A 60,948-nucleotide genomic window follows, 5' to 3' on the forward strand; every position below is an offset into this window, starting at 1 on the left:
TTCGATTTGATTTTTCTTGTGCAACATGATAATTGTATAAATATGTATGCATATATTGGATTTAACATCTATTTCTACCAGGTTTAACATATATTGGACTACTTGTCATCTAGGAGAGGGGAAATTGGAGCACAAGGTTTTCCAAGGGCTAATGTTGAAGAATTGTCCATATGTTTTGAAAAATAAAAAGCTTTAATAATAAAATAAAATATATGTTAAATCCAACATATATATACATATTTATACAATTATCTTGCTGGATAAGAAAAATCAAATCAAAAGGAAAAAAAATTAGAAAGAAAACAAATGCAAGCAAATAACAGCAAAAAAGTGAAAATGCCTTGTTGTGATTCATCCTCCACAGTCCTCTCTCTGGGTGTAGATGGTGGTCTTCATCCCAAGATCATTGGAACCAGCCTCAATCATTTCATTGTTGGAAAGAGTCATGTCCATCAAAATTGACTCAGAAGTTATTTAGAGCATTTCTTCATATGCCTATAGATAGCTTCGATTATTTTCATCAGAAAACTGCCTGTTCATTTCCTTTGACCATTTATCAATTGGGGAATGGCTTGTATTCTTATAAATTTGAATCAGTTCCCTCTATATATGAGAAATGTGGCCTTTATCAGGGACACTTGCTGTAAATATTTTCTAATTTTCTGCTTTCTTTCCAACTTTTGGTTGTATTGTATACAAAAGTTTTTTGTTTTAATATAATCAAATTGTTTATTTTACATTTCATAATGCCTGTACCTTACTAACCTCCCTTGTAAGAATCTGGATGCTATACCAGTGGGTGAATATGTGTTCAGTATTGATATTGCCTCATTGACTATGGTACCTTTTAGAAAGGTATAATCTTTTTATCTCTTTTAATTAGTTTCAGTTTTGCTTTGATTTTGTCTGAGATCAGCATTATTACTCCTGGCTTTTTTTTTCTTCAGCTAAAGTTTAATAGATTTTGCTTTAGCTCCTCACCTCTACTCTGTGTGTGTCTCTCTGTTTCAAGTGAGTTTCTTGTAAACAACATATTGTCAGATTCTGATTCTTGATCTACTGTGCTATCAACTTCCATTTTATAGAAGAGTTCATCTCATTCATATTCACAGTTATGATTACAACTTGTGTATTTCCCTTCATGCTCTTTTTCTTCCTGTTTTTAACCCTTTCCTTCCTCAGTACCCTGAGCTGCCCTTTCTTCTGCCAGTCCCCACCCTTACCTTTATTTAGCCACTCCCCCCCCCCCCCCCCCCCCCCCCCCCCCCCCCCCGCTTCCCTGTCAGGTAAGATAGATTTATATATTTAACAATTGTGTATATTATTTCTTTTTTGAGTCAATACTGATGAGAGTGAGGTTCAAGCAACCCATTTTCCCTTCATTGTAAAAGATCTTTTGTGACTCTTCATGTGAGCTAATTTACCTCATTCTACCTCTTTCTTTCTTCCAATACTAAGTATATTCTTTTCTCATCCCTTAATTGTTTTTTATGTCTTTCCCTCAAATTCACCTTATATTTATACTGTATGTGTATATTTCTTCTAGCTGTACTCTTAGTGAGACAATTTTTAAGAATTGTAAGTATCATAGCTTCCCATGTAGAGATGTAAACAGTTTAGCTCTATTGAATTCCTTATGTTTTCTTTTCCCTTATTACTTGGTTATGCTTCTCTTGGGTCTTGATATTAGAAATAATTTTTTGGTTTAATTCTGATCTTCTTCTTTTGAAAGTTTGGAATCCTTCCACTTCATTGAATGAGCATTTTTTCCCTTGATGTATTATGTTTGATTTAACTGGGTAAGTAAAATAGTTCCTCAGCTTTCCAGAATATCATGTTCCATGACTTTCAACCTTTTAATGTTGCAGCTGCTAAATCCTGGATAATCCTGATTGTGGCTTCTTGAGATTTGAATTAATTTTTTTCTGGTCATATGCAGAATTTTTCCCTTGATCTGATAGCTCTGAAAAATTAGTACAATGCTCCTTGAAGTTTTTATTTTGGGATTTTTTTTTTTTTTTTTGCTGAGGTGATTATTGAATTCTTTCAAACCTATTTTGCCTTTTGGTTTCAGGATATCAGAACAGTTTTCCTTGATAATTTCCTGAAAGATGCTAAGTCCTCCTTTTGAGTATGACTTCAGGTAGTCCAAAGATTCTGATATTGTCTCTTCTTGATCTATTTCCAGGTCAATTGTTTTTTCACATAAAGTATTTTACATTTTCTTCTATTATTTTCATTCTTTTGAATTTGATTGATTCTTGATGTCTCATAGAATACTAGCTTCCATTTCTCCAATTCTAACTTTTAAGGTGTTTTCCTCAATTAACTTTTATACTTTCTTTTCCATTTGGCCAATTCTACTTTTTAAGCAGTTGTTTTCTTTTTCCAAACTATTGACTCTTTTTATCATAATTCTTTTTCATTACTCTAATTTTTCATAATTCTCTTTCATCACTTTCATTTCTTTTTCAAATTTTTCTTCTACCTCTCTTATATGATTTTTAAATTCATTTTCTAGTTCTTTTATGAGTTATTTCTGGGTTTGAGACTACTTCCCACTTTTCTTTGGGGTTTTGCCCATAAGTATTTTGATATTGTTGCCCTTTTCTAAGTTTGTGTTTTGATTTTTCTCTGTCACCATTGTAACTTTTGGCAGTCAGATTTTGTTTTTTTTTTCTTGTCTTTTTTGGCCTTTTTCCTTTTCTTTTTTTTTTTGCTTCCAGGGTAGAAGGAATACTGTCTCAGGCTTCTTGTGCCAGGGCTACAAGTTTTGTTTACCTGTACTAATGTTGCTTTGGGACCCATGAGGGACCCTTGTGTCTGCTGCTTTGATGGGAGGGGTGGGGTGACTGGCACTGCTGGAATTTGTATGCATCTGGCAGCTTACCTGGTACTGACCTGGAGTTCCAGTGACTTGGGGTATACTGAGACCATTGAGGTGTTTCTTCATTTTCCAGAGACATACTGAAGCAAGTGGTGGTCTAGCCACTGGAGGGTGACTGTTTGCCAGGGGCTGTGCTGAAGCACCTGGTGGTTCTCAGAACTGGAGTCTGTTAATTCCTTTGGCCATGTTGAAGCATGTGGGGGGTCTTAGTGTTGGCATTTGTCTGCTCCACTGCACTGGGACTCAGAATCTCTCACTGGTTTGCTCTGATGGGGCTTCTGTTGACTTGATGAGATGTTTTCTGTCTTGGACTACTCTTCCCTTTTTACCAGAGTGAGACAGAGCTTTCTTGTCAAATTTTCATATTTCTTGGGCTCAAATATTATTTCACTCTGTCCTTTGATGGTTTTGCCATTCCAGGATTTGTTTGGAGGTGCTATTTCATGGTTGTTTGGAGGTGAGTATGATAGAGTTGCTACTTATTCTGCCATCTTGGTTCCCAAAAGTTGTATTTTTTCCTTTGACTGGAAGCTCTGAATTTTGGCTATATTATTCCTGGGAATTTTCATTTTGGGGATTTCTTCCAGGAGGTCACCAATAGATTGTTTCTATTTTCACATTGTTCTCTAGTTCATAGACATTTCAGCACTTTTCTGTTTTGATTTCTTGAAATAGGGTATTTAGTTTTTGAAATAAGGTATCCTTTTTTTTTTGGCCATGGCTTTCAGACAGCTCACTGAGTTAAATTTTCTCTTCTTGATCTGTTTTCCATATCAGTTGTCTTTGATGTAAGATACCTTACATTTTCTTCTTTCCCCTCCAGTCTTTTTACTTTGTTTTAATAATTTTTATGCAGCAAATGTGGTGTTCAGAGAGCACTCATACTGGTGTGAGGACTTGCTGAGCCTTTTTCAAGGCTGCTCATCTACTTTTGCTGTTAACCTTTCACCCAACTCTCACATGTGGCTCTAAGAAGCTGTAGCATGCATAGATAGGATCTGTACTCTAGTAAAACTGTCTACACAAGTGGACTAAACCAGGTTGAGGGTAAATGACCCTTTTAGTGAATTAGAGGGATGTTTACCTCAAGCAGGTGAAATTTTCCTCTGGTGGAATGGACAAATGAGAACAATTTGTTCTAATAGCTATGTAAGTGGCTGAAGCAGGTGCTATGGAACACTTAGAACTCAGTCAGACTGAAGTCTGAAGTTCATCCCCAGTTACCCTGATTTTGTCTTGCTCTTGGACTTCAATAATTTAGGAAGATAAAGGAAGACTGATGACCTTACGCATCTCTGTGTCACTTAAATTCAATTCATGACAAGTCAAGACATCATCCATGATATCACTGGTCCTCTTTGAAAATGAACCATATGTGTTGTTGTTTGCTTGCTTGCTTTTTTCCTCTCATTTTTCCCCTTTTTTGGTTTTTCTTGTGCAGCATGATAAATGTGGGAATATATTTAGAAATATTGCACATGTTTAATCAATATTGGATTACTTGCTGTCTAGGGTAGAGGAAAGATGGGAAGGGAGGGAGAAAAACATGAAACAAGGTTTTGCAAGGGTGAATGTTAAAAATTATCTTTGCATGTATTTTGAAAAATAAAAAATTACTGTGAAAAATTAACAACATCAACAGCAATAATTATTATTATCTCATGGAGTCATTATTTGGTCCATTTTAATTTTCAAGAAGTCTTTTTTTTAGAGAGTCTAATTTTCAATATTGAGTAAGGTTTTGTATATGTTCCAAGAAGAAGCTTACTAAACTTCTAATTCATTTTTCAAGTCTTCCTTCTACATCTCTCATTTACCCTTGTTCTTTTTCTCTAGTGCTCTCCTTTCATTTACAAAATCATCTTATTTTTCTTTCGAAAAAGTTTTTGCTTCACTTTTTCCAGAAATTCTAGTTGAATTTGTGCACATTATGTTGTTTTCTTTAAGGCTTTGCTTGAAGATATTTGGGGTCATGCTTTTTTTTTTTTCTGGAAATCTTTGTCTTAAACATCTCTCTTATCATAAGTTCTTTATGGTGGGATTTTTTTGTTTGTTTCTTTGATCCTTTTATCTTACTTCCCAATTTTAGACTTTTGTTAGGACCAAGCTCTGCACACGTCTATGTTTGGTATTGTTCTCTTGAGTCCTGCTGCAAGTTTCTCTGGATATTCAGAAAAATTTTTTCAAGGATCAGGGACAATTCATTCTAGGGTCCTGCAAACTTTCATTGCACCCAAAGCAGTCTTATCCGGGGAAAAGTCTGATTGCTGCTTTCCTGAGCTGAGTTTTATAAGTTCCTGATCTGGGTTTAAGTCTGAGCAATATCACTATGGGCTTATTCTTGGTTGGAGACTCCAGTAAACTGTTGCTGGAACCAATAATTATCATCTAACTGGAAAATTCAGAGAGAATAATGCAGGTTCCCCCTTTGGTCTGAATTTTCTGCTTGGTTATTCTGCTATGGGCTTCAGACTGCATTAGGGGTTGGATCTGAGACCCTGCTTCGTTTCTGGGATCAGAGGCGTCCTGTTGTTCCTCACTTGCTTAGAACACAGTCTCAGACCATGATTGATCCTTACCCAAGTCCTCAAATTCTAGCACAAATCTCTTCTTAGTCTGTACCAGGTCTGGAAGCAAGATAGTTGTCAGTCATCACCTAAACCTACTTTCTTCTGAAGTGTTATGCCCCTTTGAGTTATCTGAGAAGTCGGTTTGCTCTAAGGAATAGCTATAGGCCCTTGTTCAGTTCCATAAAGCACCCTTCCAGCTAGATACTACACCCCTTTCTGTTTCCTTTTGTTGATCTATTCTAGAAAAATTGGCTCGCCTTAATTTTTTTTCTTGGATTTCCTGATTAGGACCCAGTTGATGTGTTTTCTAAGTCTCTGTGGAGTGGTTGCGAAGGGGAGCTTAAATGGGCTGCTTCTTTCTACTCTACCATCACAGATGGCTCATTTGGCTAGTTGGAATATGGGCCAGCCCAGAAGCTTATGACTTGTGTGATCGTGGAAAAGTCATTTCACCTCTTGGACTTCGGTTTCCTTGTCTATAAAATGGAAAGACTGGAATGCGTAACCTCTGAAGTCCCTCTAGTTCCAGATCTATGCCCCCATATTACAAGCATTTATTAAGCACCTATAGTGTTCAAGTTACAGTCTTAGTGAAGATAGGGTAAGGAACAGAAGTCAGTCAAATGCTTCAGGCAAAACACCTAAAACTGCTCAATTTAGATTAAAATGCCTAACAAAATAAATCAAAGATAATACAAAATAGGTAATGATAATTTGTGATTTTCTAAGTCAATATGAGACCATCAGGGATCCTTCCGATTTGAATTTGACACCATTGGTATGGCAAACTCTCAGATGAAGAAACTCCTTTTCTTAAAATAGATCAGTATTTATTAGATGTGGGGCTTGAATGCAGGTTTTTCTGACTTCCACGCCAATTCTCTATCCACTATACAGGAGAAGATAATGAGTTCTGTTCTCCACTTGTTAATCTGGGAATGTCTTTGTGATGTCCAAATGAGGATGTCCAACAGGCAGCTGGCACTGTGTAGCTGGAGCTACGAAATTACCTTGCATCCCTTTGTGCTCGTTATTATTTACTTATGTAAACTCCCTGAGGGCTTCACAAATAGCAGGCACTTAATTACTTATTGGATTTAATTGAATGGATAAATCTGGGAGTCATCTGCATGGAGATCATGGAAGCTGAAGAATTCACCCAGAGAGGGCATAGATAGAGAAAGGAAGGGAGGGAGAACATTCGTAATTAGGGGATGAGAGAGGCAAGAGAGCAAAAGATACCAAGGAGTGGTCAGAGAGGTAGGAGGAAAATGAGGGGTGAGAGGAGGATTTCAGGGAAGACAATGTTAAACAGTATCAGATTTGGCAGATCCAAGTGGCAGGTTTTCTTTCTTCTCCAACATCTCTCTCCTCTTTTTCAGATTGTCCCATATATACTTGAACGTATACAGGTTGGATTTCCTTTAAAGAATATCAGCTTCCAGAATGTGGAAGATATTGTAAGTAAAATCCTGCTTGTTGAACAGGAGAAAGGTCTCATTTAGCCCCCATCTTACCCAAGAGTTCATTGCTGGATGTTTGTTAGGGGTGAACTGAGGAAAATTTATATGTAACATATATATGTTACACATACATACATACACATACATGTAACATATAAATATATTTACATGATAATATATAATATGCATAGTTATACAGTTATGTCACATAGAACACTATTTGTATAATAATATAGCATATTGCTATATATCACATATAAATCTATGTTTATATAACAATATATGTAGTTATATATTTATATGTGATATATTTCTATAATAATATCAAATATAGTTATATAATTATAATTGACATAAATATATATGTATTTATACATATATAAATATATGTATAACCATATATTTGTATGTGACATAAATATACATTTCTATAATAATATATAATATGTATAGCTATACCTTTGTCACATATAAATATATATCTACATAATATATATTACATAAATATATATCTACATAATAATATATAATGCATACAGTTGGATATTTATGTGGCATAAATATATTTCTATAATAATGTAACAGCTATATAATTATATGTGACATATAAATCTATTTATATGATAGATATAATATGTTTGATAGTGTAACTATATCTTTATATGTGGCATGTAAATATATTTGCATTATGATACATAGATATGTAATTATATATGACATAAGTATATTTATATAATATGTATAGCTCTATATTTACATAACATATGAATATATATTTATATAATAATATATCTAAAGCACCTGCTTCCCAAAAGGTCTTGCTTCTGGCATGGCTATCAAATACTTGAATCATAGAAGGTCTGAGCTGAAAGGACCTTTTGAACATAGAACACTGACTATTAGAAAAGACTTCAGAAACCATGTAATACAGCCTATCTACTTAGGAACAGGAATATTGTCTGTAACATTGCCAAGGGATTGTCTGGTTTCTGCTTGAAGACCTCCAATGAGAGAAAATCCACTGCTTCTGCTTCTGAGGCAGTCCTTTCCTTATTTAAAAAACAAAAACAAAGCCTCAGTCATTTCCTAACACATCAGCCCTAAATTGAAGTCTTCCTGATACTAAAGACAAGTAATTGAGATCAATCAACACACCAGCAGCTAGGACTGTCCATGAGTTCAGCATTCTCCATCTGTATTCTCTCCACCAAAAGAAAATACTTCATCATTTCTTCTCAGGGACTAAGACCATTTATTACCATTAAGCTGAGTTCGGCTACTTTTCTGTATTGTTTCCATTTTTATTGTCATAGTCTTTGTGTATACTCACCCTTCAGTTCTCTTCATTTCACTCTACATCAGTTCATGTAAGCATGTTTATATGTGACATATAAATTTATTTATATGATAAATGTATGTTTGATAGTGTCTCCCCATACTTCTTTGAATCCCTTCTAGTCACCATTTCTTATGAATTAAGACTATTCCATAAGATTGTCATTGTTGTTGAGTTGTTTCAGTCACGTCTGACTTGTGATCTCTTTTGGGGTTTTCTTGATAGAGATTCTAGAATGATTTATCATTTCTTCTCCAACTCATTTTACAGATGAGGAAACTCAGGCAGTTACCCAAGGTCACATAGATAGTAAGTGTCTGAGGTCAGATTTGAGCTCAAGAAGATGAATCTTCCTGACTCCCAGGCCACTAGCTGCCCATATTCTATAACATTAATATAACACAATTTATCCAGTCATTCCCCCATCAATAAGCATCCATTTTGTTTCTGTTTTTGTGCAGCACATTCTTCCACAAATAGTTTGACATAGATCTAGCATATATAAAAATATATGCGTATATAAATATATATATCTATCTACCCATAGACATACACATGTATGTGTGTATACATATGCAAATATAGAAATATATATATAAAGTACAGAACTAGACATACATATATATGTAAATATAGAAAGACTATATATGGATAATCTTTTTGTCTCTGAACTCCCTGAGCTGTGTGCCAGTGCAATCATTATTCAAAAGGTAAGAACTATTTAGTAGCTTTCCCAAAATAGCTCCGAGTTGTTTTCCAGAATGGCTGGACCAATTCACAGCTCTATGAAATGTATATTGATATGCCTCTCTTTCAACAGCACTATTTCAGTCTTTTGTTAACTTGATGGGTGTGAGCTGGAGTCTCAATCTTGTTTAATTTCTCTCTCTCTCTTAGCAATTTAGAACATTGCTTCATATGGCCATTAGTTGTTGTAATGTTTCCTTTGAAAGTTGTCCGTAGGACCATGGATATAAAGCTAGAGGTTGTTGGAAGCAATTCAGTCCCACCTCCTCATTTTACAACAGAGGACACTAAGTCCGAGTTTCTCTTGCCCAGGGTCACAGATTGAGCAAATGTTAGCGTATCGGGGCCCACGTCATCCTGATATCACTCTATCCATTATGTCATTCTGGCTGATTTGTTCCTATCTTTTCTATCACTTATCTTTCAGGAAATGGCTCGTGATTTTACATATTGGTGTCAATTCCCTCTATGCCCTGGCTAGCGGTTGCTCTGTGGACAATTCTTATTATTAGGAAATTTCCACTTATTTATATCAAGTCTAAAACCCTAAATCTACCACTGTACAACTCTGATCCTTTGCTCTAGTTCTTTCTGAGGCCACATAGAACCAACCTTATCCTACTTCTGTGTGACAGCTTTTCAGATGCTTGAAGACAGGGATTAGGCCTTTCCTTCCCTTTTTAGTGAGGATAAATTTATTGCTTTCCTATAACTGTCTCCATTTTGTATTAAGCCACCATTTTGTGAGGGGTTTTGCTATTTATTTTTCATAACTTTTTTTCACTATTGAGATTGCTGAACAAGACATGGATGTTCAGGAGCAACTAGTAAACAGACCTCCAGATAAGACAGACCAACAACGGGAAAAGTTGGTAAACAACCCATCAAGGGTTTCGGTCATCCGGAGTCAATCAAATTAATTGGTGAACAAATTAGGTCACCGACCACCAATCAGAGCTGGAGTGTAACTCGCTGACACCCCTGGCTAGGGTATAAGAGCCAGCTCACCTCTCCTTACCCTCCAGACCTCAGAGCCTTCAGGCTGGGCATGGATGCCTGCGGAGATTGGCTCTTGGGCTATTCCTACCCTTGAGATGCAAGCATCCTCACTGTCTGCTTTAGGGCAGAGCTGATGGAGCAACTGAGGTTTGTCAGACAGCTCCCTCTGAGGAAGGCACCCAACCTCTCCCTGGGCAGAGAGGGAAAGTGGCCACTGAGTCCCAGGACGAGACCCACTTCCTGCGAGTCCTAGGGATCAGATGAGAGAATTGTTCCTGGAGGGGGGGTTAATGTTTGTATTGTTTAATAGGTAATATAGGCTAATGTTTACACGCATTTGATTAATAAAGTTTGATTGTTAGCATTGAGAAGTGTAAGTGTAATTAGTGTTTCTGCTTCTCAAATTAGCATGAATAAACAGTAAATAGTTTTGTGCCTGTATCACACCCTTCCCCCCTCCCTCCCAAGTCTCTTCTCCAGCTTGAAGAACCTCAGGTCTTTTCATCTGACACTTGCATGGCTCTGTCTCCAGCTCTCTTACCACCTGGGTTGTCCTACTTCATCATCACTCCAGATCAGGTCTCTTCTCCTTTTGCTTTACATTTTACAGAGAGAGAGGGAGAGGGAGAGAGACAGAAACAGAGACAGAGACAGACAGAGAGAGACAGAGAGAGAAACACAGAGAGAGAGACAGAGACAGACAGAGAGACAGAAAGACAGAGACAGAGACAGAAACAGAGACAGAGAGAGAGAGAGACAGAGACAGAGACAGACAGAGACAGAGAGAGAAACACAGAGAGAGAGACAGAGACAGACAGAGAGACAGAAAGACAGAGACAGAGAGACAGAGACAGAAACAGAGACAGAGAGAGAGAGAGAGAGAGACAGAGACAGAGACAGACAGAGAGAGACAGAGAGAGAAACACAGAGAGACAGAGACAGACAGAGAGACAGAAAGACAGAGACAGAGAGACAGACACAGAAATAGAGAGACAGAGACAGAGACAGAAACAGAGAGACAGAGACAGAGACACACACACACAGAGAAAGACAGAGACAGAGACACACACAGAGAGACAGAGACAGAGAGATAGAGAGGAGAACAGAGAGAAACAGAGAGACAGAGAGAGAGAAAGAGAGAGACAGAGAGAGACAGAGAGAGACAGAGAGAGAGAGAGAGAGAGAGAGAGAGAGAGAGAGAGATGGATATAGAGGTAGAGACAGAGACAGAAACAAAGACAGGGACAGGGAGAGAAACAGAAACAGAGACAGAGATAGAGAGAGCCAGAGACATAGAGACAAGCAGAGAGAAAGAAGAGAATGAGACAGAGACATACAGAGAATGCTATACTATTTGTTTTTCCCCTTTTTAATTTACATTGAGTTTAAAAGTTCTCAAAGGGAATCTTATTTTCATTTGAAATCTGAAGAAACTGAGGTCCAGAGTCACATGCGCCCATGGTCACACAGTGTCAGAGGGACACCTGCCCCCAGGTTCTTTTGGACTCTCTGCCCCTCCATTTGCACTAGCATCCTTTCCAAATCCCGCCCCGAGGCCCGAGGGGGCTGGGGCTTTACCTGCGGGTCACAGCAGAGATGGTTCCTGCCAGCCCCGGCCCTCCCACCACGATGGTCCTGTGCCCTTCCTGCCAGAACCTCCTTGGGGAGAAGCCATCGTCGGGGCCCTGAGAAGGCCTTTCTTTTGGGATTTTCCCAGCTGGCAGCCACCCAACAAGGCTCAAACTGGATTTTTCCTGTTGCCTTTTCCTCTGCTCCCTTAGACTAACTGACAGGTGCCCCAAGGTCCCTTTGTGGCGCCCGGGACCCGGCTCTAATGAGAGCCTGGTGCCAGCTCTTGGGGCTGTCTCTGCCCCGGGAGAGAGTGGCTCAGAGCCAGGCCAGGCAGGGGAGCTGAAAACTGGGAGCTGGGAAGTCGGGGACCCAGAAATTAAATTATTCACAGAAGCCTGCTTCTTGGTATACTGTGCCTGAGACCTGGACATGAGGATCCCATAATCTCAGACTGATGGGTACATGGAGCTTGGCTCTGAGGGCCTTGAGCACCCACCTGCCACCCCACCCCCTCAGCAGGGGTGCCTCTTTGGAGAACAAGGCCTTGATACCCCCCCAGGGTTGGAAACAACACCCCCCCTTCTCAGACCACCTGCCAGTTTTCTGCTAAACCTGGTTTTGTCCCCAGTCCTTGTTGCGGATGTCAGCCAGAGAAGCACAAGAACAGTCTCATTGAGTCTCAGTTTTCGCCGACTTTTATTGTTCTTAAGAAGGTCTCTGGTGTGTCAGTGGGGGCTGGATTTCAGTCTTTCCAAGTTTGGAGCGCACTTGGATAGGGGATTGAAAATGCAACCTGTGAGAGAGGACACTGGTCCCTCTCATGGCCACTCAGCAGGGAGCCAACCCCTCGGGCCTTCCGGGGCCTGGGGGAGCAGTGGGAGGGAGCTCCCTCCCCACAATGTTTCCCACCTCCCTGTTGGGGAAGCTTCCCCATGGCCCGAGTTTCTCAGAAGCCAGAGCTTGGCTCACAAGGCTAGTCCTGAACTCTAGGGAAATGCACCTCACGTTGGCTCAGCCCACTCCCAGATTGGGGAGGTGGGAGGGAAGGGGGCTTCCGGCCGCAGGCTGCCAGCTCCCACCCTGAAGGCCTTTCCTCTCTCTATGCTGCTTCCGATGCCTTTGGAAGGGGTTGGCACCGAACGTTTTCATCTTACCCCCTCCCAGCTAAAGACCAGGCGGGTACTCTCCCCCCAGGATGGAACAGACCCAGAATGGGAAAAGTGTGTGTCCCGGGGAGCGGGATGGCTCTGAGAATGCAAAGCTCTCCTCGCTTCCCAGACTCCTCCATCCCTGCTGGGGCCTCCTGCACCTGGGCCGAGGGGCCGATCCGTGGCCAGAGCCTGGCCAGGTCTGAGGAGCCACCAAGTCATACCCCCGGGGATGCACCCAGAATAGACAGAAGGGTGTTCTCGGGCAGTAGGTCCCTTAGCTACCCCCTCCCCCACGATTATTAACCTCAGCCACAGACAGACCTTCAGCTCCCCTTACTCCTAACTGGTCAGAATTGGGATGTTGGCAGGGCAGCTGTGGGGGGGGTGGCTGTCACCCCGAGCCCCAAGAGCCAAGTGAGATGGGGGACAGGCGGGCGCCTGGCTTACCCAGCCTGTGTTGAGGTACAGCAGAGACCACAATTTTCCTGAAATGGGGAAGAAGATCTTATGCCTCAGACCCCATGCTACCAATGGAGAGCAGCATTGACTGGGGAGGGAGAAACAGTATCCACGACAGTGGGAAGCTCTTGCTGGGGTCTCCAGGGCCCCCCTCCAAGTCTTGGAGGTTAGCGGTGGTGCTCCCCCAGGAAGAGCACAGACGAGCCTTCTTGGGGAAGGGAGAGGTCAGGGTCGGTGCAGAAGGCAGGACCTGCCCTTGCTTCTTCTAAGGGAGCAAGGCTCCCACCAATTCCCCTGTCTCTTGGTTCTCCTTTTCCTGTCTGAGAGCAGGAAGTCTTTCCCATCCCGTGGAATTCCCATTGAGGGGGTACCAGGACAGCTCAAGTGAGCTCCAAGTCTCCCCTTTCCAGAAAGGATGGAACTGCCTGCCTGGGGTGTTGGCCAGAGGTGACGGACCTTTTCCTAGCCCTGTCTGCCGAGGGCTGGACCTCAGAATCCCACAAATAGGATTCTCCTCAGGCCCCATGATAAGAATCAACAGGGCCAGGAAAAAGTCTTTGGACATTAATAATCTCCTCTCATCCCCACAAATCGGTTTCTAGGCCCTACGTGGAAGGGGGAGGGACTTAGTGACAGGGCAGAAGTTGCCTCTGTCCAGCAGACACGAGGTGGCCTGGGAACACAGGGGTCGGGAGCGTGAGGAGGGTTTGGCCCCTTCTTGCTGACGGTCACTAGATTCTCTCCAAGCACGGGAGCTGCCCCCTGCTGAGCCCTGCCTCTCCCGGACGGCAGTCAGCGCTGGAGACAGTCAGGGGATGTCCCGAGAGGCATCGGCCCTCCCCAGGGAAGGGAGGATGCAGGATGCCAGAGGCCCGGCCTCTGAGGCCTCCCTGTCCCTTGGGGAGGGAACCCAATGTTCTAGCCTTTCCATTTCTACCCCCTGCAAGGTCTGGTCCCCACTCCCACCCCCTTTTTATTTTAAAAAAAAAATCCTCAACAGGGATAATAATAATTAAAGACAAAAAACACACATCGAGTGAAAAATGTCCTCCCTTCCTCCTCCCCCCACCTGCCAAGGGCCCGGGCAGCTTAGCAGTCCTGGCAGGCAATGGCACAGGTGGGGGGGGTGACGGGTCACCCCGGGCCATATGGCTTCTAGTGATTGCCGCCGCTCTTGCTGTTTCCAGAGATCCAGTCAATGATGATAAAACTCAAGCTCATGGTCATCAAGAGAACACCCAATCCTGCGAAGCATATTGCCTGTAGGGAGAAAAAGGAAGGGGTCACGAGGGAGAAGGTCTGGAGGAGGCTGTGTGCCCCCAACCATGTCTCCCCAGGCTGGAGTCTCTGAGCCCCCATGGGCAGAAGCAGGGGCCCGGGGACTGCCACGGGGCAAGCCCCTTCCTCCCAAGCTTGGCCCCCTTGGTTAAGTACCAATATTTTGGGAGTGGACTTCAGTGGCTCTTTGTCCTTGGGTACAATTCGGATATAGAAGATGGCTGGAAAAATGAAGATCAGGCAGGGTGCAGAGGTGGCACCTGAGGGAAGAGAGAATGGGGAGGGATTAGCAAAGGCAGGGGAGGGCTGTCTCTGCTGATGTCATGAACAGGCCTGGGTGGCAAACCCTCATTTTTAAACATGGGGAAACTACCAAGAGAAGAGGGACGTGGCTGAAGCCCCATAGATAAGGAAGCAGAAGCAGACAACGGCCTGACTCTGTTCTCCCGCTATCATTTGGGCTTTTACCTACACACAACTCTACTTTGATTGTGCTGATGCTTTGGTGATCAGCTGAATATTTTAGCTTTTTTCTTTTAAATTAATCTGCTCTATTTTAGAACCTCAAAGAGGATTAAAGAAAAAAAAAAAGGCGATGGTTAGCCTTGGGAGCAAAAAGAGTAAACACCAAAATAATGAGCTCCTTTTCCAAAGAGACAGTGCTGATAGGGGCTAATGGGCCAAATATGGGCAGCTCCTAGGCAGGTAGCCCCCCAGACTGAGAAGAAATGTGGCTATCAGCAGGGGCCCAGGGGTGTGCCAGAGGTGGGCGAGCATCTAGCCGTGGGCCCCTTCTTCTGCCCTCTGGCCCAGGCCAGGATTCTCACCAATGATTCCAAAGATGCCCAAGATGTTGGGGGCAAAGATGACCAGGAGGTTGATACAGGTCAGCAGGATGACGGCGATGAGAGTGTGCCGAAGCCAGCTGAACTCTTTGTCCTGGAACAGCATCTGCTGGATGGCCCTCCGGACCTGGGGGTGGGAGAGGGCAGGCCCTAGTTACCCAGAGTGGCTGGGACTCCACTCCCCCGGGTTCACAATGCTTTAGCACAGTAAGGTTGAGCAAGCGCTTCCCTCATAGACGTCATAATCCCCCAAGAAAGGTCTTAGAAATCTTGTTCTCTTTTGACATATTTGCAGGGCTCAGTGGAAGGAAATGAAAAAGGAAACACCTTTTCTCTGACTGTCACATGTTTACAAAGCACTTTCCTCACAGCCACTCTATGAGATGAGGGGGTTTCAGTATTTTTATTTCCATTTTGTGGATGAGGAAACTGAGGCACAGGCACTTGCTCAAAGTCACATGGTAGGAGACCAGGATTTGAATCCAGGTTTTGGCTCCAAGTTCTATGTTACATTGGATCTGGGGCAGAACTTAGAGACAACTCTGCTTCCCAGGACTGTTTTTGTAGTCTTCAGGCTGATTCCTCACCTGAGAACCTGGGGGACTTTTCACTTTCCCTGTCTCTTTTCTCAACCCTATTGAAGGGAATGAAATCATGGTGGAATATAAGGGGTGCTTGAGTGGGGGGCAGAGTTCCTGAGTCCAAAGCGGCTCTGCTCCTTACTATCTGTGCGCCCTTGGACAAGTGACGCAGTTTCCTCAGCTGTAAAATGAACTGGGCGACATCTGAAATCCTTTCCAACCTGAAGCCAAGATTCTACAAACTCTGCTCTTAGGATCTACGAATCCTGAACTCTGCTGAAGGGACAGGGGGAACTCACCGGGAAAAGGACGATGGGGACGGTGAGGGTGACGGCCGTGAGCACTGCCACCCGGACGCACAGGATCAGCACATCAAAGGGGTCCACTTTGTTGTAAGTGTGCAAGAGCTCCGACTCCACCCGATCTGTGGGACACAGCTCCTGATGCTCCATCTCACATGCACAACCAGTCCGGAGCTGGGACACCTCTGGCTCCCCTCCTCCAGAGGTCCAAGCCCTGTCCTCCCAGACTGATCACAACTCTGTGCCTGGCTCGGGGTAGTGACTGATCTCCCCCCCCCCCAGATTCATCAGGGTTCGGGGCCCCTGCCCCCCCAGCCCATACCCTAGTCTGGCTTCTGTGCCAGTCGTGTTGCCCACTTTTCTCATACCATAGAAGGTGAGGTAGCCAAACAGGGCAGCCATGAAATACATCACATACATGACGGCGATGGACAAGTTGGAGATGTGCTGCATCTTCTGCTTGGTGGGGCTGCGGGAGAGCAAGGGTTGGATTAAGCTGGGGGGGGGGCCCTCTCCCACCGAGATTGCTCTCCCTTTTCCCCATAGGGACGAAGGTCCGGAAGGAAGTCTATTCCTGGAAGCTGGGATTGGGGGTGGGATGGGGAGGAAGGAACAAGATTGAGCAAGAGACAAATGTCATGTAGTTCTTGGATATCACAACTGGCGGCTGCTTAGAATCATAACAATTCCTGACATGGATACAGCCTGCTTTTAGGTTTATGTTTTATATTGTGTCTCATTTAATCCTGTGAGGAAATAATATCATCCCTTCTTTGGGGAAAAAATTGTACGAGGAAACTGATTCAGAGATGTTAAGTGATTTGGTCATGATCACACAGTAAGTACTGAAGGAAGGTTTGGACTCTGGTCTTTTAAGTCTAGTTCTTGGTCCACTGTCTCTTCATACAATTTCCCCTCCATTTACAGTTGGGGAAACTGAGGCCCAAAGATGAAACATGGGCTTGCTCTACTCCCAGCTGGTATGTAAGAGACTAGACTCGAATCTGTCTCCTAATTCTCCCATCAGAGCTGTTGCCATCATTTCCTACTGTCTCTCAAGTGGCAACATAGTATCACAGATTTTACAAAGGAGGAAGTTCATGAGTCTTAGCCTGAGTGAGAACGGAAGCAAACTGAGCTTTCTCAGTTCTTGGCCGTGGTTATTCCCATTTCTTCCCCAGGCCCTCAGGAAGCTCACAGGGCTCTAGGTCGGGATGATCCGGAAGCTATTTTATTTCATCCCCTCGTTTAGAGAAGAGGAAACTGGAACTTTGCCCACGACCCCCTAGGAAGCGACAAGGCCAGGGTTTCACCCCAGTGATACTCACTCCCTGAGCTCGGTGTAGATGGGCAGCACTTCGGGGTGGCAGACGAAGGCGAAGGCCATGATTGGGATGGTGTAGGCTGTCTGTGGACGGGAGGAGGGGCTGTTGGCTCGAGGACTTGGCCTGGGTGCTGAGGGACCTCCCATCGAGGCCTGGCCCCCCGGAGCTGGGCCCGCTCTGTCCCCAGGCCTGCTCTCCCCACCCCCCTGGCCCCAGCTGGCCCCAGCACACCTGCGTATTGAGGGTAAAGAAACTGGGGGCGCAGCTGTCAGTGTTGGAGGCCTGGATGAGGGGGTCCCCACCCACGGAATCCTTCATGACGATCTGCATGTGGCTGGTATTGCCTGTGATGTTGGTGGAGAACGTAGACAGAGGGCACGGGATCTGGAACTTCTTGTAGATGACCTGGGGGAGTAGGAGGCTACTGAACTCCCTGCAAGGCCGCTATCAGACCCCTGTGCACGTGGTCGGCCATGGGGAGTGTGGCAGCCACATTGTACCCGGCGGCAGTGCCCGGGCTCTGCTCTCTGGGGCTCAGAATTCACCCACCAGGACCTCACTTCCTGCTCTTCCCTAGAAATAAGCTGGCGGTCATTTCTCCCCATCTTGGAGGCTCCCACGACTTATAACTCTGTCCCCCCCTCGGCAGGGATCCCTGAGGAAGGGGCCGTGTGTCCACCTTGGAGGTGGGTGCAGGGCTGGGGCAGGGGTCTCACTCACTGCAATCAGGAAGAACACCATGCAGCTGAGGGAGAAGCCGCTGGAGTAGCCCAGGTAGCCTAAGGGCAGAGGGGGGAGGGTGAGAACCGGGGGCCTGCCCCTTGTCCTCACCCCGTCCCCATCCCGTCCCCTAGGGCACCAGGACCACCTGCCTCCCCACCCCCCCTGCACCCAGCGCCTCCCCAGCTGGCCCAGCTCTGGCCCCTGCTCTTACCCAGCTGCCTCATCAAAGCCAAGGGCAGGATGATAGTGATTGAGACCAGGATCACCAGGTAATTCCCATTCATGTACCAATCCCTGGAGGGAAGGGGAGGAGAGGGTAGAGAACAGGTGTCAGAACTGCAAGCAGACATGGCCTCCGACTTCAGGGATGCCTGCGGAGGTCCTGTCCTCTGCCAGCCCTTGCTGCCCATCCCGGGGAAGCCCCCTCTCCACCTTCTCCCTGAATTCGGCTCCTGGAAACCGGCCCCCCAGAAGGGGCCCCCCTGCCGGTCCCATGGAGGAGGAAGTCACGACTGGGGGCGATGGGATAACGAAGGAGCTGGGCAGGGGGAAAGGGCCGGCAGAGGGCTCAGGTGGCCGGCAGGGGAAAGAGGAGTTGGGAAGGGGGATCAGCCATCAGGACCTGTTCCCAGTCCCAAAGGCACGTGCCCGGCCCGGGCCCTCTTGTGGCCAGGCCTGGAAGGGGAGAGCTTCTGAGGGCCCCGGGATCAGGCCCCTGGAGTGGGCAGGGCCAGGGCCACCTACAGATGTAGAGCTGCATCATTGGGCGGAATCTGGGCTACAGGGGGTTTAGCCCCAGAGGCCTCAGTTAAAAATAGCAGGGGCTTAAGCTAAACCCTCCTCTGACCTCACCCTTTCCTGGGCCAGTGGGGGGGGCAGGGAGCTGCTGCTCAGCCCAGTTCCCTCGTCCCCTCTGCTTCCCCTGCTCAAACAGCAGCAAAGGGGAACAGAGTGGAGACCCCGGTCCTGGGCCGCACTTTCTGAAGCCTGGAGTTCTTGGATCATAGAATGTTGCACCAGAAGGAGCCTTGGATATAAGCACTTAGGGGGAAACTGAGGCCCTGAGAGTTGAAAGGGCCCTTACAAGAACTCAGAATCAGTGAGTGGAGAAACGAAGGCCAGAAAATGCTGAATCAAGCCCCCTCCCCCATCTGGACCCCCTCCCCAACCTGAAAGTGGGATAGGGAGAAGAGGAGCTGAGGGTCTAGATAAGCTGTGAGAATGTGAGGATTCCTTCTTGAAAGTTGGGAGGAGAAAGAGGAGAACTACAGGGGAGAGAGGGTCAGGGGAGGGAAAAGGGCACAGAGAGGCCGTCGGGAGTATTAATATCCAGACCAAGACCAAATTGTGCTTCCTTAAAGTGACAGGTCCCCTCTGTGGCACCTGGCTCGGAGAGCAGCCCAGGCCCGGGGAGGGGGAGGGGCCTGGAATTCCTGGCTCGTGGCCCCAGGCCCAGGGGTGTGAACCCTGGGAGCAAATGAGCGGAGCACACAGAGGGGAGGTCCTGGCCTGGAAATAGTCTGGCCTGCGCTGTCCACGTCCCCACCTCTTCCTCCTTCCTTTAGAGGGAACCAAGGCCTCCCTCAGCACTCCACCGCCCTCCCCTTCTGGGCTTAGGCCCTCCAGGGCCAGACCCCCACTCCAGGTGCTGGGACAGGCCCTTATCCCTCTCCGGACGGGCCGTCTGTTCTCCCTCCTCAGGGGCAGGACCATTCCCGGCTCCTCTTTCTCCCCCTGGGTCCTCAGGCCGGGCTCATCCTCTGTCCCGACAGCACCCCCTACCCGCCCCACCCAGGGCCATCCCTGTGGTCCCTCCCCCGTTCCCTGTTCTCAGAATATGAGTGATTCTCACGAGGTTTTCTCCGGTAGATTGAGGAAGGTCTGGATGACCAGGGGCACTTCAGATTTCACGATGTACAGGTAGCTGGACATGGCTGGGGAAAGAAGGAAGCAGATGAGGATCCCACTCCTCTCCCAGTGGCTCATGGGGATCCAAGGGGGGTAGGGGCTATCAGGTGGTCACAGAACCCCCGCCTGCCTCCCCCCAGGTGTGGCCCTAGCTTGAAAGGGATGTAACCCTACCAGCACCCATCCCCATCCTCCTGGAAGCACATGAGAGCCAAGCAAAGGAATCAGAGGGACAGACAAGCCTGCAGAGGTTATCTAAACCAATACCCCACTTTACAGATGGTAAAATTGAGGCTTAAAGGCGCTTGCCCAAATTCCCAAGAGGACTTGGTGACTAGGTGACTATTTACTCTGTCTCTTGGTGCCCTTAGGAAAGCATAACTCAGGAGGTTAAAAATATGTCTAAAGAGTGTGAGCAAAGCCAGACGAAGGGCTATCCCTGTCCCTTACCTCCAATGTTCTGCAGGGTGATCGCTATGGCCGCCATCAGCTTCCCCGGTGTCCCAAAGGCCCGAAAGCCCAGCTGCTCATAGGCCCGGATCCCTGGGAGAGGGGGAAGATAGCGCCAGGCCTGAGCCCTCCAACCTGGTACCAGGGCCCGGTCCCTGGCGTCTGAACCTGGGAGCAGCGGTAAAGCCAGCAAGCGTTTTCTTACCTACAATCCCTGAAGACTTGAGCAGCAAGTGGATGGAATAGCTGGAGAGCAGGGCCACACAGGTGAGGAGGAATCTGGGGGGAGAGGGGACAGAATTGGGGGAGAAGTGAGGCAGACTTGGGTCGGGAGCAGAGAATCATCATCATGGCTAGCATGGACGCACCACACACAGGTTTCAGAGCCTGTCTCATTTTGATCCTCCCACCAATCCTGGGAGTAAGTGCATTATTATCCCCATTTTGCAGATGAGGAAACTGAGAAAGACAGAAGTTAAGTCCCTCATTTGAACTTTTTGACTGTAGGCCCAGTGTTCTAACGACTGTACTATTTAGCAAGAAGAGGCCGGGACTGGAAGCTGGGAGGACAAAAATGAGCTTTAGTGCTGCCTTTTCCTGTGTGATCTCAGAGGATGAAGGAGGAGAATGAGACAGAGAGGAAGCCTGGGGCAGCGGACAGAGGGCCAGCCACTGGGGCCGTTTCCCTCTTTGAGCCTCAGTTTCCTCATCAGTAAACACCTGAGATTTTGCTGGATGACTTGTGAACTCCCTCCCAGCCTGACACTTCCGGCTCAGACCCCGTGCTCCAAGGCCCCTCAGCTCCAGCCCCCACCGGGGATGGAGGGCAGTGCTCAGTAAGGAGGAGTCTCCCTGTCTTGGGTCCTGTCGGGCTGCGGAGCACTGAAATCTGACCATCACATTTTAGGAGAGACCAATTGGCCATTGGCGATGGCCTGGCTAGGGCACCGGCTCCTGAAACCCCGAGCCCAAATTTGCCTCTGACAGGTTTTAGCTGTGTGACCCTAAGCAGGTCATTCAACCCCAAGGACAAAAAAGTAAGAGACAAACCAGAGCAGTCTCCAAACTGGGTGAGTGGGTGCTGAAAAAATAGGAAGGGAATTAGGATTTATTAAATAATTTATGTGTGTGTTCTTGAAAAAAATGGAACAGAAGCAAGGCTTTATTAAATGATTTATATGTGTATATGTTGAAAAATGGGAAGGGCACAAAGATTTATTAAAGTATCTAGGTGTGCTTGTATTTATCAGGCTTTGGGCTAAACATTTTACAAATATTATCATGGGGGATCTTCACAAGAACTCAGGAAGTAGGAGTATTATCCCCATTTTACATTTAAGGAAACTGAGGCAGAGGTTACATGGCTTAGCCACCCCCTCATGCAGTTTCTGAAACTATTTTTGGACTTAAATCTTCCTGCCTCTAAGCCCAGCAGGGCACATAAGTCTCAGGAACAAGGGATGTTCAGCCAAAGAGCTCATCCCCGCCATGGAAGGATTAGATTTGTTCTTCTTGAGGGCAGAGCTCAGAGCTATGGGGGAAGCTGAAGAGGGAGCAGATTCAGGTTTGATGGGAAAGAAAGATTGAAAGAGTGAAATGGGCTGCATGGGAGGAGGGGGCTTCCCCATTATTGGAGGCCCAAATGCAAAAGCTATATGTGTGGCCACTGATTGGAGACACTCTCAAAGCATCCCCGGTCAGGAAGGGCTGGCCTTGGACAGCCTCTGAGTTCTTAGACCCCACAATTCCAAGGCCCTTTCTGGCAGAAGTTGCATCTTCTCAGAGCCCTTCCAGTCCTAGCCCCCTGATTCTGCAAAGCTATCAGCAATAACATATTAGTTTCATCGGGGTGGGGTGGGGGTTGGAGAGAATGGATCTGGGATATCCGGGTCCTCCTCTGCTTCTCACACTTCACAGACAGACGAAACACCATCCATTTGTCTTTCTCCTCCCTTTTCCTACCTGAGAGGTACTCCCTGAGGAGCTGTGGAATTCATACTCCTCCTGGATGCCCAGGAAAGCTCTAATTATCCTCTTCTTTCCTTTGTTTGAGGAGACGAGAGAGAGGAATATGCTCCCCAAGGGTCTGCTTAACAATTATATATTTGTTCCATTATACCATGTGATGGAAATGCTTATTTTATTCCATAATTTAAAAATAAAATAAATAATAATTTTAGAGTAGGGGGGAAGAAACTGAGATGGGGGGCTAGACAGAACAGAAACAGGATCATTTGGTGGCATGCTAGCAAGGCAACCTAGGAATCAGGGAAGGAAGCAATGGACCCCCTTGTGGGTACATGCAGGGGTTATTATATCTCTTTCACTCTTTTCTGGTCCTAAGGAAGAAATTGGACGGAGCCCTCACCTGTACCACTTATATACCACATATACCCCAACGGGAGAATGCTGAGGGACAGAGAAACCCATCCCTGCTAGGAAGCCTGGGAAGAAAACATTCTCTGTCATGGGACACTCTCGTGCATACACAGCCCCTGATATCTGCAAGCACCTGCACACAAACTGGACCCCAAGCTTAAAGCTGAAAGATCCGCAGAGATGACCTAGTCCATAGCTATAAGCTCTAGGTTTCATGGACTCCTTGTCAGAACAGGGCCTTTAAATGCACAAAATAAAATACTGAAACTTTCATGGAAAACCAGTTCTATGGAAAGTTATCCAAACATGTCCGCAGCCCCCAGATTAGGAGCTCCTGATCCCCTCCGGCTCCTTCATCTCACAGACTTAAGAGATAGGGTTTGACCCAAGTTTTTAATGGCAGAGCCAGAACGTGAATCCGGGTCTGTGGGGCTCCCAAGCGCTGTGCTCCCAGACACAGACACAAACACACAGAAAACAGAGATCTTCCTAGAGAAAGAGACCCAGAGATGCATGCAGGCTAATGTTCCCTGCCCAGGGAGGCAGCTCAGGTCACTCTGGGGGCCTCGGGAGGGAGCCTGCTTTTCCATCACCCCACGTTTTTCTCTGCTCTGGTCTTATTTTAGTCTGTTTTTATTTGAGGGTGAAGAAAAAATCCCAAACCTTTTCTGGGAATAAACAGCCCAGCATGGACACAGAGACAGTGTCCTGTCTTCCCCCGCCCCACTGCCTCCCTGCCTAGGATCAGGGCCCAGCTCTGTGTGTGTGTGGTTGGGGGCAGCGGCTGGAGCTGGCATCGGGGTGGGGCTGAGGCCAGGGCTGGAGCTAGAGCTTCTATTCACAGTGGATGCTTCTCGCCTCGGTCAGAAACCTCAGGGCCCCCCATAGCCCCTACCTTTGGCCTAGGGTCCCCTCCCTCGCTTGCCCTTAGTTCGGGCAGCTTGCCCAGTCCCTGCTTCAGTCAGGGGTCCCAGAAACTAAGGTCAGGCCGGGCTGGGCCGGGCTCCAGCAGCAGAGACGCCTGTGGCATCTGGGAGGGGGCTGAGGGCAGGGACCAGTTGGGGGCACTTACAGGAAGAGCAGGATGCCGGTGTTGGCCATGGCGTATGCCAGTCCCAGGATGCCGCTGCCCATGATGGCGTTGCTCAGGTTAAACACAGACATCCCGAATGAAGTTTTCCCTTCAAACTGCAGGATGGGGGGGGTAGAAGAAGGGGTATCGAGGTTCTTTTCCCAGCCCATCACCCGGCCAATAGCCCATTCTCCATTTCCTGCCTCACCCACCCCACTCTCTCAAGCTTTTGCTTTCCCTGAAACCATCATCCCTCCCAAACCTCTCACCAGGACCCCACTTCTGGACTCAGTCTCAGCCCCCATCCCTGCCCCATCCCTGCCCCTGCCCTCGCCCTGTCAGGGCTCACCCACTTTTCACTCTGGTTTCCCTGGCTTCCTATCCCTGGGGCTAAGCCCCAGACTCTGACTGTTTCCCATCCCTCTCTCCTTGGAGCTTCCCCCATGCTCTCATCTCCCATCTACCCCATCTCGGGCTCACATCTGTGAAGTGGGTCTCTTTGCTGGCATTTTGGGGCAGAAACCCCTCTGCTTCCCCATGGCTGGGTCTTCCACCCTCACACCTGTGGACATAAAGAGGAACATTCATGCCCCCTGAGTCAGGCAGAGAAAGCAGGTGCGGTTGAGGGGGCGTCTCTTCCTCATTCCCTGCGCACCGACCACCATCCCCTTCACACAGACCCACCTTTCAGTCCCGACGGCAGACAGGGCCACGGGGCACAGCCCCTCCACGTGTTTGCCGTTGGGCACCAGTTCGACCATCTCTGTTTGTGCGGGTGCCTCTGGGGGGTTCATGGCTGGTCAGGGCACAGGTGTGGGCAGCAGGCGGGGTGAGAGCCTTTGGTCTTGGTCACGGGCCTTCAAAACGGGTAAAGTCTCTGAAGGGAAAGGGAACGGGGGTCATTAGGGGAACCAAGGACCATCAAATCAACTCGGTTCCATAAACACTGATTCGGCACCGACAACGTTCAAGGCACCGCACGGGGAATACAAGCACAGGAACAAACGATCCCTAATTGCCAGCTGCAAACGGACCTTAAGGCTGTCTGGCCCCCCTCTAACTTTGCAGAGGGAACCAATGTCCCAGGACTTGTCCAAAGCGACCACATTCCAGCCCAGACCCCTGCCGCCCAATCCAGTGCATCCCAAGCTAAGCCGCTGCTGGGCTGTTAGACGTCCTCTTGTAACCACAGCTCAACTAACCCCTTTGTCCCTCTGAGACTGGACCAGGAGTGAAACGCCCATTGGTCTGTCCTGGGAAGGGTCATGGGGGAGGCTGAGCTGCAGTGAACAGAGTCCTTTCTAGTCTCCCCAGGAAGACTAAATACCCCTCAGCCCCCAAAGAGCACCTGATCCGACTAGGGGGACATGGTCCAGGGTCCAGAAGAGAGCTCCATTCCCAGAGGCCCTGCACCCAGCCCCCTCCCCTGACAAATCCTGAGGATGATTATACTTTCTTCCCTCACCAATCAATCATTTATCAAGTATTCAGCAAGAGCCTACTATGTCTGGGACCACACTATCCATCCCGCTCCTGGGGCTAGAATCAGACTTGTTTCTCTTGGAATCATTGAGCTGGGAATGACCGTTCCAGAGTGAGATCTCTACCAGATAACGGGAAAGGCTTCCTATGTGCAATGGGATGCTCACTGAGGTCTGAGATGTCCCAGATACACCTTGGACCAGGAGCCCTCAGAGGCCCCTCCGTTCTGTGCTGCTGTGACCTGGCGGGGAGGATCCCTGTATCCTATGAGGGTCTGGATGTTCAAACACCGGGAGACCTGGAGTAAAATTCTAGGGCTCCCTGGAGGGTGTGGGACACAGGTACAGAGACCTGGGGGGAAGGAGCTTCCTGTATTAACTGCTCCCTCAGCAGAGGCTTTTGCTAGATTAGCAAAGGGCTCCAGGAAAACTCTGGGTACATAGTAGGGACCTAATAAATGCTTGTTTGATGAACTGATTGACTCATCAGGCTGGGGGGATCCACCCAGGCTGATGCTTCTGCTTAGGGGTTGGCAGGGGGCAGTTTTGGGACCCGTCGCAGACTGGACATGACATGGGGTCCGGGGGGAGTGGGAGGTGAGGGTGACCAGGAGAGAATGAGGTCCCGCCAAGAAAGGCTCGGCAGGCAGTTGGGGAGGGCACCCGGAGCCGGGCAGTACTGGCAGCAAGAACAATGGGCCCTCTGTGCACCAGGAGCTGGGCTCTGGGAAATTGTCCCTGGACTGGCAGAGGCGAGGGCTGGCAGCTTAGCCTCCAGCCCCATCCCCCCTGGGCTCCTCTGCTGCCTTTGTGAAGGGGGGTCTCCACCTTGGGGAGAGGGGGCAGAGAGCATGATGTCTGCCTCCCTTCCTGATCTCATGGGGAGAATGGCAGCCCCAAATAGGGCATCCTGTCGGATCTGTGTCCTGAGGGAGCTCATTCTTTAATCTTGGAGAGCTCCCCATCGCACCCCCATCCATTCCTTCACCAGCTTTCTCAGGCTTGGGAACTGTGGAACCGAGCAAATCTTAATCTGTCTGGACCTTGTTTTCCTTATCTACCGAGTGAAGACATTGGACTTGGTGACAGCTAAGGCCCTTCCATTTATAAACCCTGTAATCCCAATATTTTCACGTTCCTTCAGAGAGGGGAAGCAGAAGGATACATTTATCCTCATCTTACCCAGCATCTCTACCTATCCCAGCTGGGACCCTGTGTCTAAGGCTGTCTCTGCTGTTCCTTCTAGCCTGCAGACCCCCGGACAAAAGGCCGGAGTGGCTCCCCACAGACCCTGCTTCCTAACAGGTCTCTCCTCTCCCAAGGGTCCCAGGCCGATGCGCCCATCTTCTCTGGCCATCAGTGCCAGCCTTTGCCTGGCAGCCCAGAGCGGAGGAAGGACAGCTGCCTCCCCCTTGGCCCCCATTGCCTGGACAACTCTGTGTACCTCTTCCCTTGCCAGCCTGGGGCCCCTCAGGGGGCTCCACCCAGACCATACCAGAAGGTGCCTGGGCAAAGCGCCCACCCCTTCCCCACTCCTCCAGGCAATGTCAAGCCAGGAGGGCCACTCTAGCAGGACATCCTGGACTGGCTCAGCCCCTAGAGGAAAGGAGCCCCGTCCAAAGGGAGGCCGGGGTCACGGGCTGTCACCCAGAGGGCAGACAGTGCCAGGTGCTGGGGGCTCTGCCAATGTCCCGAGGCTGGGATGCAGCCTCGATGGCTCTCTGAGCTCCCCTGGCATCGGGAGGCGAGGATTCTGGTTCTAGTGACCCTTATTCCTCACCAACACTCCCATTGCCTTCCTTTGAGAATCTCCTAGAATATAACGCTCTTGAATATTGGGGTTTAGAACATATGGGCTTCATAATTATAATAGTTTCCACTTTTATGGTGCCATAAGGTTTATAACACTCTCCTGATGCTGCAGATGGGGAAACTGAGACCCGGAGAGGTCAAAGTCACCTGCCTTATAGATATCAGAGCTGAGAATTGACAACCAAATCTTCCCAATTTCAAGTCCATGCTCCTGGCTGCCTTTAAGGACAGGCAAAATGGCGTAAGGGAAAGAGGGCCGGGCTTTCCCTTCAGGCATGCAGGATGTGACGGTTGATTCGGTGACCCTTTGCTTCTCCCAGGTCCAAGCTGATTGTTAAACACCAGATGGGTCCTGTCCACCCCCCAGAGTCTGTTCTCTCCCTTAGGTCCCTAACTTCTCCCTACTGAAGTTCACGGGGTGGGATAGCAGCAGGGGCTGCAGGGTTCCTTCTCCCTCTGTCCACACCACAAGGGTGATGAGCCCACTGAGGAATGGCCGAGGACAATGAGGGCAGAGAATGGACTTTCCTTCCTCTCTCCCTTCCTGGGCTCCCTCCCAGCCCTCAGACCCATTAGCCTCACCGATGGGTACCATTAATTCTGCCCTGGAAGGTTCAGCTCAGAAGCTGCTGAAGGCTCTAGGGGCCCTAAAGGGAGGACCCGTCTTCCCTCAGGGAAGTGACAAATGACAGCTGAAGAGGAAACCTTCTTTGTTTACTTTCCTCTAGTTATTCCCTTCCTTGAAGGGACTCCTAGAATCCTTAGGTCTTTTCAAAATCTGACCGCAAATCCACCCCCTTCCCAAGAAGCCTCCATTCCACAAACCTACCTAACACTTATCAGCTTAAAACTTTGTTGGTTCTGGGTTTAGCCAGATTCCCCCATAAGGTGCCGTGTAACTGGGTTCCCAGAATCACCTACTAGGTGAATCCTGTCCGATCTGGCCCTTCCCCAAACCAGATAAGGGAGGGCAGGAAGCTTCACTTATGTGTGGGGCAGAAGTCTGATGGGAGAACTCTCCTCCCTGCCCGTGATGAGACTGGGGGCTACCTGAAGGCAGGGGCCAGGCTTCTCCCTCAGACCGGAGACTCCCTGAGGACTGGGCTGTCTCCCCTCAGAATGGGGGCTCTTAAAGGCAGGAGCCATGTCTCACCGTCAAAGTACCCCTTGTCCCATGTCCTGCACCCCGCTCAAGCCAGGCCAGGTCTGGGCTTTGTTCATAGCCTGACTCTCCGAAGAGCTCCCTTGGCTAAGGAGTTCCTAGGCCCCTAGTTTTCCCTGGGTTTCTGAGAGAGGAATCCAGATTCCCCCCCCACCAACTCCTGAGCCCTTGGACCCCAGGCCTGGGCAGGCTGGGACAGGTCCCCAGGCAGGCCAGATCTGGACTCCAAACAAAGCCGCTACTTCTCTGCTCTAATACCTAGTCTTAGAACATTCATTGTGGGCTTCTGACTGTGTTGTGGGATCAGCAGGTCACTGGCTTCAGGGAGGCCACAGCCCAGACAAGGGGAAAGACTGACTCTGACTGGAAATTATGTGGCTCCAGCTTGCCATATGGAGCCCAAGACCCCTCTCACTCATTTCCATCAAACCCCATAAGAGTCCCTGCCATTAACCTTGACCCTCAGCTTCCCCTTCCAATTTCAGTGCTCTTCCCCCTCCCCCTTTTTCTCTCAGCCATTGGGCCCAAGTATACCCCCTTATGAAAACCAGAAGGTCCAGCATCCTTTGCACACTTGACAAGGCCCCATATTTTGCTCTTCCCAATCTTCTAAGAAGTCTGCATTCAAGCAGAGTCCTGAGTTTTTTTGTCAGAAGGTCCATGCTCAACTTTTGGTTCCATGAGCTTTTCAACAAACCCCCTTTACCCATGTGCAAAAAAGGGAGCAATTTCTCTCAAAGATCTTTATGATCTCAAAGCATCTAATTTGTCCTTATTTCATCATCCCTGCCCCTGGGTCCAGATTGATTTTTCTCTTTATTCCTGAAGGAGAAACAAGACTCACCCTATTCTATCTCCAACCTTAGAATGTTTTCTATCCTCCATTAAGAGTCATATTAGCAGGAATTTATATAAGAGTCAGAGAAGAGTTTGTCACTCGGGTGGGAAGGGGAAAGGAGTCCCTTTTCTGATGATGACTTCAATGGAGTCACATCTGAAGGCAGATAGAATATGACTGAAGGAGCTCCCAGGTAGGGCACACATTTCCAAGGGGTCCTTGACAAACTGGAGCATGTCCTGAGATTATAAATTTAAAGTGGAAAGAGACCTTAGGGGCCATGTAGCCTAATCCTCTGTTTTACAGATGAGAAAATCGAGTCTCAGAAAAATCAGCTGAGTTTCTTAGAGTCACACAGCTAGCGTCAGGATTTGAATCTAGGTCTTCCTGGCAATGTGTACCATTACCACAGGCTGCTTCAAACTATGATGTAAATAAAGCATTATGCAGGCACTGAAAAAAATAGAAACTCATTTCCAAGTAGGAGAGGGTGGGGAAGAAGGCAGAGCTCAGGCAAGGAAGCGATCGCAGAATTATAGAATTTGACAGTAGAAAGGGTCCTCTCTAGTCCAACCCACTTTGGCATCAGGAGGAAGCTCAAAACATTGTTCTAAATTAGAAATCCCTCCCTTTTTTGTATCTTGGATTTCTTGGGTGGACTAGGGAAGCCTATGGACCATTTTTTGGAAGGATGTTTTTTAGTGCATAAAATAAAATAAGTAGATTATAAAGGAAACCAATTCTATTAAAATTCAGCTGTCAAAATATTTTTAAAAACAAGTTCGCAGACCCCAGGTTAAGAACCCCTGTTCTAGAGAGGCTGGAGGAATGGGGATGTTTAGTTTGGAAGAGAAGATTTGGGATGTGATTTCTGTCTTCAGGTAACTGAATGGTTGGCATGAGGTTGGGGGATCAGACCAGTTCTGTTTGGCCCCCGAGGGTAGAACCTCCCAAAATGAGAGCTGTCCAGAAGAGCTATCCCAGGACGTCACTTCGGCGTGTCCGACTCTGGGACCCCATTTGGAGTTTTCTTGGCTGAGATACTGAAAGGGTTTGCCCTTTCCTGCTTCAACTCATTTTATAAATGGGAAAACAGGGTAAAGTGCCTTGCCCAGGCTCACACAGCTAGGAAGTATCTGGATTTTAAATCAAAGTTGAGTCTTCCTGACTCCAGGCCTGGCACTCTATCCAGGCAATAGGGGATTCTTTTCCTAAGTCAGAGCTGAATGCTTGCCTGGGAGTAGGTTCTGTTTAGGTAGAGTTGGACCGGATGTCCTCTGAGGACCCCCCCAGGGGGGTATGTGGGAAAGAACAGTGGCCCTGAGGTCAGACAATCTGCTTCTTACTACCTGTGACTTCTTTGGCAAATGACTTAATCTCTCTGGACTCAGTTTCCCCCTTTGTAAAAATAAGGGGGTTGGACTAGATCCCTCCTTTCTAACTCTGAAGTTGGAAGCAACTTTCAAAAGCAAGTTGCAAAAGCTGCAAAAGCAGGGTGATGTGGCTATCACTGATCTAGAGTAGAAGGGACTTCGGAGGCTAGCGAGTCTACTTTACAGATGAAGCAACTGAGGGACCTGGCTAAGGACAACACAGAAAATCAATAGGAACTAGATTTGAACCCAGGGTCTTGGACTCCAGAGTCGATGCTCTTCACAGGGGGTTGTTATGAGGAAAGTGTTTAGAAAGAGGAAAAAATGCAAAAGGAACGTGAGCTTCCTTATTACAAAGGGGTTTAGTCTGGATGACCTCAGACTCCCTTTCCTACCCCAGCATTCTGTGAATCAAGTTGGTGAGCATGGTCTATGGGAAAATCTTAGTAGTGGAACATGGTGGATGGGAAAAATCAATGGACTGGGGAAATGGAACTGATGCACTTACACACACATACACACACACACACCTCTGTTTGCTTTGCCCAGGAAAGAGATAAAGGCAGAAGCAAATAGGCAGGATGACAGACAGGGGAGGGGGCTGAGAGAAAGAGAGAGAAGGCAGATCAAGGACAGGTGGGGTGGGGAGGGCCCAAGCTGGAGGCATCGAGTAAAGCAGGGAGTGGAAAGTGGAAAAAAAAAACAGGTAAAAATGGACCCTTGTGGCCAGAGTCCTTCCCTTTCCCCTCCTCCTCTCTGCCAGCTTGCCTGCGTGGGAGCAGGTGAGAATGCGTCAGACCCACCTCGAAAAGGATGGGGGCCGGAGGGGGCTGGGTGGGCTGGAGAGGGCACGGATTAGCTAATTAGAGATTGCCAAACACACTGAAAATCCTCACACCAGAGCCCTGGTTGCATCATCCTGGCGGGAGGGGCCATGGGGCTCCAGCAGCCACACAGGCCGGTGAGTGTTCTGGGTAAGCATACCTTGGTGTTTGGTTTTATGTCTCTATCTCTGCAGCCTCTGTGTCTCCAGGGCATCTCCTGGAGGGGCCAGAGCCATCCACGTGGCCCAAGGCCAAGGCAGGAAACACAGAGGCGCAGCATTCAGCCAGCAATCCCCAACCTTCTCTGAGCCCCAGGACCTTCCCTGTTGATTTGGTCCCATCAGGAAAAGGCCAGCAGAGAGAACTGAGCCCTGGACCTTCTCTGAGAGCAGGGGTTCTTAACCCAGTGTCTTTGAACTTGTTTTTTAATTTTAATAAAAATATTTCAGAATAGCTGGTTTCCTTTGTAATGCTATGCATTTCATTTTATGCATTCAAGAAATATTTCACTAAGCCTCCAGAAGAGTCCCTGACCTATAAAAAGGGCAAGAACCCTCTTCTAGAGAGACCAGATCCATCCCGGTAATACCTGCCACCACCTTCCCAGGCTAGCCCCAGTCCCTGCCTAGGTAGCTGTTTCTTCCTTCCAGCAGAGGGAATAGGGTGTCCCGGCCAACCGTGTGCTCTTGGTTGGACCACTTTTAACCGATGATGTTTGGAAGTTTGCTACCTGACCCTGCCATCCTATAGTGCTTGGATCACAATGGCTAAGGTCAGTTTGTTGCTATAATTCCGCAGCAAGGCTCCCGGGATGGAGTAGAAAACGAAACCAGATGCCTCTGAGGTGCCTTCTAGCTCTGAGATTCTCCAGTCCCAAAATTTTACTTTTCAGCCTTCTCTCCCCTTCTCACCAGCATATTCCAAAGATGTTGGGCTCCGTCCTGCCTCTTCTCCTTTAATTGAGATGTCTCTCCCTCCCAACTGCTGCCTCCCTTCTGTTTCTGTGCCCATTCAAATCTTACCTATCTTTCAAAATGGCTCAAAGCCAGTCTCATGGATGAAGTCTCTCCTGAATTCAGGGCTTCCTTACTCCTGTTTTCAGCAGTTTCCCATGGCAGGAATTTTATACTATTAGCGCTAGAATGGAGCTTAGGAATATTTCTGTCTGAGCCCATCGCTAGCATTTATTAAGTATCTATTCTGAGCCATACATCTGACAAAAGGGGTCCATTAGAGAAGAAAATGGCAAGCCACTCCAATATCCTTGCCAAGAAAACTGCACAGAAAATATGAAAATGCTAAAAGACATGATATTGGAAGATATTGGCAATGCCCTTGGGTGAGAAGGGCCTGGCGTGGATCTTATGAGGTCACAAAGAATCAGACACAAATGACCATGTGCTGGGGGATATACTGAGTTAGAGAGACAAAGAAAGGTAAAAAGGCAAAGGGCTTCTTCCCTCTAAGAATTCATTCTGCTCAGGAAAACGTAATCCCCCAAGAGATTACAAGGTCACACAGGTGTGAATAAATGGCGGAGCTGGCAACAAACTGTCCTTAAGCACTGACACTCAAGGGCGGTGGGATGGGAGAGGTCAGGCGGCAAACTGGACCACCATTGGCTATCTCCCAAATATTATTGGTTACAAGTGGACCAATGGGCCATCCAGATAGACAGGCACAGATGCCTTCCCCGGTGCTTAAGCAGGCCCATTTCTTCCAAATCTCATGTAGCCCAAAGCCTTGTGGAAGCACATGATAGTCCCTGAGCTGTCTGCCCCAATTTAGGAACAAACATGGCAGACTTACCATCAATTACAATGCCACACAGCCTTTTCCCTTTAAAAAAAAGTTTAATCTGGATGAGTATGTGTATATAGGGGAAATACATGACTATATTATTGATAGACCCAACAATTTGAAGGAGCTATTACATTTCTGTAAGCAGACTTCCTCAAAGTCCATCATTATTAAGTGTTGACTATCGGGGCAAAGGCTATTCTGCAGGTGAAATATCTTTTGTTTTGGAACCTAGATTCTCAAGAGTATTTTATTTTATTTTTTTATTATAGCTTTTTGTTTACAAAATATATGCACGGGTAATATTTCAGCACTGATCCTTGCAAAACCTTCTGTTCCCACTTTTCCCCTCCTTCCCCCCACCCTCTTCCCTAGATGGCAGGTAGACCAATACATGTTAAATATATTAAAGTATGTGTTAAATACAATATGTGAATACATATTTATAGTTATCTTGCTGTGCAATAAAGTACTTTATTTTTAAATATGCATATAGTTTTTGATATTCATTTTTGTTAAACTTTATGTTCTCAACTTTTCTCCTTTCCCAAGACAGTAAGCAATCTGATATAGGTTAAACATGTGCAGTCTTTTTAAACATATTTCCACATTTGTCATGCTGTGTAAGAAAAATCAGACCAAAAGAAAACAAAACCACAAGAAAGAAAAACACAAAGCTGGAAACACTAGGCTTTGATCCACGTTCAATCTCCATAGTTCTTTCTCTTGATGTGATTGGCATTTTCCATCCTTAGTCTATTGGAATTGCCTTGAAAGGTGAAATATCTTAAAGGTGACCTGATGCCTTGGGTCTCTGAGATCTTTAATTGCTACACATGCACACACACACACACACACACACAAAGTCTACATTCTATGAGCTCACACTGACTCACAGCAGCCCATGCTGGGGCCAGGAGGAAGCCAGCCTAGGTCATTCATAGATAATCTACAAGGTGGATTGATACATGAGAATAGCCTATATTTGCCACAGTCTCAAGCTGCTGTCCATTCACACACCTGGGCCTTCCAGATAATTTCTTAGCACCTCAGATACGTTCTTTGATGTGGAAACTCTTTTCAATCCAAGCGTCAATCACATTGTCCAGGACGAGCCCTCAGGTCAGACACCTAAGTTAGAGGATGCTCCTTATATCTGAGCTGAAAGGTGCCATTTATTAGGAACATCACTATTGCATCATCATTATTGCATAAAATAAAATAAGTAGATTATAGGGGGACAGGTTTTCCTTGAGGACAGCAGGTCCTTTGCCTGGGGGGGGGGGGGAAGATCCGAGGAGACCCTGCCTTGTCAGGAAAGAAGCAGATCCCCCATCAGAGATGGAGACACATCTCTGAGAACAGCTGTTCAGGAGGGAGAGCCCTTCATTTACCAAAGGCCTTTTTGTTTATAGCCTTTAAATTTTTTTCAACATCTACTTTTGTAAGATTTTGATTTCCATTTTTAATGTCCTTCTCTCTCTTCCCCCTCGCCCCTCCCCGAGTGGTAAGCAATCTGACATAGATTATACATATGCAATATATCGGACACATTTCCATATGAGACGTGCTGGTTCACAGCCTTTTAAAAGAAGCAGGTATGGACGGTTGTCCTGAGAACAGAGGGGACACTTGAGGAGGGAAGGGAGGCTAAAGCCAGGATTGGGAGCTGCTCCCAGGACCCTCCTGCGTTCTGCCCCACACTCTCTTCTCCATACCCTGGACACCAAGGTACACTCTGCTCTTCCTTCAGCTGACATGTTTTAAGCATTTGCTGTGGGCAGAGAATGGGGCTCTGTGTTAGGGGAGTACAGAGCCCAGATAGGACCCCCGTGGAGCTTACTCCAAATAGGGGAGAAAGACAACAGGGAGAAAGAGCTCTGCTCTGGAGTCAGAAGACCTGCACTGAGTTCTCCCTCTAATTCTTGCTACTTGTGTGACCATGACCATAGAACAGCCCGCCTTCAGGCCTGTCTCCTCACTTATTTGTTGTCAAGTTCAATCATGTCTTACTCATCATGACCCATTTTTTGGTTTGTTTTCTTGACAAAGACACAAGAGTGGCTTGCCATTTGCTTCTCCAGCTTATTTTACAGATAAGAAAACTGAGGCAAGCAGGGTTAATTGACTTGTCCAGAGTCACACAGCTAATAAGTATCTCAGGCCATATTTGAGGTCAAGAAGGTCCTTATCCCAACCTACCACACTATGCACCACGGTGACACTGCCCTTGCTCATCTATAAAATGGGTATAATAATACCTACAATTCACCTCATAGGGTTGGTGCGAGGAAGGCACTTTGCAAACCCTCACATGCTATATAATGTGAGACTTCATCGTTAGGACTTATTCCCCTACAAACATCCTATAACCATCATTTATAAGAGGGCAGTGCCTCAGTTTCCTTATGTGGAAAATAAGGCAGTTGGACTGGATGGCCTGCAAGGGCCCTTCCAGCCCCAGTTTTGTTTCCCTGTGATTCTCATTAGACAGCACCAGAGAGGGATAAAACGATGTGGCTCACTTTTGGCTAGGGGACGGAGGAGGTGCCATTGGAATTGGGTCTTAGGGGATGGGTAGTAATTCAGCAGATGAAAAGGGAAGGAAGGAAGGGATTGGGGAAGGCTTCCCAGAGAGGGTGTCAGATCCATAACTGGCTCTTAGGGGACGGGTGGTAATTCAGCACATGAAAAAGGGAAGGAAGGACAGGACAAAGGCCCCAGATAGTTACAAGAGGAAGAAGTAAAGTATAATAACATATGAGATCACAGATGTACAGCCGGAAGGAACCTTAGAAGTCATTACATCCAATTTCTTCCTCTTGCAGAGGAAGAAGCTGAGGCAGGATCATCACGGACAGACATTGTTTGCTTACATGCTCTAGGTAGGGCTGCATATAAGGAGATGAGAGGATGGATGGGAAAAGAGAGCTGGGAACATGAGGCCATTCATGGTAGGAGTCCTAGGAGGAGCATGGGGACAGGGGGCTGTGATAGGTCAGAGTAGGAACCATTCCCGTAGAGTGGGGTTCTTGGGGTCAAAGCTTTTGAGCCGGAAGGGCCCTTAGAGGCCAGATAATCTAAGACCCTCATTTTACAGAGAAGAAAACGAGTTCACATGAGGGAAGTGACTTCTTCAATAGCATACGTGTAGTAAGCATTTGAACTCAGGTCCTCCAAAAGCAAATCCTGCTTTCTTCCTTCTCTGTTATGCTGGTTGTTAGGGGAGGCTTCCTGCAGGAGGGGGTGCTGAGTAAGACTTGGGAGAAACGGAAGGGAAGGAAGGCCTTCCTAATGGGATCAGCTTGGCTGAGGTAAGGAGGGGAAGTTGGGCAGGACTAGCTCAAGGAGGGCCTCCTGTGACAGGAAGAGACCTGGACTTGATCTGGGGGTGTTGTAGGGAGTCATTGAAGCTTCTCGAGCCCGGGATGACATGATCACAGCACTGAGAACCTTAGTGTTAGCAGGTCCTTCGCTGTCTCTCCCCTCTACCTGGAAGGGTCAGGGAGCCAGTGAGGTGGCCCAAGCTAAAGGGGCCCTGGATGTTCGGGTTTTCGGCCACAAAATTAACCGTTCCCCTTCTAGTCCAGACTGTGCCTTGGTCAGTGAGGGGAGGAGGGAAGTTCTCCTTAGGGGAGCAATAGTGATGTTCCTTCCCTGGGGACTGAGCCCGTGTGGGGCGGTAGTAAGCACGTGAGACTTGGAGCCAGTAAAATTTGAGGCTGGCAGGAATCCCAGCTCTGCCACTCGCTAGCTGTGTGACCCTGGGTGAGCCCCTTCCCCCATCGGGGCCTCAATTACTTCATCTATAAAAGGAGGGGATTAGACTAGATGATCTCAAAGGTCTCCTCTACGCTAAATCCTTTGATCTTGTGGGAAGAACACAGCTACGTGAGAGGGTGGGTACAGGGCTGCGGGGAGGCGGGCCCCTAGGTGCAACAGGGGCTCTAATCTCCGACTCTGCTGTGAGGATAAGCTCTCCTGGTTTCCTGCTGCCTGTCCCTCCCCAGGCAGATGTTCTCCCATAAATCTGCACAGGTTTGGAGGAAACACTGGTTGTGAAAGGACAGCCGCCCCTCTCATCGGGGGCTCCCAGAGGTTGACCAGAAGGCCCTTCCTCTTCCTTGCTGGACACCCACCCTTTAGGGTCAGGGTGGTTCACAAGACCCTCAGAAGGTCAAAAAAAAAACCCGGCTTCCGCTCTGGACTCTCTCACTACCTCCCTACAGGACCTCTGAGGTAATCCCTGTCCTGCTTTCCAGGCTGCACAGAGGATCAAATGGGATAATGAGCGGGATGACCCTTCAGAAATGGTGGCTTGTGGTACAGATGGAAAGTGACGGACCAAAATGCCTCACTCCACAAAAGCCTGGATCTCACAGTTCTGGCGGGGGAAATAGTTCCAGACCTAAGGGAAACCTTCAAGAGACTTGGAAGAGAGGGGATTAAAATTTCCAAACTCACAGCCCAGCAAAGGCCTCCCCCTCAGAAATAAAAGAATCTGAGCTCCCAGCATGAACTCCAGAGAACCCCCACAGGGACAGGGGAAGTTATTTTGCCTAGGCCCCATGGGGAAATGAGGTATCACATGCCTGCAGCTCCCCCCCACTTCTGCAGGGAGGGGATGCCTGGCCAGGGACCCAGGCGCCCAGACCTCGGGAGAGCCCGGTTCTCAGGCAATCACCCCCTTGACCCTGGGATCCCCCGGAGGTGGGCCAAATATTTGGACAGCCGGACGCCTGGCGGAGAAGAAAGCCAGGATTTGGGCTAGGGGTGCCCCGGAGGGTTTGTCCCCTTCATAGGCCCGGATGGGGCGGGGAACAAAGACAGGAGGTCAAGGGGGCCGGTGAGGGGAGGGGGCCAGCCTCGGGCTAGGGGGAGAAGAGGGAGGCCTTCCAGGATGAGAGCGAGCCAGAGAGCGAGCAAGTGAGCCAGGCTCAAAGAGAAAAAAACAAACACTGGATAGACCCACATGGGCTCCTCTTAGAGTCTAAGTGCATTCCCACCACCCAACATTAATTAACCACCTAATTACAGCCTGAGCTAGGATGGGCTCCAAGACGCAGTGTGGTCAGAAGGGAACAGCACCCAGGGGTTGAGTCAGAAGCTCATGGGACCATGGATTTAGGCTGCAAAGGTCCTTCAGTTCAAGCCCTCATTTTCTAAATGAAGACCATAGCTGGAAGCTCGGCTCTGTTACTTCCTATCCACATGACCTTGACCTTGGGGAAGTGGATTAGCCTTTCCGGGCATCAGTCCCCGCGTTCAGAAAACAAAGGGGCAGATCCGGATGACCTCTGGACCTTTTCCAGTTCTGAACCCCATGGACACAGCTTCCACTGACGCCAGCCCCGTTGCCGGCCCTTAGTTTCTCTACCTTTAAAATGGGATAATAACCCCTGTTCTGTCTGTTTTGTCGACTATAACAAATGAACCATGCTGCCCAGATTAGGAGGAGAGGATTTGATAGAGATTGTCATCACAGGAACATCTGATATTAATATGCAAATAGCAGGAGAGAAATGTGACCCCAGAGTTCCCAGGGATTCCTGGAGCTTGGAGCGGGGAGGGGGAAGGGAGACCAGGCTAGAAAAAAAAAAAAAAAAAAAAAAGTCCTGGTCCATACCTAAACTGGTGCTGGCAGCTGGATGGTCATTTGTCAAAGATGCTCTGGAGGAAATTCCTCCTCCAGGATGGGCTATGCTAATTAATGTCAAAGATGCCTCCCGACTTGTGCGAGTCTGGCGTTCCTTAGCTCTAACCTCATCTCCTCTCCCATATTCTAGAACAGAGAAATGTCAGAAGCAGAAGAGACCTTAAAATATAAACCAGAGAATGTCAGAACTAGAAGAGTGTTAAAGGACCCTATAATCCAATCTTTTTTATTTCAGAGGGAAGAGACTTGACCAAGATCACACTGAGCCATCAGCTAAGCCAACAAGTAAACCTTATCTCCCGCCTCCCTTTTCTGCACCCTGATGGACTCTGGCGTCTGGCTTTCAAAGCGTCCTCGTGGAGGGTACCCATGGGTCCCACCTCGGCCCTTTTGTTCTTCCTTATACACAAATGCAGATTCCAGATCCTCGTAAGGCAGACCAGCCTCCCTCTGGACATTCCCCTTTGGGACAACTTTCATGAATTTTCAAATGTCATTGAGTGACTGATTACCCACAGTAGGACAAGGGAAAATAAGTTATGAAGAGTTGGAGATCCAAAGTACTCAGGCCCCCAGATTTCCTCCCAGCACAAAGAGGGAGACTAATTCAAGATTGAAAAGCTATCTGGTATATTAGAGAATCATGGATCTACAGCTGGCTCTTAAAGGTCATCTAGTCCAATGTTCTTTCTACAGTGGAGGAAACTGAGCCCATCAGAGGTGCAGGGATTGCATCTGGTAAGTAGATGCAGGATCTGAACCCAGACCTCCGCAGAATGAGAAGTAGCGCTGTTCAATGAGAAAAGTCCTGAATTTGGAGTTCCAACGCCTTGGGTCTGCCAAGGTCACTGTGTGACCCTAAGCAGTCACTTCCCCTGTGGGTCTCAACTAGCTGACCTTGAAGGTGATCTCACTTCCCAATCAATGCCCCTCTGACACCAGGCCCAGTGCTGTTTCTCTCTCAGCTAGCTTCCCTCTGGGTATGAGCTATTTGGGGGGCTCCTGTCCCCTCTGCTTGGCCTCCTTTCCTCCTGTACCCTGGAAACTTGTCTCTTCTACCCCCCAAAGTGTGTATCATTTAAAATAGCTGAGAAGCCTTGAGCTCCCCAAATGATTCACACCTGCTGACACTGACGTAATTTCCAGTTTTATCTAAGCTTCCCTTAGGATGTCACCTCTGCCTTCTGTCTCCTGTGCTTCTCCTCATTCCCACTGTCCCTGACCTGGATTCTCCGTATGGAAGCTGGGAGACTGTTCAGTCTTCAGTCCCTGGCTCCAAAGTCACCTCCTCTAGGAAGCCTTCCCTTACTGTTTCACCCCCGCCCAGCCCCGCTCACCTTCCTACCGAGTCCTCTTCCTTGGCTAAAACAGCAGAACACATTTTTCTTCAATCAGACAGGTTTTTCTTTTTATTTCCCCCCCCCCCCCCCCCCCGACCATTCAGTATGTGATGCTGACCTCCTTAGCCAAATTAAGAACTTCTCATAGGAGGAGTTAGGGCCTGGAACTGCCTCCTCTTTCTTGCCCAGCTTGGGAACTCCCCCAGATCTGAGTCTGGGCCTCTGTGTCTCCCAGACTGGGAGGAGGCCTGGATGTCTTCCTCTGTTTCCCCTGCTCCTTAGGCAAATGGAAGTGGGGTGGAGGGGCTCCAGGATCAATGATTAATTCATATGATCACATTCAATGAACATTTACTAAGTATCTGCTATGTGCAAAATATTGATTTTCTTAACTGAGTCTTCAAAGCTATTCCCATCCTAACTGAATGCAAGAAAGCAATGAGGATCTCTGGGGAAAGAGATAATTCCAAAGCTGCAGGAAGAGACAACACTGATTCATTCACTGAATAGTTATTAACCGCCTACTGTATACAGAATACTATGCTGCCTGCTAGAGATAGAAAATCTGGGTAAGATCTATTATCAAAGAATTTCACTATCTAGTAAGGGAATAAGATACCACCCAAACATGTCCACCATTACATACTGAGTACAGTAGAAAGCAAGTCAAAGTGCTATGTGATATTTGGGGAGGAAGGGGGATTCGGGGGTGCATGGTGGGGGTGAAGGAAGACTTTTCTCCATGAAAGCCGGATTTGGGACTCTATTAGGCTTTCAGGGCAGCTCCTCTTTTCTGCGACTGTATCAGAGCTGTTGGGAATTCTTAAGGGAGAGAGGCAAGTAATGGATCTTTGGGGCAAATCCAGAGCTTTGGATTCTGAATGCCTGAAATCCTGCAGATCCTGGGGCTGGTTCCTGCAGTGTTTGGGAGACTTGGGGAAGTGGGACAAGGAGTTGGATCTAGGAAAAACATTTAAGTTTTTTTTTTTTTTTTTCCTCAGACCTGGGATAGTGGTATTGGGGTCTCAGGAGCTGCGGCTGGGTGGGAGGTCAGCAGCAGCAGAACTTCTTGCAGAAGCAGATTGACCTTTAGGACCAATCGGTTTGGGGACACTTAACCCTTGCCCTGTTTGGAACCCGTTCCAACCCTTTTACTTGAAAAACCCCAGACAGCAACAAGTACAAACCTCTCCCCCGAGCCCCGAATCTGATCCCCGGTGCGTGCTCCTGTGGCACGCCCCCTGCCCTTGATTTCCCGGGCCCCAGAGCTAGAATCAAGCCAAGAGCTGGTGGGATAGAGGGGGGTGGGAGGGCTCGAATTAGAGGAGGTCCTGCTCCCCTGGATCCCAGGTGTAAACAAACGCACGCAGTTCTCTCGACCAATACAAGGGGAGGTGGGTCGGACTCATGCAAATCTCCCGCTCCGCCTACAGACCCCCTTCCCCGCCCCTCCCCCACATGCTCCCAGTTACATTGATAAAGTGAGATACTGGGTGTTTGAGGAATGCGCGCCGCGCCAGGCAGGACCGCGTGCGCGCACAGCCCAGGCCACCAGACCCTCTGCAAATAGCCTAGCGTGAAGCACACGATGTGCCCAAAAAGCCCCGCGGGTCAGACTCTGTATAAATATATCCCTCCGCCTCTCGCCCTTCCCGGCTGGGCAGGCCTCTGGGCGCAGGCCCCAGCCCGAGGGAGCACCCCCAAAACCCGGCTCCAGGCCAATCCCGTCGGGCAGTCGCTCCTGCTTCCCCTGCCCGGGCGTGGGGACGCGTCTCCCCGCACGTCCGGCTCGAGCCCCCCGGACAAGGCGCTGTTGTCTGGGCAGGGGGGCGTGCTCACCCACAGACCCCGAAGCACACTGCTCACACTCAGAGACTTCTAGGGAAACATCCACACACTCCTACAGCCACACACACACACACACACACACACACAGACGCACAGCCTCACATTCATCCCCACAGGCACACGCACTCAGACACACTCATGCAGACGCAGATCCCCACGCTGTCGTGTCCTGCCCCTTCCCCTTCTGCCTCCCCAGACGCGGAGCTCCATCGGGGGGTCAGAACTGCCGCTGAGGCGGAGGAGGAGCCGGGGCTGACCCTCCTTCGAGTCCCCGGGGACCAGGAGTGAGGGAGGCGAGGACACATCAAAAGTTGAAGGAATGGCACTAGGCATCTAGAGGAATGGGGGTGGGGCGAGCGGCCGAGAAGTCACCCCTACTCCCCTGGCTCTGCCATCTCCCACCCCCGCCCCAGGAGCTTTAGATTTGGCCTGATCCTTCCCCGAAAGCTTCTCCAAGTGCCCACCCCGAGCTGGAAGTCACTGGGCTTGAGGGGGAGGGGACAGAGGGGATTGGAAAGGGGCGTCCCTGCTCGGTACCTGCAGCCCCCGGGATCCCACGGGCCGGACGAGGCGAAGAGCTACGAGCTGCTGGGATCCAGAGGCTCCGGGGTCCGCTCCGCGATCCGGCGCTGTCCGCTCTGATCCCAGACTACACGGTGCTGTCAGGCAGCTGAGATGAAGGGCGGCCAGCCCCGCCCCCGGTCCCGCCTGTCCCCGCCTCAGGGGGTGGGCCCAGGAGGGGGACAGGGTCCAGAGCGGGGAGTGCAGGGGCCCGAACTGGGCAAGGGAGAGAGCGAGAGGCCCTCGTTAACTTGCTGGAACAGGAGCTGTCCCAAGCAACAGCGGCCTCCCCAGAAAGAACTCAAAGCCTGATGTGACAGGGCCAGGGAGAGACATGACCCAGAATACCAAGGGAACTCCGAGTCTTGCCTCACCTAGGGAGAATAGGAACTCCTGGAAAGGGCCCTGGGAGACCTGGATTACAGTCCTGCTTCAGCCTAACTCCAAGTGTGACCTTGGAACACCACCTGTCCCTCTGGCAGACTCAGTTTCCAACTCCATAATAATAATAAGGGAATTGGAACAGATGGGGTTGATCACTTGAAAACCTTTCCAAAGGATCCTAATGTTATTCTTCCTCTTTGCTCCAGTTTGTCAGGGTCTCTTTTCCTTTCTCTTATGTGAACACCCAGGGCTCCCTCCTCTCCTCTTCTCTTCTCACCTCTTTTTCCCTCTCCTCTCTTCTCTTTTCCTCTCTTCTCTTCTCACCTCTTTTTCCCTCTCCTCTCTTCTCTTTTCCTCTCTTCTCTTTTCACCTCTTTTCCCCTCTCCTCTCTTCTTCTCTCTTTTCTCTTCTCCATTCCTGTTCTCTCTTCTCTCCTCTGCTCTCCTGTTCTGTCTTCTGTCCCCCTCTCTTTCCAGAAAATGGATATATTAAGCTCAATTATCTTAAAGAAATAAGAAATTTGGGAAAGGAACAAGAGACAATCATATTCCCATCAAGGAAAAATCTCGAATGCTGAAATTAGTAGGGAGGCAAACAGAGTAAAGTGACTTGTCCAGAGTCATACAGCTAGTCTGAAGTCAGATTGAACACAGGACGATATCTTGCTGACTCCAGCTCGTGCTCTATGCACTATGGCACTACCTAGCTGCCCTCAGTGCATTTTAGTGACCATATCTACCTTTCAGACCATGGGCACCCTGAGGTTGGACATGTTCAGTTCATTCTCTCTCTTTTCCAGTTTGATGACTATGGCTCCCTCTTTCCCAAGTGCGTCTTAGAGTCACTCCATTGTTCTCAGAGGCCAGGAAATGGATCTTCGTTGAATTAGCCTCCTGCTGTGTTTCCATCCTCTGGGGTTCTCTTCCAGCTCCAACTTCATTCCCTTTAGTAGAAGGCTTACCATCTCTTCTCCATCAGGTGTAAACGATTTAAGAGACTGAGTCAGGAAGGACTATTGGCTTCTTTTGCAGAATTCCTTCCTCCATTGGCTGACTGCATGGCCTTAGCTTTTCATGATAAGCTTTTCATGTCTTCTTAACTTCTAGAACAAGGAGATACCTTAGAAATTGTTAAAGGTAGTCCCTCCCCCATTTTACAGATGGGGAAATTGAGACTGATAGAGGTTACAAAACTAGTCATCAGCCCCTGCTGATGATCAGCCAGACTTTGGCCCCAGGACTTCTGACTTCAAATATAACATTCTTCATGATTGTTCATGTATAACTATATCAGATTGTTTGCTATCTTGAGAAGAGGGGAAGGAAGGGAGGGAGGAAGAAAAACTTGGATATCAAAATCTTACAAAAATGAAAATTGAAAACGACCTTTAGGGCAATTGGGAAAAAATATTATTAAGTGAAAAAAAACCACAGTATTCTTTTTTTTCTATTTGAATTTTATTTTATTTTGTTAAATATTTGCCAAATGCATTTTATTTATTTTTTAAAATAACTTTTTATTGACAGAACCCATGCCAGGGTAATTTTTTACAACATTATCCCTTGCACTCAGTTCTGTTCCAATTTTTCCCCTCCCTCCCTCCACCCTCTCCCCCAGATGGCAAGTAGTCCTATACATGTTAAATAGATTACAGTAGATCTTGGATACAATATATGTGTGCAGAACCAAACAGTTTTCTTATTGCTCAGGGAGAATTGGATTTAGAAGGTATAAATAACCTGGGAAGAAGAACCAAAATACAAGCAGTTTACAGTCATTTCCTAGTGTTCTTTCTTTGGGTGTAGCTGCTTCTGTCCATCCTTGATCAACTGAAACTAAGTTAGATCTTGTCTTTGTTGAAGAAATCCACTTCCATCAGAATACATCCTCATACAGTATCGTTGTTGCGGCATATAATGATCTCCTGGTTCTGCTCATTTCTCTCAGCATCAGTTCACGTAAGTCTCGCCAGTCCTCTCTGTATTCGTCCTGCTGGTCATTTCTTACAGTTCTTACATTTCTTACAATTACTTAATAATATTCCATAACATTCATATACCACAATTTACTCAACCATTCTCCAATTGATGGGCATCCATTCATTTTCCAGCTTCTGACCACTACAAACAGGGCTGCCACAAACAAAAATTACAGTATTCTTAACACTATACCACACTGCCTCTTATCCTCTCTGGGCCTTAGATAGGGAGATGTCTGTCAATTCCCATCCTCTTTTTTTATATTATAACTTTTTATTTACAAAACATATGCATGGGTAATTTTTCAGCATTGACAATTGTAAAACCTTCTGTTTCAACTTTTCCCCTCCTTCCCCCACCCCTTCCCCCAGATGGCAGGTAGACCAATACATGCTAAATATATTAAAGTATATATTAAATCCAATATATATATACACATATTTATACAGTTATCTTGCTGCACAAGAAGAATCAGATCTAGAAAGAAAGAAAAAACCTGAGAAGGAAAACAAAAATGCAAGCAAGCAATAACAGAAAGAGTGGAAATGCTATGTTGTGGTCCACACTCATTTCCTATAGTTCTCTCTCTGAGTATAGCTGATTCTCTTTATTACTGAACAATTGGAATTGGTTTGAATCCTCTCATTGTTGAAGAGAGCCATGTCCATCAGAATTGATCATTATATAATCTTGCTGTTGCTATGTATAAAGATCTCCTGGTTCTGCTCATTTCACTCAGCATCAATTCATGTAAGTCTGTCTCCAGGCCTCTCTGAAATCATCCTGTTCTTACAGAACAATAATATTCCATAACATTCACACACCACAATTTATTTAGCCATTCTCCAATTGATGGGTATCCAGTTTCTAGCCACTACAAAACTGCCACAAACATTTTTGCACATGTGGGTTCCTTTCCCTCCTTTATGATCTCAAGGTATGCACAGTTTGATAACTTTTTGGGCAAAGTTCCAAACTGCTCTCCAGAATGGTTGGATTTGTTCACAATTCTACCAACAATGTATCAGTGTCCCAATTTTCCCACATCCCCTCCAATATTCCACATTATCTTTTCCTGTCTTCTTAGCCAATATGAGAGGTGTGTAGTGGTATCTCAGAGTTGTCTTAATTTTCATTTCTCTGATCAATAGTGATTTGGAACACCTTTTCATATGACTAGAAATAGTTTCAATTTCTTCATCTGAAAATTGTTCATATCCTTTGACCATTTATCAGTTGGAGAATGGCTGGGTTTCTTATAAATTTGAGTGAATTCTCTATGTATTTTGGAAATGAGGCCTTTATCAGAACCTTTGACTGTAAAAATGTTTTCCCAGTTTATTGCTTCCCTTCTAATCTTGTCTGCATTAGTTTTGTTTGTACAAAAACTTTTTAACTTAATATAATCAAAATTTTCTCTTTTGTGATCAATAATGACCTCTAATTCTTCTTTGGTTACAAATTCCTTCTTCCTCCATATGTTTGAGAAGTAAACTATGCTGTATTCTAATTTATTTATAATCTCATTCTTTATGTCTAGATCATGAACTCATTTTGACCTTATCTTGGTATACGGTGTTGAGTGTGGCTCAATGCCTAGTTTCTACCATACTAGTTTTCAATTTTCCCAGAAGTTTTTGTCAAATAGTGAATTCTTATCCCAAAAGTTGGGGTCTTTATGTTTGTCAAACACTAGATTGATATAGTTATTGACTATTTTGTCCTGTGAACCTAACCTATGCCACTGAACAAGTAATCTATTTCTTAGCCAATACCAAATGGTTTTGATGACCGCTGCTTTATAATATAGTTTTAGATCTCCCATCCTCTTTTTTAAAAAATATTTTCCAATTACATGTGTAAGTAATTTTTAGCATCAGATTTTTTCTTTTGAATTATGAGTTTCAAATTTTCTCCTTCCTTCTTTAATTCCAATTCTTCCAAGGTTTGATGGATCATATCAACATGAAGTGTTTAGTGATAACTAAAGATATCTTGGTCAAAGGTTAAAGAGGGAAAGACTGATATGAGGAGGGGATAGTGAAGGAACGAGCCTGGTTAATTCTAATCTGAAAGGTTGTTTTAATTTTTTTTTTAAATTAAGCCTCTTTCAAGGCTACTGTTTTTTCCTCAACTTCCTCTCTCATCCACAGGAAAAAGCCCATTTGAAACTGGGTACTCTCTCCCTTCCATTTCCCAGAAAACAAAAATTCTCAACTCAGTCCTGAAATATGAACAGGATAACAAATATTTGAAGAAGCAGTTGGTATGTGAACTAACAGCCAGGAGACCCGAGTTCCAGAGCTGTATGACTACAAATTGGTAAATCATTTCCTTTCTTGGTGCTTTAGTTTCCTCAACTGTCAAATGGGAATAATCACATTTATACCCATGTATCTCCAAGGGAAGTAGAGGAAAATGCTTTGAAAATATTAAAAAAAAAAACATAGAAATGGAAGTTTTTAATTATACAGAAGAGGACTTGTTTTTCTTGGGGTGGGGGGAGAATCATGAGTCATTTAATCAATTTAGCAATCAAGCTTCAATTAAGTGTTTTTATTGTTTGCCTACTGTGTGCTAAAGCCCTCCTTCATTTAAATCCAATTCATTTGCATGTCAGGGTTTTTTTCAAGAAGGAAGGACAAAGAATGACAACAAGCACCGGGGATGAAAAGACAAAGAGGAAACAGCAGCTTTCCTTAAGAAATTTACATTCTTGGGGCAAATAACATGTCCCTTAAGGAAATATGAAATACATAAAAGTAATTTTTAGAGAGGCCCTTCTTAGCAGAGGTGCCCTTTGGGCTGAGCTAAGAGCCATGGGCAGGAAGTTCCAAGGAGGTCAACGTCAGCTCAAAGTAAGGGAGACAATATTCTAACAATGAGAATTATCCCCAAAGTAAAATGGATTGCCTAGGAAAGGAACTCCTCATTCTTTGGAGTTCTGGAAGTAGAAGCCAGATGACCACTTGTATAGAGTGTTGTAAGGGAGAGTCCCATTTAGGTCCAAGTTGGACCAGATATCTTTTGGGGTCCCTTGCAGATCTGAGTTTCTGAAAAGTTTTCAGAGTCTGTGTGGGTGTTGGGTCTGGCTTAGAATCCTGTTTCCTCCTCCATGCTCCTGTAGTCAGGGTACCCAGAAAATGGTTTGCCCATCCTCTTGGCCCCCTTCCTTCACCACCAGACAGGAGATGATTCCAAACATCAGGAAATACAAAACAGATTTCTATTGACTTAGAAAGGAGTTATTTGATTAGGACTTGTTGTCTGGAGGGAAAATGAAGGTTGAAATGGGGAGAGATTTTTGTTTTGCCTCTGACTGATGACACCATATGTTTGATTTCCCTGAGTTGACCAGGAACTGTGTGAGTTGGGAAAATCCCATCCCCTTTCTGGGCCCTCATCTATAAAAAGAAGAGACTGGACGGGATGGACTTTAAAACATCAAACATGGTAGGGATGGGGGAGAGGCACAGGGAGGATGGGGAAGTCCTTGGTGAAACCCTTTCTGCAGATGGAATAGTTTCTGGACCAATCTTGCTGTAGTAGAGAGCAGTAATGGGTGGGGGAGGCAGAGAGCAGAGGCTGAGCTGAGGCCCAAGGCCCTGTGTGGAGGCAGCTGTTGTTGGCTTTTGCTGTGATGTTGTTGTTGAACCCTCGGGCTTAGGGCCAAAGCAAACCTCCTACATCCCACACCACACCGTGCCCTGGCCGCCACCTGCAGAGCCTCCCAGTTCCAAATGCCAAAGGTCAGGTACCACAGTTGGGCTCTAGCTGAATGACTGGGACCTCATAGAAACACCCTGTACCCTCCCCCATCCTGAAGGGAAGGTTCCTGGGATAAGAATAAGGGTGGGGCCACGGTGGCCTTGATTGTATTGGGATTGGGGAGTAAGGGGAGCCTCTATTCACTATTCTTTTCCTGAGAAGTTATTTAAATCTTCAAGCTACTAGACATGTTCATTTAACAGGCAAACTGGGGCACTACACTTGACATTAGGAAGGCAAATTTTGTGTTGGACAATTATTAGCCATGAGACTTAGAGAGGGTCATTTAACCATATTGCCTCAGTTTCCTCAGAAGCCAAATGAGGTAGAAGGTTGGACTCAATGGCATCTAGGATGTTTTCCACCTCCAAATATACGATCCTCTTAGTACCTTGTGACCCTCTCTGGGCCTCAATTCCTCATTCATAAAATGAAGGGGTTGTATATGATAGCCAGTACCTTGAGAGCCTCCAGCTTTATGATCCTATGGTGCATGAGCCACCTAGCAAACAGGAATCAGGAAAGAGCCAGGAATAAAAATAAAACCTACTTCAGGATCTGGGTTTTTATCATGTTGGTACCTGTCACATTTGGTGGAACTCTGTAAGTTTTAGTACATAGTTTTCTTAAATCGTCACAGCCAACTTAGTGATGGATCCCTCAGGAATCAGTTTAGGCTGGCCCTCAGATGAGAGATGTACATCATCTCTGATGGCATGGCCAAGATGGAGAATCTTTCTGCCTAGGAAGGACCCACCAAAGCTTGTCTTTAAAAATTGGTTTCTGCTTATTTTGGAGAAAAAACATTCCAAAGAGTAACAGTATGATCCTGAACTTGAGAAAGATAGCTCAAGGCAACAGGGTCCAAGAGGTAATTGACTGCAAGACTCCAAGCATTAGGAAGGCTTCACTATGGGCTATCAAGGGTGGAATAAGTGGGTTATTACCATGGGTCTCCTTTCCTTGGACTGACCCTACTATGGTGAGTAATATATTAGTACTGAGAAAGGTGATCACCTCAAAGAACACAGAATTTCTTGATCTTCAAGGAATACATTTTAAGGAGGTCTCTCCCTCATAAATCAGAAATGGAATAAATCATCTCATACCTGGGGTAGATGGAAAGAAGCCCTCAAGTAGGAACCAAGCTAAGAGTATTATCAAGAGCCTGGCCCCCACAAGAGGATCTCTTCCTGATGGCGTCAGAAGAACTAAAAAGTCCAGGAAAAGAGAAGCTGTGAGCAGAGGTGAGAGTTTATGGCATTGATCAGAAGGACCATTTCCTTTTAGGATCTCTTTCCCTAGAATGCCTTTAGGGAGTAAGGAGAAGAATCTTCTGTGAAGACATAATCTTCAAGGACCCAAGCTTCTGCACAAACAAAATTAATACACCTAGGATAAGAAGAGAAGAGGTCAAATGGGGGGAAATCATTGCATCTAATTTCTTAGATAATGGTCTGACAATGAACAGAAATATATAAAATGAAAGTTCATTCCACAAAAGTTAGGTGATAAAAGGAGATCAACAAGCAGTTCTCAAAAGAAGAATTAAATTAAAACAGTAAGGAGGAAGAATTCCCAAATCAATAATAAGATTGAAAAATTGATTGGCCAGATTGAAAAATAAGAGAATGTGCATCAAAACAACCGTAATGTTTGATCTTATACTCAGAAAAATTGGCAAAGCTGACAAGGGATGAGAATATTTCACAACAACTCAAATGAGAAAATAGAAAGTTAAAGTGATTTGTCCTTGATGAAATGATTGTCTTGGTTCCAAAATTTATGTCGAAAAGCCCACATATCCGTGTTATAGCAGTATCTATACCCATTCTCCTGTCCTTGTGGTCCCAAGATTAGAAGAAAGAGCTAATATCCAGCCAAGGTGTGTTACATTTCAGAGTCTTTCCAGATCAAGCTGAAGTGAGATAAATCCAAGCTCTACCTTACATAGCACAGGAAGATTTTAGGGGTTTTTTGTTGGTTTTTTTTTTTTGGAACTTGGATGCATATATTGGTGTTCCCTTCTCCCCCCATCTCCTCCAATCTAAACAGCAAGCTGCCCTATGAGAAAGGGATATTGGCCTGTTTAGCTGCTAACCTTCTCCCATGCTCTAGGAGTTACCCTTATGCTGAATTCTATATTGGATATAGAGCCCTAAATGAGTCTTGGACTGACCCTTGCTACTAAGGTAAACTGGATGGAGGCAGACAGAGGGACTGTCTTTTTCTTATTATAACCTTTAAAATCTTCTTAATAATTGGAGCTATTTAAAAATGAATTGAGCTAGAGACTTCTGGAAGCCAAGATGGCAGAGTAAACAGCAAATTGCTATAACTCTCCTATATTTACCTAAAAAAAAACCCATGAAATAGCATCCCAAAATAAATTCTGGAATAGCAGAACCAGCAAAAAGATGAGGTGAAACAATCTATTAATCCAAGAAACTTGGAAGATCAGCCAGCAAGGTCTGTCTCACCCAGGGAAAATGGGAGAACAGTCCAGGGCCAGAAGTATCCACCAAGTCCCACTTCAGCAAACTATCAGGAGATCCTGAACTCCTATACACTGGAGCAGGCAAACACCAACAACAGGACCCTTTTATGTGCCTCATCATGGCCAGGGGAATTGGCAAACTCTAGCTCTGAGAACCACCAAATGCTTCCACAGAGCCCCAGGCAAATAGGCATCCTCCAGCTGTTAGAGCTCCATTTGCTTTAGCATATCCTTGGGCAGACAGGCAGTAGCCAGTGGTCAGACCACCATGTGCTTTGGTATATCTCTGGGAAATGCAGAAACACCTCAATGGTCTTAGTATACCCCAAATACCAGCTTTACAACCCCAGCTCAACACCAGGTAAGCTGCAGACCCCTACAGCCTCCCGGCAATGTCAGTCACCTCAGCACAGCACCAGACACAAAGGTCTCCCATGAATCTCAGGGTAATATCAATGCAACATTAGATAAACATTTAGGGGCTGCAGCTCTTGACACAAGAAGCATAAAACAGTGACCCTTCCACCCTGGGAACAGAGCTCAAATTTAAAAGAAAAGAAAAAGGTCAAAAAAGATAAGCAACCCTCCCCCCCTCCATACACACACACAAATAAAATCTAACCACAGAAAGTTATGAATGATAATTATGATGCTGACAGGGAAGATCAAAACACAAAATCAGAAGAGGACAACAGTGTTAAAACACCTATGGGCAAAACCCCAAAGAAAAATGGGAAGTGGTTTTAAATCCAGAAAGAACTCATGGAAGAGCTCAAAAGGGAATTTAAAAGTCATATAAGAAAGGTAGAAGAAAAATTGGGAAAAGAAATGAGAGTTGATGCAAGAGAATTATTTTTTAAAAAGTCAACAGCTTGGAAAAAGAAAACTGCTTAAAAAGTAGAAATGGCCAACTGTAAAAGGAGACACAAAAATCCACCGACAAAAACAACTTAACAAGTACGATTAGCCAAATAGAAAAGAAAGTACAAAAGTTAATTATGGAAAATTATAATTATAATATATAGAATTATAATTGGGAGTAGGGACAACTAGGTGGCAAAGTAGATAGAGCACCAGCCCTAAAGTCAGGAGGACCTGAGTTCAACTTAACACTTCCTAGCTGTGTGACCCTGGGCAAGTCACTTTACCCTAATTGCTTAAGCAAAAACAAACAAACAAAAAAAGAATTTTAATTGGGCAAGTGGAAGCTAATGACTATATGAGACAAAAACAACTGATTTGGAAAATAGATCCAGGAGAGACAATATCAGAATCACTGGACTGTCTGAAAGCCATAGTCAAAAGGAGGACTTGGACAGCATCTTTCAAGAAATTATCAAGAAAACTATCCTAATATCCCAAAACCAGATAGCAAAATAAGCATTGAAAGAATTCACTCATCACCTCAGTAAAGAGATCCCCAAATAAAAACTCCAAGGAACATTATAATCAGATATAACCAACAGGACCATCAGATCAAGGAAAAAATACTATAAGTAGACAGAAAGAAACATTTCAAATATTGGAGAGTGCAATTAGAATTATCCAAGTATAGGGGCAGCTAGATGGTACAATGAATAGAGTATGGGCCCTGGAATCAGGAAGGATCTGTGTTCAAATCTAACCTCAACACTTACTGTTTGTGTAACCTTAGGAAAGTCATTTACCCCCAACAACTTCAAAAATGCATACATTTATCATACTGTATATATCACACAAGTTGCTTTATGATCAACTATGAAAGACTTGGTTCTTTTCAGCGGTTCAGAAATCCAAAGCAATCCCAATAGTCTTTGGACAAAAAAATGCCATCTGCATCCAAAAAAAGAAAAAAAGAACTAAGGAGAGTGAATTTAAATCAACACATGCTGTGTTCACTATGTTTCTGTTTTGTTTTGTTTTTATCCCTTCCATGGTTCTTCCCTTTTGCTCTGATTTTGCTCTCCCAACATGACTCATAAAGTAAAGTGTATTAAAAAATGAATAAATTTACCAGAAAAAAGAGATTACCCAGGACTTAGCAGCTACAACATTAAAAGAATTAAAAGAATGGAATATCATGGAACATGATATTCCAGAAGGCAAAGGAGCTAGGACTATAACTAAGAATCACTTACCTAGTGAAATAAGCATAATACTCCAAGGGAGAAAATGCTCATTCAATGAAGTAAAAAAAATTCAAATTTTCATAAGGAGAAACCAGAATTAAACCAAAAATTTGGTCTCCCATATCAAAATGCAAGAGAAGCCTAAACTGGTTAAAAAAAAAAAAAAGGAAAATAAAATATAATGGATTCAATGGAGCTAAATTGTTTATATTCATACAAGGGAAGATGATACTTGTAGTTCTTAAATATTATATCACTAATAGTACACCTAAAAGAAATATACATAGATGGAGGATATGAGTATAAGGTGAATTTGAGGGAGTGATATGAAAATAAATTAAAGGACAAGAAAGAGGAGTACCCTGGGTGCAGAAGAAAGAGAGAGGTAAAATGGGGTAAATTACATGGAGAGACACAAGAGATGTATGACAGTGAAGAGGAAGACGGAAGAGTGAGTTACAAGCATCAACTGACCTTTACTTTCAGCAGTATTGACTCAAAGAGGGAATAATATATACAATAAATTGAATATAGAAATCTATTTTACCAAAGAGGAAAACAGGAAAGGAGGAAATTAAGTAAAAGCAGTGGGGATGGGGTGGGGGGGTGTAAGGATTGGAGAGAACTGACAGAAGAAAGGGCAGCCCAGGGGAGGTAGTTGACAAAAGCAAAATAGAAGCAAATGTTGAGGAGGAAGTGAAGGAAGAGAGAGGACACATAGGAGGAAAAATAGGATGGAGGGAAATACACAGTAATCATAACTGTAAATGGGAATGGGACAAACTCTCCCATAAAATCAGATAGCAGAGTGAATCATGATCCAGAATTCTACAATATGTTGTTTACAAGAAATTCACTTGAAGCAGAGAGACTCAAGAGTAAAGAGTAAAGGGGCTAAAGCAGAATCTATAAGGCCTTAGCTGAAGTTAAAAAAAAAACACCCAAAGATACCAATTCTAATTTCAGAAAAAGCAAAGCAGAAATAGACCTAATTAAAAGAGATAGGGAAGTAAACTACATCTTGTTAAAAGGTACAATAGACAGTGAAGCAATATCAATACTAAACATATGCTCCAAGTGGTATAGCATCAAAATTCTTAAAGGAGAAGTTAAGTGAGTTACAGACTCAAGACCAAATATGAGATAGAGAACATTACAAAATGTAAAAAAAAAATTGTTTTGATTATATTAAGTTTAAAAGCTTTTGCACAAATGAAACAAATACAACCAAGATTAGAAGGAAAGCAGGAAGCTGGAAAACAATCTTTATAGAAAGTATCTGTGATAAAGGCCTCAGTTCTCAAAAATATATAGAAAGAACTAAATCAAATTTATAAGAATACAAACCATTCCCCAATTGATAAATAATCAAAGGATAAGAACTGGTAGTTTTCAGATGAAGAAAACAAAGCTATCTAAAGGCATGTGAAGAAATGCTCTAATTTTTGAGTAGAGACTTTCAAATTTAAAACCTCAGAAGTACCACCTCATACCTAGCAGATTGGCTAACTGACAAAAAAGGAAAATGATAAATGTTGGAGAAGATGTGGGAAAATTGGACACTAATGCAACTAAATGATGGTAGAATTATAAACTGATCCAACCTTATGGAAAGCAATTTGGAACTATGTCCAAAGGGCAACCAAACTGTTCATACTCTTAGATCTAGCAATACCAGCTATTAGATCTATATCCCAAAGAGAACATTAAGGGGAAGCACGTACATGTGCAAACATATTTATAAGAGTTCTTTTTGTTGTAGGAAAATAATGAAAATTGAAGAGATGGCTATTAATTAGGGAATGGTCAACTGAACAAGCTATGCTATATGAATGGAATACTTATTGTTCTATAAGAAATGATGAACAAGGAAATTTCAGAAAATCTTGGAAAGATTTGTTGAACTGTTACAAAGTGAAATGAGCAGAAGCAGGAAAACATTGTATACAGTATCCACACCATTGTGTGATGATGAATGAACTATGAATGTCAGCTCTTCTCAGCAAGGTTATGATCCAAGGCAAGTATAGAGGATTCATGAAGAAAAATGCTATCCACATCCAGATAAGGAATTGATGGACTCAGAATGCAAAGAGAAGCATACTTTTTTCATGTATAACATTTTGTGCGTGTGTGTTTTTCCCTTTTGATCTGTTTCTTCTTTCACAACTGTGACTAATATAGAAGTATACAGCACTGACATGATCAAATGATTTTCCATTTTAGGAAGAGGGGAGAGAAGAAAAAAAGGAAGAAAAATTTGAAACTCAAAATCTTGTATAAACAAATGCTAAAAATTGTCTTGACCCATAATTGGGGAAAAACACTATTAAAGTAAAAAAAGAAAAGAAAAGAAATTGCTTCAGCCATTTCCTCTAGCAAATACCACCCTAATCAGTCTAGCAGTCATCAACATTGAGGCAAGACTTTTCACTTCTAGTAAAAAAAATGATTTGCTGAAGGCTCAGATTATGGGGTTAGTATTTTTTAGCACAAAATTATTATTTTAAAATTTTTTCTCTTTTTTTAATTAAAGCTTTTTATTTTTTAAATATATACATGGATAATTTTTAACATCACCCTTACAAAACCTTGTGTTCTAATTTTTCCCTCCCTTCCCCCATCCCTTCCCCTAGATGACAAGTGATCCCAGTGTTAAACATATGCAATTCTTCCATACATATTTCCACAAATATCATGCTGCACAAGAAAAATCAGCTCAAAAAGGATTAAAAAAATAAGAAATAAAACAAAATGCAAGCAAACAACAAAAAAAGAATGAAAATACTATGTTGAGGTACACAGTCGATTCCCATTGTCCTCTCTCTGGGTACAAATGGCTTTCTTCATCACAAGGCCATTGGAACTGGCCTGAATCATCTCATTGTTGATGAGAGAGAGGCATGTCCAACAGAAATGATTACCTTCCCACCTTCTCTAGCCTTATCTTATCTTTTGGCAGACAACCTTGTCTCCTACTTCACTGAGAACACTGAAGCCCATTGGGTTATGAGCTTCTTATTCCCACTCCTTCACACCTAGAATGCCCTTCATATCTTTACCTGTCCTCTCTTCCTTTGCTCTGGTCCAGAGGATGAGATGACACTTCTCTTTGACCAAACTAACACTTGTGCTCCCATCTCCTTCAGGAGATTGCCCCATCTATCATGGCTTAAGCTTCTTTCTCACTTTCAATTTCTTCTTATCTCCTGTTTTTCCCTACAGCATCACCCCCCCCCCCCACCATTCTTAAAAACAGCATCTTTTAACCTTTTCAATTCCTACATTATCATCCTGAAATCTGGCTCTTGAGCATGCCTAATTTGCCTAATGTGGAGCTTGGGGGGGGGGGGCGTGGCGTGATATGGGATACCATATTGTGTGAGTGGACTAGCCTTTGATTGGCTTACCTGCATCTTTAAAAGTGGATGAGACTCCTCTGAAAGATTCCTATTCCATACCATTAACTGAACCAAGTGAAAGGTGAGGGATTTATCCTTTCTCTGCTTACCTCTCTTATATTCCAATTCCAAGAAATGAATCCAGGGGTACTTATTCCTGTCCTGTGTTGTTTGTCCTGGAGATGATTGTCAAAGGACCAGACTTCCACCTTGGATCCAGGATTTCAGGTGAGGTGATACAGTAGCTAGCTTGGCACTGGAGCCCTTAAAGCCAGGAAATCTGGGGCTTGAGTCCCAGAGGGGCATTTTTGGAGCTGGAACTGCGATTGTATTATATAGGAGCCAAGCTAAGCTATCCCTTTCCCCTTCTCAGAGCCTGAGGTGGTACAAGAGTGAAGGAGAATTATGCCTCCCATGTTTTGGGGAGTATATTTGTATTTTTGTGATTATATTGTTTGGAAGCAAATACACTCCTTTCTTAAAGCATCACTGTATTACATTCCTATATTTGTTCTACTCAGTTCTACTCTGCTTCTATTTCATTACTAGTTGATCACCCCTCCACATTCCCATTCTACTCAGTGGGTTAACTTCTTAATTGCTAAATCTCAATTGATATCCCATGAGATCTATCTTCAGTATTTAACATTATTTGACATTACCTCTCCCCTCCTCTCCCCACCCATATCTTGAAAATATGCCTTCCTACTCACACTGCTCTCTCTTGGTTCTTTCCACTTGTCTGTTCTTTTTTGGCCTCAGTTAATTAGTCAATAAGCATTTATTAAGTTCTAATCAGGTATCAAGCACTATGTGAAATATTAGGGATACGTAGGACCTGGGCTCAAGGAGTGCATATTCTAACAGAGGAGACAACATGCAAAAATGTGCAGAATCCTGGTTTATAAGCCCGCCTAAAGATGAATATCTCTAATATTGTTTTTGGCTTTCTTTTCTTCTCTATGCTATTTCTTTTTTATTGAAGATTTTTATTTTCAAAACATATTTTCACCATTGACCTTTGAAAAAACTTGTGTTCCAATTTTCCTTCCTTCCCTCCAACCTCTCCCCTAAACGGCAAACAATCCAATAGATGTTAAACATGATAAAAATATGTGTAAATGCAATATAGGCATACATATTTCCACAATTATCATGCTGCACAAGAAGGGTCAGATCAAAAAGGGAAAGAATGAGAAAGAAAATAAAATTCAAGCAAATAACAACAAAAAGAGTGAAAATACTATGTTGTGATCCACACTCAGTTCCCACGGTCCTCTCTCTGGGTGCAGGTGACTTTCTTTATCACAAGACCATTGGAAATGGCCTGAATCATCTCATTGTTGAGAAGAACCATATCCATCAGAATTTATCATTTTATAATCTTTGTCGTTGCTGTGTACAATGAAATCCTGCTCTGCTCATTTCTCTTATCATCAGTTCATGTGAGTCTCTCTACAATCATCCTGTTGATCGTTTCTTATAGAATAATATTCCATAACATTCATGTACCACAGTTTGTTCAACCATTCTCCAACTGATGGGCATTCATTCAGTTTCCTGTTCCTTCTCACTACAAAGAGGGCTGCCACAAACTTTTTGTACATGTGGGTCCCTTTCTCTCCTTTAAGATCTCTTTGGGATATAAGCCCAGTAGTAACACTGCTAGATCAAAGGGTATGCACAGTTTGATAGCCTTTTGAGTTCTATGCTATTTGTTAGTCATTTCATCTACTTTACTGATTTTGGCTCAACTCAGGGAAGATTTATTCTAAATCTCTATATCCAACACCAATTTATGAATTGAATTCTAATGCCATCTCATCAACTGCCTGTTGGACATCTCCAACTGAGTGTCTTGCCAGTTCAATATCAAGTTCAGCATATAAGCATCAAATTCTATATATTAAAAATGGAACTATTTCATCTTCCCTCCCCAAATCTGCCCCTCCTCTCAATTTCCTTCTCTCTTAATATCACTATTATGTTCCCAGTCATTCACTCAGCCTAAAACCTTGGAAACCTCCTTAACTCTAACAACCGTTTGATATCCTCATCCCCAAATCCAACCAATTGCCAAATCTTTTTTAATTCTTCCTCTACACAATTCTTACATCTATTCTCTTCCCTCCATTCACACTTCCACCATCCTCTTTCAAGTCCTTATCACCTCTCCTTTGATCTGTTGAAACAGCTTCCTAAATTGGTCTCTCTGCCTTCAGTACCTTGCAAGTCATCCTTGAAATAGCTGCTAAAATAATATTTGTAAAGCATCGCTCTGACCGTGTGATCCTCTTGCTTTAAGATTTTCAGTGGCTCCCAGGACCTGTAGGATAAACTATAAATTCTTTAGCCTGGAATTAAAGATACTCCATAATCTGACTGCAATCTCTCCAGTTTTATTTCATTGAAATCTAGCACCAAAGATTTCCCCTGAGCTGAATTTTGAAGGAAGTGGAGGATTCTAAAAGAGTAGGGGCAGATAAATCACAGTGATTCTAAAAACACCAGAAATCATATCATATGAATTTAGCCCATTGAAAATTTGTGAATAGGAGTGATATGATCAGATATGTGCTTGAGGATAATTTATTTTGTCAGTTTCTTAGACAATAGATGAGAGAGGGAAGAAACTGGAAGCAGGGGGACCAATTAGGAAGGTACTGCAATGCAATTAGGCAAGAAGTGGTAAAGACCTGGACTGTATGAGAAGAGAAGGAACAAGACTTGGGAAATGCTATGGAGGTAGAAATGACAAGACTTGTCAACTGATTGAGTATGGGGGGGGGTAAGAGAAAGAAAGTCAAAGATGATGGAAGTTTTCAACCTAAGTTATTGGAAGATGAGTGGCTCTCCCCTGCCTCTACCAAAAATGGGGAATTCTGGAGGAAGAGCAGATTTGAGGAATAAGACAGTGAGCTCCATTTTGGACATTTTAGAGTTTGAAGTGTTGGTAAAACATTCAGGTAATTTGTAGCGTAGGGTGAGAGTTTCCAGAGAGCTGTTCGAGCTGGATACATATTTTGGGGAGACATTCATAGAGATAACTGAATCAAGTGAAACAGATGAGATCACAAAATGAAAGTAAATAGAAAGAGAAAAAGGGAAACATGAGGGAAGAAAACAAGAAGGAAGAGGAGAAAAAAGTAAAGGAGGGGAGAGAGTTTCAGAGACAGAGACAGAGAGTGAGAGGGAGGGATAAAGGAGAAGAAATGGAAAAAAATGGAGGAGAGAAAAGAGGGATAGGAGAGAAGGGGTAAGAAGGGAAGAGGAGAGGAAGGGAGAGGAGAAGGAAAGGGAAAAGAAGGAAGAAAAGAGATAAGAGGAGAGAAGAAGAAAGGAGAAGAGAGAGAAGAAAAAGAGGAGAGAGGAAGGAAAAGGAGAGTAGAGAACAGATAAGGGGAGAAGAGAAGTTCTTGGTAGACAACTATAGTTAGGGGATTGGAAATGGATGATGATTTAGCAAAGAATGAGAAACAACTTTTACACAGATGGAAACAACCAGAAGAGAGTAGTATCATAATTGCTAAAGAAGAAAAAAGCATCTTATAGAAGTAAGTGTTTGATAAGGTCAAAAGTCACATAGACGTCAAATAGGATGTGGATAATTATAAAAAGGCCATTAATTAGGCTGACCAGTTAGAGAGTTTTCATCACCTTGGAGAGAGCAGTTTCGGTTGACCTGTAGGGGTGAAAGCTGGATTGAAAGAGTTTGAGAAGTGAATAAAAACTTGAGGAAGTAGAGGCAATGATTTTGATTGTGAAAGAGATATAGGATAGTAGCTTGAAAAGATGGCAAGATGGAGTGAAGGATTTTTTAAGGACAGAAAAAACCTAGGCATCGAGTGGATGTGCAAGAGACAATAGCTCTTCCTGGACTCCATGATCCTACAAAGAATTTTCCTATGATTGGGTTCCATAGTATAACAAAACCACCAGTGAAATTAGGCAGGTATACTAGTGTTATATGTTTAGGACCAGATTTGAACCCATTTCCTCCTGACTCCAAGGCCAGTGATCTATCCACTAAGCCATCTAGCTGTCCTTATTTTTTTCCTTAGAGAAGAG

At 45.4% G+C, this 60,948-nt stretch overlaps 1 protein-coding gene across 1 annotated transcript; it reads right to left on the reverse strand.

Annotated features, from left to right (window-relative positions):
* Positions 1-12,246: 12,246 nt before the first annotated feature.
* On the reverse strand, positions 12,247-42,847 carry SLC38A3 (solute carrier family 38 member 3). Its single transcript, XM_003762301.4, has 16 exons — positions 42,719-42,847; positions 24,732-24,924; positions 24,528-24,609; positions 24,048-24,163; positions 20,802-20,875; positions 20,597-20,689; positions 20,091-20,172; positions 18,450-18,532; positions 18,236-18,294; positions 17,747-17,920; positions 17,519-17,598; positions 16,559-16,659; positions 16,188-16,312; positions 15,290-15,434; positions 14,619-14,722; positions 12,247-14,444 (listed from the first exon to the last, which is right to left on the reverse strand). Exons 2-16 carry the CDS (start codon positions 24,839-24,841, stop codon positions 14,340-14,342), a joined length of 1,533 nt encoding a protein of 510 aa, XP_003762349.1. The 5' UTR covers positions 24,842-24,924; positions 42,719-42,847; the 3' UTR covers positions 12,247-14,339.
* Between the last annotated feature and the right edge of the window lie 18,101 nt (positions 42,848-60,948).

This window comes from Sarcophilus harrisii, chromosome 1 (genome assembly GCF_902635505.1).
Source record: "Sarcophilus harrisii chromosome 1, mSarHar1.11, whole genome shotgun sequence".
NCBI lineage: Eukaryota > Metazoa > Chordata > Mammalia > Dasyuromorphia > Dasyuridae > Sarcophilus > Sarcophilus harrisii.

Excerpts from the sequence above, each read along its gene's own strand:
- SLC38A3 (XM_003762301.4), bottom strand. The coding sequence starts at position 24,841 with ATGAACCCCCCAGAGGCACCCGCACAAACAGAGATGGTCGAACTGGTG. Across the intron at positions 24,164-24,527 it reads AAGAGACCCACTTCACAGAT|TTTGAAGGGAAAACTTCATT; the intron begins GTGAGCCCGAGA and ends CCCATCCTGCAG. Across the intron at positions 14,723-15,289 it reads GGGCATCTTTGGAATCATTG|GTGCCACCTCTGCACCCTGC; the intron begins GTGAGAATCCTG and ends CTCTTCCCTCAG.